A 51,310-nucleotide genomic window follows, 5' to 3' on the forward strand; every position below is an offset into this window, starting at 1 on the left:
TGCTTTGCTGCTAAATGATGAACTAGCACTCAGCTGAACCCTCAAGGGTTAACAAATTGTTGTTAATGTAGCCTCACCCTCTACAAGGCAGCAGGAATGGAGGGAGGAGATAGCATGTCAGTGGCTGCAAACATTCCCTGTGGAAACTAACCGTGATGATGACCCCACGCTCTCCCATTGGAGTGCACCACTCCCTCCACTTTCCAAAGTGTGTGAGAGTGAGAGACGCACATTGCTCCTTTAAGTATGCTGACCCCACTCTAAGTACACTGCCTTTTTATGTAGATCAGCAAGTTGAGACAGCAGCAGCTGCTGCTGCCGCTGCCAGCAAGCTCCCTCACTCCTGAGCCCTGTCATGTCTCCCTCCTCCCCAGCTCTCTGGAGATGGGGTACGGGGGGAGGGGGATACCCTGACATCAGCACCTCTCTTCCCCCAACCCCCTGCACAGCAAGCAGGAGGCTCTCGGGAGCAGCTTCAAGGCAGAGGGCAGGAGCAGCACACAGCAGTTGGGGAAGGGACACCTGAATTGCCCGGCAGCTGCCACACAGGAACTTAGGGGAGCTGATAGGGGGGTTGCCAGCCCCCCTTGGTTTCAAGCCCCCACCACTAGCGCCAACAGGCTGCTGTTCCTGCAAGCAGTGGACAAAGCAGGTGGCTGCCAAACAACGTTATAAGGGAGCATTGCACAACTTTAAATGAGCATGTTCCAATAGATCAGCGATGCAACAACAAAATGACATTAACCGTGACGATGTTAAGTGTGGAGTTACTGTATTATACTTCTCTGAGCTCTATACAAGGTTTCAGTATGTTCATGTTCACAATTTTTGGAAAAAAATCCAGCCTTCTTTCTGTTATGGCCCAGACTCTGTGCCAAATTCTGCTCAGTGCAGAGAAGGCAGAGGGCAGTCAGAAAGCCAGTTACAACCATCTGCTAATTATAGTCAAGCTATTTTGGTCCCGGTCCCAATCCCAGCTAATCTGCTCTAGTTTATGCCAGCTGGCTATGGTTCCCAAAGGACCGGTAAGAACCAGTAGAGCACAGGTGCTATCTGGCTCATCCTCAACATCCAAATCAGGTGGAGTGGAGGGCAGTTGCCATAGGATTTTGTTACACTGCTTTACACCAGCTGCAAGCTCCCCTGTGCTGAAGAAATCTCAACAGGCCTGTTAGGGCCAGATTCCACCACTTTGTGCCATAGTGGAACATTTAACTAAGTAATTTTGATATGAAATAACCCTGTTCATAATCATTTACTTCCTTATCTGTACTATTGTAGAGCTTTTATTATATTTGACATAGTTTATGAGCAGTACAAGTTTCATATACTAGAATATGACCTTATGTGACAGGTTTGCTCTACTCACTGCTGGATGGCATCACCTGCTGGTAGTTCTGGGGATTAGCTTAGTCTGGTCAACACCCCTTCCAGCAGGTATATCCCATCTGTTTCTCTTCTGCAGCTGCTCTCTTGCTCTCAGGAACTACAGCAGTCCTCTTTGTAAGTCAACCCTCTGGCCAGGTCACTCAGCATTCCCCCCTTCTTGGGTACAGTCCTTCAAATTCTGTCACTCCCACAGTGACCACAACAGTCTTCCAGTTCACTGCCCCAGTGGTCAGTAGGGGAACCCAGGCCCACCCTCTACTCTGGGTTCCAGCCCAGGGACTCTACAACATGCAGCCAAGGTCTGCTCAGTCCCCAACCTCGCTGCTTACTCCCTGGGCTGCTTCCTACCCTAGCACTCCCCCACTCTCTGAGGTTTGTCAACCACTCTACTCCCTCCTCCCAGGGAACAACCATTGGCTACTTGCTCTATAGCCACCAAACACACCTCCCTTCTCCCAGGGAGTGACTGTATACCACCTTCCTGCAGCCCCTTCTGCTTCCAATTTCCTATCTTTTGTAGAAGCCCACCTGTCCTTCACACATGAGCTTCTCTCTAATTAGTTGCCTAAAGCTCTCCCCTGTTTGCAGCCTAATTAGCTGATTAGGTCCACCTGGCCCAACTCAGCTCTTGCAGGGCCAGTGTGGGGAGCACACCCCATCACACATTGCTATGAAACTCAGTTTGTGATCAATTTGAAGGCCTTATTCAAACAACACTCCCACTAACTTTAGTAGCAGTTGTGTTTGAATGAGGACTGGGGCATCCATTACCTGAAAATTTAATAATGACTGCAGCCAATAAACCTATTTCATTACCAGGGTTACAAAACTAACAGGGCTCACACTGAGGTGGTACATGTCAGCATGGGTATATCTCCAGTTGGAGCTGGGGGTGTGATTCTCCGCTGAGGAAACATACCCACATCAGTGGTGATTGAGTTAGCATATTAAAAATAGAATGTAGCCATGGCAGCAGGATAGGCTAGCCACTCTAATTATGTACCCACCCAAGATATCATAGGCACATAATTAGGGCGGCTAGCCCATCCACCTCTCATGCTGCCATGGCAACACTATTTTTAGCACAGAGCTAGCACGGGTATGTGTCCTTGACCTGGAAATCACATTTCCAGCTCCAAGTGCAGACATACCCTATGGCATACCGACATCTCTACCAAGGTGACACTTGTGCTACAAAATCTGAGCTTTCATATTTTTTTTAAAAAGTACATTTTCAGCTTTTGTGATTGTAAATAAAGCCTTGGAAATGTGAACTGAGTGTAATTGAAACAATGACATCTGCCTGAGTTTGCACAGAGTTTTCAACAATAACTATGAAGTCTAAACTGCCCCATTCGTCTCAGTGAGATGCAGTGGCAGAAGTAGCATCCTAAGTCAGTAGGTGCACTCAGCCTCCTCCTCGCCCCACTGAGGGGGCACCAACCAACCGCAGCAGTACCCTCCTCCCCAGGACCACAATCCTAATCCCAGCCCGGTGTGGAGGGAAGGCCTGGGAGAAGAGGGGTTGGGCTGGAGACTGAGCCCAGCTTTGACCCACCCCACAGCAACAGCTCCTGTCCCCCGGGACTGGGGTTGGGCTGGGGCTGGCTCTGACTCCCTGCTCCATGTGTTACGACCTGGCACATGGAGTCACAGTGCCATTCAGGTTTGGAAGTGTTGAAGTTTATTGGTAAATCGAATAAAAGCAAAGATAAATGTAATAAAATCATATCTAGAATACAGGGTAGGCCGCAGCCTATCTTGGTAGGTTAAACCTTAGAGTTACAGTCCTGGTAAATTGAAGACTACTGTCCTCACATTCTATGTGTCGGTCCCTCCAACTATCATGGGCTCTGCCTTTATCTCACCATCCCAGTGCCTGAGGTCATAATTGCCAGTCAGAGTCTATTCCAATCCCCTCCTCTAAGGGTCAGTCACTTATACTCTCAGTTCCTTTGAAGTTTAGGTCTGAATGCTGACTGCTAATCCAGCATAGATGAAGCCAACATACCCTCCTCAGTATATGTACTGTACCAATTTTATTTAGTAATGAAGAGGGTTCGCTTTCATGAGCAAAGAGTTTTTCCATCTCCTGTTACTTAGTATACATCACTTCAAAGTAACTCCAGGAACTTTTTACATATCACATATTTATAATGACATCTAGATACTGTATTGTAGGTCTGTTTTTGTAATGAGGAATAAAGAGGGAGGAGTTGGGGGGTCAGAGAGGGCCCATGATGGTATCCCCAGGATATTTACACCAGGTATTTCACCTTAGTTACTAGACACTTAAAGCAGCTATGAAACCTTTCCTGTGCAGCCAGATAGAAACATCATAAAATAACAATTTATAATTGTCTTCTTACACAGAACTAAGTCTCTGCCATGTTGCTACAACTGTATACATGCACTGTACAAGAGACTGATTATGCCAAACTCTTGTACATTGCATGTATACAGCTGTAGTAGCACAGTGGTGAGTTAGTTCAGTGTAAGAAAACTTATTGATGAGTAAGGTTACAATTTAGTAATGGATATTTTTAGTAAAAGTCATGAACAGTGACCTGTCCATGACTTGTACCAAAAATACCTCTAACTAAATGTTAGGTGCTGGGGATGAGGAGGGCATTCCAGCAGATGCTGCTACTCCAGGCAGGGGGTGGACCAGGGCCCTGCTGCCGCTGCTGCTCTGGACAGGGGCGGCCAGTGGCCCTGCCACTGCCGGGGCACCCTTGCTGCTCCTGGACCACTGCTCTGGGGCAGCACCCGGGACCATCTGCCTGGGGTCACCCGGGGAGTGGCCAGTGTGGCTGGCCCTGGGGCCGCCCCAGCTGCTTGGGCAGCCCTGGGGTCAGCCACACCAGCCGCTGCAGCTGCGGAAATCACAGAGGTTCTGGAGTCACGGAATCCATGACTTCCATGACCTCTGTGAAAGAGTCGTAGCCTTAATGATGATTATTACAATGGTTAGAAACCCAGGAAAGCAGAAGCCCCTACCTTCCCTCCCCCCCATGAGTCCTATACCCACCCCCTCCCAGTAGCCTCTGCCCTCAAAGGAAACCCCCTACTGTCCCTTCCTAGGAGCCCCTGCCTGCCCCCACTCTGCTCCTTATCTCTCTTGGCTGGCTCAAGGCTTCCTTGGAGGAAAGAATTTTAGGATCTTCCCCTCTGTGCCCCATATCCAGCCCTTCTCCCTCCCCCTGGGATCCCCGAAAGGGAGTTGCATCACAACCCGGAGCGCCACCCCTACCACAGCAGCACCACAAGGCCCCCCTTTTGCTGCCCTATCCCATCCCCTTCACTGCAGCTCCCTACCTGGCTGTCAAGGAGAACAGACTACCTTGCCCCCTCCACCCTACCTAAATTCTTTCCACTCCATGCTGGCTTGAGGCTTCCCGCTGGTTCCCATTGCCAAGAGGAGTTGTTGTGGTTTTTGGCAGGCGGACCTGAGTGCCAGCTGCACTCCCAGCCATGTGAGATGCATGCATGGTAGTGCACATCCAGACCTGATTTCTGTGGGTGCAGTTCAACCCATGGACCCCAGCTAGAGCCAGCATTGGTGAGATGTTAACTCAGCTGTCCAGAGATGGTACTAAAATGTCAATATTATTAACTATTTCACTACTGAACAAAGAAAAGAGAGGGACAAAATCTATGGTGAGTGACATTTTACTGCCATTACTGGGTGGACGTCAACAGAATCCAGTAGGACAAATTAATCCTACTGAGGAGAAGCCCAGCCAGAGGAGCCCAACAGAGCCCAGGGGTGTATTTGAATTGCACGGAGGGGGAGTTAAGCCTGCAGCGCCTGGGAGGGCGTGTGAGATCATAATTTGAATATCAGCACAATCTGCGGAGAGTGATTTCTCATTTGGCATCTCAAGTGGGTGGAGTTTATTTTGTGGGAGGACCTGAGAGTAGCACTGCCTTTTTTCCCTCCCAGTTCAGTCCCTGAATATCAGCTAAAGAAATGTGGCTGATCAGAATAAAAGAATTAAGAGAAAAACAGCAATTTACTGCCTGTCTAAAATTAATACCTAAACTATTGCAGGCAAGATGTTCCAAATGCAATGAAGTTTTTTCACTTTAAAACCTGAACAGTACTTCACATTTCTGCTCTTGAATTATCAAATACAGGTATCTGATTGTTTTACTAACTACAGATGGGGGGTGTGTGTGTGTTTGTTTTGAGACTTGAGGGGGGATTGCATTACTTATGAAAGGAGAATATCTTTCTCCTCATTTTACATGTATTAATAACTATTTTTAATTCATCTTAAATTATCTAAAAATGATCTTGTAAGATAAAAATCAGTAAGCTAACAAAATATTGCTCTTTTCAGTCTGGTCTCCACTGTCCTATCTCAGATGCTCACGTCAATAGAAAAGAAGTAGAAAGGATCAGTCGAGAATGTAGAAACGAAAGTTTCTGGTACAGAGGCAGGTAACTCATGTTAATTCTTATCCCAGTGAGAATCAGCACCTGATGTATTTTTAGCTGAACTACTGCTTTAAATTCTACTGCACGACTTGCCAGTTACTTTAACACTTACATTTATTTGAGAGAAGATTGTTATTAGGGCCTAATTCTGTCATCCTTACTTATGTTAAGTAGTACTTACTATGAAATCAATGGGACTACTTACATAATAAGGTACACTTAATGTAAGTAAAAGTGGCAGAATTGTACCCTTAATTGTCAATAGTTAACTATTATTATTAGCTGATGTCACTATTTTTGAAATCTATTATTACTCTCACCCAAGAGACGCGTTTCATTTTCTTTCACATATATGATCTTGATTTTGAATTTTTTCAAGAAATAACAAGATTTCTGTTTAGTTTTAACAACAAAAACAAAAGTCATTGCAGAGTGAGCGTAAAGATGGCCAGATGGCAACTCTAAATGTGGACATTCTGAAAGGAAAAGATTTGAAAAGCTTCTAAGGGTTTCATCATATAATCAAAGTTCTATCAAGGTCAGATACATTTTAGTTTTGCTGTCTTGAGGGGATATACTACTATGGTCATGCAAGTTTTTATTATTATTTATATTTCAGTAGCACGAAAAGGTCACAACCAGGTTGGGCTCCATTGTGGTAGGTGCTGTACAAACATAATAAATGACTGTCATTGCCCCAAAGAGCTTACAGTCTAAGAGCAAGTGTAATAGGTGAATGAGACAAGCAAGCTGGAGGGAGAAGAAAGGATAATAAATACAAAAAAGATGCACATAATTCTCAGCCAGTCAGCAGTAGTGAGCAAAGTGATGAATTTTTTTGTTTGCTTGTTTTTTTCAGGTCTTCCCTTGTCTCTAGGAAGCATGCTCATCACTCAAGGGCTAATTTACAATGGTAAATGGAAGATATACATGTATCATTTTATTTATATTAGAAATGAACCCAAGTCATGCTGATCAGGTGCTCTACATCAGAATTTCCCCAGAGCTTGCTGCTTTTCATATTTGAATGTTCTTCCCACTCAGTGCCATCACTGTTATAATGATTTGATAATTAACTATGCATTGCCACAACTCGTTCTGAATACAGTAAAAGCTGTATTATCTGGCACTTTATCAACCAGAAAGCTCTATTATCCGGCATTTCTGATCTCTGATCTCTCCCAATACAAATCTTCAGTCTAGTAAGCGGGACTAGTATACTGCCCAGGAGGTTATGCAATTGCACATTCTGCACTCTACTTTTATGCAAAAGAGGCAGAAGACACATAAGCAAGCTGATATCGGGAATTTATTCAAAAAAAGCAACTTCCAGGGTGTGTCATAGGGTCATTACAGATTCAGCCTAATCTATTACACTGTCTATATCTACAATGATAATTGATGTTGACAATGATGACCGTGAGGCACTGCAAGAGCCTGAAGTGTCTTCTGAATCATCAAAGAAAGATTAACTTACGTTCAGTCTAGTTTTAGTGGTAAGTGTATTTTTAGTGATCTGGGTGTACATCATGTGCTGCCCATAGTGATATGTAGTGTCAAAAAATAAAGTTTTCTATACAGTAGATTACCTCTATACACCTAAGTGCTTCAAGAAACCAACCACTCTGCAGTGCAGTACTACTACTGCATTGGTGAATATCTGTATACTGTACTACTGTATTTTGTCTTTTATTCATTTTATTGTATTCTAATTCTTTAAAAATTGGTATTCCATTGGTAAAGTATAACTCTCAGTTAACCGGAATATTTGATTAACCAGCACCCACCATTCCCCCAACATGCCAAATAATAAAGCTTTTACTGTATTTCCTTTCGAATTCAGACCCTTCCAAATACTAGGGGCCTGAATCTGTCACGCTTACATTCTGTAATCAAGAAGCATCACTTATTGGGTGAGGCTCTTTGGCCTGTGTTATACAGGAAGTCAGGCTAGATGATCATAAAGGGTTCCCTCTCTCTTTAAAATCTCTGTGAATGACATTGAGAGGGATATCTTAGCAGATCCTGTTCATTGACCCAAAACTGTGTGATTCTGATGGATTTTGTCAGTGCATGGTATTCACAATGAAACGTGTTGATGTAATGTTGTATTATCATTGAAGAAGACATTAGGCTGAAGTGTGGCATCATTAGAGTGTCCCATCTGGTCTTTAATAGTCTGGAGGAATTTTGTTACACCTATGGCCTTTTTTAGTGGCTACAGTAGTTAGCCAGTGGAGTAAGTAAACAGTGAGGCCTCATTTGAGCCTAGCCTACATGATTATTGCACTCTAAATCGTCAGTAATATAGGGACAAGGTAAGATTCTCAAAAGCACCAAGCCGACTTGAAAACCAATGGAACTTAGGTGCCTACATTATTAAGTGTTTTTGAGAATTTTGCCCCAAATCTTGCTTGCCTCACTCACACATGATTATTTCCATTGACTTAAAATAAAGAGGCCATAGTATGTTTAATTAAAGATTGCCATTTATTCACTGACAAGTTGTTTGAGTCAAGTTGAGAGTAGGAGTTGGTGCATATTTTAGTTTGCTTACTCTACTGGTCTGGCAAAGACTGAGTTTGTTAACCCCCGGATCCAAACACAAAGGCCATCTCCTTTCTCAAGCTTTTGACAAAGGGATTATTGTGAGCTGTGTTGTTTAATATACATGTACTGGCTAGCTTTGAAAACTATGTTTTACATGTACCTACAGTCAGTTCTGATGGAAGAACTTTGAAATTTAGGAAAAATGTTAAGCGGGTTTTTTTATACAATTAAACATAAAAAAAAATTGAGATTAGAGACTGACTGAACATTTCAATTAGAATACACAAAGTATTGTGTTGTTTGATGATCACTTCTTTCCTTTTTAAAATATGTACAGTCAATGAGCTAAGTGTGATAGATGGTGGATATTGCTTTTCCATCACTTCTCATGCTAAAAATGTGCATCATGCTCAAACTTTCCCCTCAGATTACATCTAATTAAAATTATTGTACTGCACACAAATTCTTACCTCAGAGACTTGTGCAGAACTCCCTCTGAAGTCACCAGATGCACATGTACATCTGAGAACTTAGCTTTCAGAGCTCAGTATTTTTTATAAAATGGTTTTTTGTTTGTTTGTTTGTTTCAGATCACGTCTCTTCTTTTTAAGAAGTTACTTCATATCTTGGTATCTGAATTATAGAACTGACAAAGATGACAAAATCCTGCAGAAAAAGTCTCTTCCTTCAATAGCTTATTCTGGACAGAAGAAATTAAGCCTACAGTCAGGTGTAAACCAGTACACTGTGAGGATTAGGTTGATTTTAAAAAAGTTTGCCTATATAATAAATGCTAATTTCTAGTAATGCAGTTTCTATTTTTTTCTGTTGATATCACACCCCAGTATGTTTCTTTTTTCCTTAGATGCATTTTAGCTCTTGGCACTGAAAACTTAGATATTGCAATTCTTGTAAGTGGCAATGACCTGATCTCAGTGCAACCTGCAAAAGGCCATAATTGGAAGCATTTGTTTCCTGCATGAAAGAAAAAGAATGCAAGAGTATTTAAATGACGTTGCACTGCTAAGCAGCCCACCAAGCCCCCTATACTATGATCAGTTTTGCATAACTCTTTGTACTGGGGAAGGACTCCATGTATCACCATTCTTGACAATAGATATCCTCTGGGTACTATTAGAAAGAACCCCATTGACTTCAGTGGGCTTTGAATCTGGACTTAAGAGAGGAGAGTGACATTTTATTTATGCCTGTCTATTCAAATCTCTTTGGAAGACATTCTGAACATAATTCCTAAATAGACAACTTAATAAAAAGTTTTCTTTCTCAAAACATGAACATTGGGGAAAGAACTGAAAGCGAGCTCAGAAACCTATGTTATTTAGGTTTGCTCTAATCTGACCATGACACTAGAAAAGAAAAAAAATAATGAATTACAGAAAAGCCCAGTTAATTACTGTTTGCATATTCATAAAAATGCTTTAATAATACTTCGTTCTTTTAGAATTTTTAAGTTCAAAAGTGTTGTGCTTCTGGCTAATATCCCCTTCGCCATGAGCACTCTCACTCAGAGGACCCTCTCTGTGTACAGATCCCCACAGGACAATCCAGGCTTTAATCAGGAACAAAGGGAAGTCAGGATTTAGTTTCTTTAATAAGAAAAAAATATATCTAGAAAGCAGCCTAAAATAAAACTTCCTTGGCATTGACTCTCTGTTACCTTTTCACAGAAATGGGACCTCATGGTCCAACTGCCTTATACCCCCAGTCCAGTGCTGACCCCCCCATAGACACCCCAGTTGCATATGCACACCTTTCCCAGCATTCCACCTTGTGAGTACTCTGGCTTTATAGTTCATCTCTTCAGGAGCATGCAGTAGTGAAAGTAAGCAGATACACAGGCTCTGCAGAATATTCTAAAGCCAGATCTAGACAAAATAATAAATCACCTGGACACATTTTCCTCCCTCAGGTTCCTCTTCACACTTGAACATTCTTCAGGTTTAGGTCAGAGCCACAAAGGAGTCCAGATCCCCACGCGCACATGGCTTCTCCTCCAAATCATGGAGCCTCTCTCTTCTGCAGGCCACCTCTTTCTTCCTCAGTTTCATAGTTAAAAATTGCCCTGCTGCTACAAAACAGGCCCCTCTATTCCTCTCTCCTGCCCAAACGTCCTTTGTGTCTGAGTCCCCCGTGTTGCCTCAAGAGTTGGATCCCCAAAACACCGTGAGATTAAAAACAAAACAAAACAATGTATTGTGCTTTTTGGTCTCTCTTGATTTTTTGAGTGAGAGAAAGTGTGTGTGTGTGTGTGTATGTGAGAGAGAGTGCTACTCACTCCTACATTTATTGGGTAAAGTGATTTTGGCCCCTGCGGAAGAAGCACTCTCTCACGTCTGCCCATCCTCTGCCCCCACCAATTCGCTCCACAAAGCCCCGACAGCCATCAGTTCAGCCCCTCCCCCTCTACCCTCCTGGAGTTCTTCACACCCCCTACCAGGCCCGGGGAAGCTGCATTTTCCATTCTCCCTTCCCGTCAGACCACCTGGGTAGAACTGTTCTCCCAGCTCAGGCACCCTCCTTAGCACTGTTCAGCTGGAGTCCTTAAGGTCCACATCTTTTTTTGTTCTATAGCTTCTTCCAAACATGCAGGGATAATACACATCAGGGATGCTATCAGCTCATGGTTGACTCACTGCACATTGATGATTGAGTGATACAACAATTTCATAAAACTAATCGGAATTCATAAGTTGTACACAGATTCCCCAAATCATCAAAAGCTACTATTATGAACTCTAATTTGAACTCTAACACCTACATTTGAAGAGTTTTTGTTGACCAACTCCCACTAAAATAGTCAGATGTTATGCTACAGCTTGGAAAACGTAAGGTTAAAAGTCTTGCAAAATGAAATATAACAAGTTTAATTAATGAACTTAGTGCAAACTGCAGATGATTCAGAATTACTTAGTAAATAGATCTAACATCTTTTTCAGACTAAAATACAATATCACCATTACTATATCCATTAAATGTGAAAGGAAAAAAAAACCAAGTTGGAGCAGGGGAATGTTTTCAGTTGTCTTCAACATCAGAAAGATTTTCTGAAAGATTAATGTATTTGCAGATCAGATACTGGAACCTCCGATAGTTTTCTAATTAAAGAAAGAGGATTGTCTGTTTTATTCTATACACAATCTTATACCATGCTCATTACTGTAGCATTTGAGCACCTTCCCATAGTGCATTAAGTGACATTACTAACATCTGTCATGTTTGTTGTTCTCAATTTCTCCCCAGCAAGCATGTGCAATGGAGTGTCTTGTTTTGGTAGGATGTTTTTGTGTGTTTTTTTTTAAATAAACATGTTACTATGTGCTTATGTTAGAGAAGACATGGTCAAAGAAATGCGCTTTGCACTTGGAGCAGGAAGTGGTGAAGTTTGTGATGGTCCTTAGTTCTTGGGGAAATTCATTCCACAGTCTCAGACTACCCCTGAAAAAGCTTGTCTTCCACTCCCGGCAATTAACATTATTCTGCTTGTAGAGAGTTCGATATTACTATTCATCAGATGTGTCCACTGAGGTACCAGTAGGCAGCTATGCAGGTTAGCACATGGGCAACTTCAGGTATCTCATAGTAAGTAACAAATGGTTTTTCTACCTTTTTCTATATGCACATTTCAGTAATAATATTTCATTTACTACAGCTGGATGTTAGGTCTCAGCATAGTCTGCTATGACTAAACTGATACAAGCCCTAACTTGTCTAATGTTAAATGCTGGATTATAATACATGCATGTGCATTATAAACCTTATCCTGAGGCAAATGCTTGTGGTTTAACCACTCCCATGACATTTATTAATTCTGTAAAATCAAATCAACTGTAATATCTTCTGTAATTGCCTTATGCCTATACTATGCACGAAGCTGCACACGGCCCTGTCCAGCAAGAGGCTTCATACAACCCCTGCTAAACAGTTGCCAGCTCTAGAAAGACACCTGTCAATTGACAGCTTGCTCACTCAGCAGTCTATTTTTCCTTGCTTTGCATCTATTCCTTCCCTATCCATAGCCTGGGCTTGCATAGCGTGATTGCTGCCTAAGGCATCCTTTGAGGAATTCCTTCTGCTTCACTTGCTGCACTCCTGGCATGGCAATGGCTTTGTCTATACAACAGCAGTTAGCAGCCAGCAGAGTGTCTGGTATGCAGAGGTGCAAGGGACCAATGAAGAGGAATGAACCCAAGGCTCCATAAAGTATAGGGCAAGCCCTAAATACCATCTGTGGTACACAACAGCAGGCCCACTGCTATATAAACTGAAGCAAAGCATGACCTGTATTGTACCAAAAGGATTGTCTTGTACTTCTTCTAGCCTAGTTAGAAAATATGAATGTCTCTTGCTGTCAGTGAAGTATTAATAACTGTAGTGCATTGATGTCAATCTAATATGAACAACAGGGACACCAAGTTCACCACTGGTGTAAGTTATAATGTGAATTACATTTTTTTAAAATAAAAAGACCTGTAATCCAATGAGATTGAGATTAGTGTGAGCATTCTATTTCAAATGCAGAAAATAATTAAACAATACACCACACTATATTTCCAAGTTTGGGTCATTATTGCATTATATTTTTGCAGAGCTGATTTTTTTAGCTCCATCTACAGGTTTCTTTTGAAAAAATGCACTGCAAGTACACAGATCCACTGAAAAAAGCATGAGTGAGGAGGATATGTACACTGTACAATGCAGGGAATATATTTAAAAATATCTTTCATTTACTGCAGTGCAGGATTAGAGAAATCACCCAAGCAAGGGCTTTGTTGTTTTTATGTTTTAGAAAACTGTCTATCATTCAACAGGAGGTAACGATTTGTGTGTGGATTTTAACATACTTTCTAGGGTATGGTGCATGTAAAAATGGTGCAAATTTAAAACACAAATTTGGAAAATTTGTTCCATTTTGAAAATGTGTTCTAACAAATTTATAGAAACAGGAAAAGCAAGTAGTGGACATCAAAAACAAGATAGATATTTGTAAGTAATGGATAAACTGAGAATTGATTTATGAGCATTAGTATCCAATAATAATTTAAATGTCCACATTATCTATTTCATTCATGGCTGATCAAATCACATAAGAAAGGAAATGGACACTCATAATATGAAAGTCTGTCTAATCTGTTGAGCATGAAATCTTACCTTGGTGCCACGAGTGGATGAAGCCTGGGTACTAAGCAAAGCTTGAGTACACCAGCAGTCGCCACATTGGATTCCTGGAGCCAAACAAGCCATGGGGCCATCTGAGCCTCACAGAGGGGAAGCCAAGCTTTCAAAGCCCAGCAGGCAGGTGAACTCTATGAAGACAGTGCCAACTGTGAGAAATCCAGCATCCAGAAGGGTATCTGAGCCCCACTAAGGGGAAGCTAAGGGCTTATCTACATTACCCGCTGTATCGATGGGCAGCGATCAATCCAGCAGGGGTCGATTTATCGCATCTAGCGAAGATGCAATAAATCGACCGCCGAGCACTCTCCCGTCGACTCCGGTACTCCATCGGAGCGAGAGGCGCAGGAGGAATCGACGGGGGAGCGTCAACCATCGACTTACCACAGTGAAGACACCACGGTGAGTAGATCTAAGTACGTCGACTTAGAGAAATCGATCTCCCATCCCCCCTCCTCCCCAGTGTAGACCAGGCCTAAGACAATGATCACACTTTGATCACACAGGATCATACTTTGAACATCTGCACAATATACTGACATCTTATTTTTGCATCCCAAGTGGGCAGTATGATTTATGGGTGCAACTTGGAATAGTACCCACGACTCTCCAGTCCCCCACAATTCAGCCCCTACCTAAGCTTTCTTTGAATGAACAGCAGGAGTTATTTTCTTTTGGGATGATCTGTTGTTTAACTGGGTTCCAAACAGATCCATGTAATATGAATGAACATTTGCTGAAAGCAATTACTGAAGAATTCGGCTGTTTGCTTATTTTGGATTATGAATCTTGCTGTTGAGTTTGGAAGACAGCATTGTAAACTCAGTTCTCCAAATATCTGCAATACAGAAGCAACTGACATTGTAACTTTTAATGAGGCTATAACAAGTGTGAAGGAGCTAAGCCAAATGCTCCCAATGCATGTCAACAGCCCCCAGTTTCAGGCCACTATCTTTATTTTTTAATAATTTGGCCTTGCAGCTTAAAAATTGTAAAGATTTTAAGAATTAGGGAAGTCAATTATTTTAAACATTTCCAAGAAGGTTAATATATAATTAATAAGAGGGCTGTCAAGCAATTAAAATATCGTGATTAATTGCATGATTAAAAAGATTAATCACAATTAACTGCACTGTTAAACAATAATAAAATACCATTTATTTAAATATGTTGGCTGTTTTCTACATTTTCAAATATATTGATTTTGATTACAACACAGAATACAAAGTGTACAGTGCTCACTTTACATTTATTTTTTATTACAAGTATTTGCACTGTAAAAAACAAAATAAATAGTATTTTTTCGATTCACTTAATACAAGTACTGTAGTGCAATCTCTTCATCATGAAAGTTGAACTTACAAATGTAGAATTTTGTAAAAAAAACTGCATTCAAAAATAAAACGATGTAAAATTTTTTAGACTCTGCAAGTCCACTCAGTCCTACTTCTTGTTCAGCCAATCGCTCAGACAAACAAGTTTGTTTACATTTGCAGGAGATAATGCTGCCCGCTTCTTGTTTACAATGTCACCTGAAAGTGAGAACAGGCATTCTCATGGTACTGTTCTAGCCGGTGTTGTTAGATATTTACGTGCCAGATGTGCTAAAGATTCATATGTCCCTTCATGCTTCAATCACCATTCCAGGGGATGTGCGTCCATGCCGACAACGGGTTCCGCTCAATAACAATCCAAAGCAGTTTGGACCGACATGTTCATTTTCATTATAAAAGAGTCAGATGCCATCAGCAGAAGGTTGATTTTCTTCTTTGGTGGTTCGGGTTCTGTAGTTTCCACATCGGAGTGTTGCTATTTTAAGACTTCTGAAAGCATGCTCCACACCTCATCCCTCTCAGATTTTGGAGGGCACTTCAGATTCTTAAACCTTGGATTGAGTGCTGTAGCTATCCTTAGAAATCTCACATTGGTAACTTCTTTGCGTTTTGTCAAATCTGCAGCGAAAGTCTTCTTAAAATGAACATATGTTGGATCATCATCCGAAACTGCTATAACAGAAAATATATGGCAGAATGCGGGTAAAACAGAGCACTGGACATACACATCTCCCCAAAGGAGTTCAGTCACAAAATTTAATTAATGCTTTTTTTTTTTTTTTTTTTAAACGAGCATCATCAGCATGGAAGTATGTCCTCTGGAATGGTGGCTGAAGCATGAAGGGGCATACAAATGTTTAGCATATCCGGCACGTAAATACCTTGCAATGCTGGCTACAAAAGTGCCATGAAAATGCCTGTTCTCACTTTCTGGTGACATTGTAAATAAGAAGAGGACAGCATTATCTCCTGTAAATGTAAACAAACTTGTTTGTCTTAGCAATCGGCTGAACAAGAAGTAGGACTTGTAGGCTCTGAAGTTTTACACTGTTTTGTTTTTGAGTGCAGTTATGTAACAAAAATAAATCTACATTTGTAAGTTGCACTTACACAATAAAGCGATTGCACTACAGCACTTGTATGTGAATTGAAAAATACTCTCTCCTTTGTTTATTATTTTAACAGTGCAAATATTTGTAATAAAAATATATACTGATTTCAATTACAACACAGAATACAATATATATGAAAATGTAGAAAAACATGCAAAATATCTAATAAATTTCAATTGCCATTCTATTGTTTAACAGTGCGATTAAAACTGTGATTAATCACGATTAATTTTTTTAAATTGTGAGTTAACTGCAGTTAATCAACAGCCCTAATTAATACATAATCCTTTTGTGTTCATTCCTTTTGGTGCTCACACAGAATACAGCAGTGAACACTTTCTGACCTAAAGAGTAAAACTGAAGAGATGCATTTTTAGGATGATTAGTTCTATGCTACGTGAGAAAAGGACTTCCAAGTTGTATAAAATGCTGGATTCTTTGTTAACAGACATACAGGTAAGATTACTTAAAAGAAAAGCTGTCTTCTATTTCAATCGAGTCTATTTTAAACCAACTATCCTTTTGGTTGAACCAGATTAGAAACTTGTCTAACCGAAAATGATAGTGGTTACCTGTGAAAGTTAATCTAAGCAAAATTCTAATATTCACACACAGGGTTGTTTCGGCATTCTCTCGCCCCTACTGGTTCTTGATATCTAATACATTCTCAAAGTTTTACGTTTGGGCACCTTTTTCACAGGAGAAAAAATCAAGCCATTACCTCTCCATCTTTTCTGGGGGATCCTGACAAGATATTGAAGAATGTGAAAAGTTCTTATCAACCTAAGGCTCAAACCCGAAGTGCAGCTCTTCCTATTCCAAGCTAAGAGAAATGAAGGGATGCTGGGTCTCAGTATGAAGCTATGGCCATTTTAAAATATAGCCCAGTTCACACCCGTAATGTGGCCAGTTCATGCCTCCTGCAATGCCAGTGACAACATCCTTCCAGTTGCCTGTATGCCAATCTCACACTCACTATGCAGAATCATACTGTCTAAAAGGTAAAAGGCCCTGCTTTGATAGAATATTAGGGTTTTGTTTTTCAAACCACCATTGAGGTTAAAAGTTATGACCATACAAACCCCAGGTATTTATATACATTAAGGACATGATACAGACCAACAAAAAAACACCTCAACCCACCATGTTGTGCTAAAGTGAGGAAGAGTATTTACATACCCAACTTACAGCAATAACTAGGTACAAAAAGGCAAGGTTGAGAGACCAAGCTCCACACTTAATTTTGAATTTTCTCTGATATTTGTTTATGCCACATATATTAACATAGCTAGTTCTTATTAATAAAAACAGCATTTAAAATAGTGTTTCCCACATATGAGATATGCCCTTTATTTTCATAGCTACAGAAAATGAAAATACTTCTAACAGTATTATATAAAATGATTTTTGCACACATAAAATAATTATTTTGGGGTGAGATGTCAATCTCATTTTCAAAACCTTTGGCTTCAGATCAGTACACAAACTGCTTACAGCATTTAGAAAGCACTCACTTTAGTATGCAAGATTAAGGTATAATATTAATGGAGTAGATGACTTTTCCTTTTTCAATATTTAAACGGAAAAAGGGTAAAATAATCTCCCATCAACTGCTGTTCTGCACCAGACGGTCCACAATCCTCATACTACCTAAGATAAGCACACAATTACAAATAAATAGTGAGGCAGATTAAAATATTTCTAATGATAGTCCAAATGGATTCTCACATGCAGTGCAACATCACTGATTTATGGAGAGAAGGGATGAAAGGAAGAAGGATCAGACTGCAGCCCCATGTTTTCATTGTGCTAACTCATTATGAAGGACTTGTCTACACAGGGAAATTTAATGGTATAGTTATACCAGTATAACTCCCTGTGTAAACACTCAACTTCTGGAATAAGAGCGCCGTCTTCAGGTTTAGCTTAGGCTAGGTCTACACTACAGCGGGGGGTCGACCTAAGATACGCAACTTCAGCTACGTGAATAGCGTAGCTGAAGTAGCGTATTTTAGGTCGACTTACCTGGCTGTGAGGACGGCGGCAAGTCGACCGCTGCCGCGCCGCCGTCGACTCCGCTACCGCCTCTTGCCGCGGTGGATTTCCAGAGTCAACGGTAGAGCCATCAGGGATCGATTTTATCGCGTCTTCACTAGACGCGGTAAGTCAACCCCCGATAGACCGATTGCTACCCGCCGATCCGGCGGGTAGTGAAGACGTGCCCTTAGACTGCTTCCAAAGTGACAAACTAAACTGGAAAAAAATCGCACTCATTCTTGAATCTGAGCGTCCCCATGGGGAGTTATACTGGTTATACCAGCAAATTTTCCCATGTAGATAAGCCCTAAGGGTAGAAAACATTGATCTACATAAAACATACATGCACACGAAGAGAAATTTTAATAACCTTCAGTACAAGCAAATATTAATTCAGATTTCTGAGGCAAAGACAAAGAGTCACCAGACTCTTACAAACATGTTTCAAAAAAGTCTAATGTAGTCCACATTTCACAAAAATAATAAAACAAGACATTTTTATTGGCAAGATGATTGTCCAAAATACTACCTCCTTTAGGCATTGTGAGGGAGTGAAAAATATTGGTATTTTCCCTCGTACTTATTACTCAAGGCTTGTCCGTGGGTCCTTCCTTCACTTAGAGATTGTCTGCTTCAACATAGTGCCAGAAAAATGTACCTTCTCTCTTTAAAGATCAGATACGCAAAGAAAAGTGTTACAACTTCCTGTTACTATTTTGCAGCTTAGTAAGTTATTGTCTCCTTTTTCGTATGGTGGGTATAACAAGGAGAAATCAAGAAAATGTTATATGAATTTCTCCCATGATAATAGTACTTTTCTGACCACTTTCAGTATTCTGCACTGTCCCCATCATTCAACAGTACAAATCCTGCTGACTTCTAGTACTTTCATGGACCTCTTATTTCAGACCTGAAAACCTTCTCTCATCAAGATAAATTGGGGTCTTTTTTACAGTTAGCTTCAAGATAACCTGATGCCAGTCATCCACTTATGGTCAGAAGTAGTTTGGCATTTCCTTTCTCTGCAAACAGACCTGTTATTCAGATGTTCTTAAACATTGTTTGGTTCTTTAAGAACTCATCTTCTCTACATTTATTTGTCATCCTCATTTCAGCTTACTCTGCACCACCCTGGTGAATCTTTCTGTCCATGTTGCTCTGTTGGTCCATTGAATCAATGAGGTCCCTCAAGAGCATTTTTCTTGTCTGGTAATATAATTCCTTCTCTTCTCTCATTAAGTTAGGGTTGATATTGATCAGTTTCAGCACACCTTTAACCAAAGACCCCAAACCAGAAAGGGATAGTGCTGACAGGCTAAGAATATAAGTAGAGCAGCTGAAGGTCACAGCTTGAAGATGAGATTCTAGTGCTCACGAAAGAAAGACTGGTGGCACTGTTTTGATCCAGATATGTAGGAGGTAAAGCAGATACTAGGAAAATGTGTCAGCACAGCTCTGCCAATGTATCTCAGTCCTGAACAGAAATACTAATGCTATATTCTACTCAATGGGATCTCTTCTCGAGAGACAGAAAGTGGTGACAAACTGTGTGGTGGTTTTGTGACATGTGTAAACATGGGAATAAGAATAAGACCACAAAATTATTTTTCAATCCAGGCCAGAATTTGAACCCAAGTCACCAAAATTAAAGTAACTAATACACTTAACCCACTATTCCTAAATACAGATGCTTTTTTAATGTTTCCTTTTTCTTTTATTTAATCATTTTCTGTACTTCTGGTAACTTGGGTCTTGTCATGACAATCACTCAGTGGTAGATGAGTCAGGATAACTCACTAAAATGTGCATGTTATTCTGAAATGTTTCTGAAGAGCGTGAAAGGTGTACATTTACTCTGGTACCTAGCTAGTTCCTCATCACTGTCTATTTTTACTGTTTAGTCCTAAAGATTTATTGCAGGTTAATAAGATCTGACTTTGAAGTCCCCAAAAATATGGGAGAAATTAAAATCTATTTTAATACCTTACTAATTAGATGGGGGTAAATACCACTGGGATTTTACATCACATTACTTTCAGAACAAACGAACAAAATAAGAGGGTATGTTTTACTGAGTGACTTTTAATGGGAGTCTTAAATAATCTGAAAAGATTGGTTTTTTTCCCTCTCAACACCACTACATCTGACTTAGTCTGTTTACATATGCCAGTGTCTTATCTCACATTACAAATTTATAAAAATTAGTGCGAGCTATCCCTTTTTCATTATTTCTAAACAATATCAAACTGTTTAAAATCACTGTTCTCATCAATAGTCTAGTTCCCCAATGGTGCAAAGCTACACAATGTTAAGCCTACAATCCATCATTTTTCACTCTTCTGGAAAGTCAAAAATAAAATCTAGTCTCCTTTATTATAACATATTTCAGTTTGGCAGAATACACCAAAGTGTGCAGATATTCATGACCAACATAGATGGAACTGAAGTTAGCTGATTGACGATAACTTCCTTCAGTACATGCAAAGATTCAGTTCTCACTCTTCCCAAGCATCTCCATACTTGTTTACTTTGACTAGAAAAAAGAAAAAGAATATCACATACAACTAAATAGTTTAAATACATAAGTTTAATTTACATAGTGCTTTGAAATTGTGGTGAATGTGTTGTGTTTTCAAAGTGTGAGGTTTAGGCACAGTTACACTTCAGTGTGTGTCTAGTAATTTTTAAAATAAGGGAAGGGGTAAAGATGGCATTACTAGTTTTTATTATAGCAGTATTAAAAGACCCCAGTCAGGTTAGGGACCAATTACATTAATCCCTACCCTGCAGAGTTTATAATTAATTTAAAACAAGATGCAACAAGTGAGTGTACCAAACAATTGGAAGAAACAGGGAAAGAATAAAAGATACAAATATGTGGTTGCATAGTCTTGTTATATGCACAGTTAGGTGGCTACAAGGTAATTAGTTATATATTTAATTTATATTTGTTTTTAAACAAAAAGGAGATGTTTGTAATCCCCACCGGCCAATTACCTAGCCATTAACAGTTGGCAACTGCCTACAATGTAGAAGTGGGTTTTGGAGACAGATCTGAAGGAGGGAACGGTAATGGTTTTATGGATTAGTCCAGTGAGGGCAATGTGGAAGAAAGTGAAAAGGTGCTTGTTTGGGAGAGACATGGACAAACAGGAGATAGAGGCTGGCATCACTATTATAAAGCTATCTAACATTTCAAAAGAAAAGAAGTAAACAGGCTGAAAAAATCACTGAACTCTGCTATTGAACCATCTCTGTTAGTGACATCAGTAAGTTCCCTGAAATTAATTTCAGACTTTCATGCACTTCTGTCATTTATTATCCAGCAAATATTTACATTTATTTTAGTTTTGCTTTTACTCTACTTTCTTAAACAGTGCAAGCAACCACATTTACAAGTTATTTGTAGAAAGCTCAGTGAACTACTCATGTTCCATTTTCAAAAGCTGATGATAAATATAAAAGTAACATAACATTCTATCTATTGTGATCCTATGTTATGTTTAAACATTGTTCCATAGTGAAAAAATCCTAGATTAAAAAGTATAAATAAAATTTTGAACCTTTGTATTCTGCAATTCCATAGCCATAGACTTTGCTGTTTACTCCTTGCCACAAAGTGCTGCTCCAGAACTTGAGCTTTCATTTAAAGAAAATATGATTCTAGTCTCTATGGCTGTGGAGAAAACCTTGAATAGGAAACTGTGCACACAGATGAAATGTCCGTTGCCTGAATCTACAGGCAACCTGGAACAATAGCTAAGAGGTGTGAACTGCCTCATTCATCTCAATCATGGCATCATGAATTCCACAGCCATGGGAGTCATCATTTTTCCCAAGAATCCACATAATTCAGAGTGTCTGCCACAAAATTCATCATTTTGATCCAGGCAGGTACTCAATATTTTATCTCATTGCCCTGCTAGGACCAGCCTGCAGCTACATTTGCTCTACAGCTTTTCCCACAAGGGGGAGTTAATCATATTACTGGCCCCATGGAGAATATAGTGGAAAAAAACCCTATCTTTGAAAATAACTATTGTTTCAAATGTTCACCCAAGAATTTTATGTTAATTAGTATTTTCAACTATTGGCTAACACTGAATATGTTCTATGAGGGTGGGCGGTCTGGGAATGTAGAGTATTTCATAGTGCTAGAATAAATTAACATTGCCACAAAATTAAAGGGTTGCTGCTGAAGAATTTGGTCCCATTGTGATGCAGAATATATGGGGACCTAAATATAATTCCTGAAGATTCAAAATGACAGATCCTGCAGTGCATTAAACAGCAAAAAAAAATTTTTATTCAAAATAAGAAGTGTGGTTCCCAAAGATAGCTTTATACTGACTGAATGCCATTTCATTTTGAAGGTCGTTTCATTCTAGTTTTACTGTCTAAAGTTCTGTTTTCCAGTGTGAAAACAAAAATCTCAAGATTGGTGCCAAGTACTAGTTCCTTCCTTTAAATTTTAACATAGAACGGTAAACATCTGCAAACAATGACATGTCCTTCAAAATTCTACAACACTACAGAAATCCCCAAATTCATAAAATACGTTTTAAAAAACAGGTATGTGGTCTGTTTTGAGAGAATGCTAACTTAGCATACACCCTTTCAAAAGCTAAAAAACTCAATCAGAAACCTTAGTTCTAGAACCTTTGCTAAAGAGCTGTGATGCAGTAAGTGCTTTCTTTGGATATGTCTATACAATTAGGCACCCATGGCTGGCCAATGCCAGCTGACTCAGGCTCGTGGGTTCAGACTGCAGGGCTGTTTCATTGCTATGTAGACTGCTGGACTCAGGGACCCTCCCACCTCTCAGAATCCTAGAGCCCGGGCCCCAAAGTCTACACAGCAGTGAAACAGCCCCACAGCTCAAGCCCTGTGAACCTATTTCGGCTGGCACATGCCAGCTGCAGGTTTTTCTTTGCTGCGTAGCCACACGCCTAAAGGCCTAGGCAGTCAAGCACTAATCAAGCTTTTCACAATTTGTTTCTAAATGGATAACATGATTGTTCTAGTACAGTCATTATAATCTGCCACCGAAACGTCAATGTTTTTTTCCAACACAAGAAGTAATTTGAAATATGAAACTATATAATATGATGTACATAAGCCATACATAGAAAGGAAATCAGTTCAAATGTGAGCTAAGTCAGAAACACAATTCTGTCATTTCCCCCTCAAGACACTGTTTAAGAAATCCCTAAAGGATAAAAAGAACAGGAGTACTTGTGGCACCTGTCTCTAAGGTGCCACAAGTACTCCTGTTCTTTTTGCGGATACAGACTAACACGGCTGCTACTCTGAAACCTAAAGGATAAACAAAGTTAAGCATAAGACTCTAACCCTTTTCAACACTACTTTGGCATCCATGTTCACTATGTACTGCAGCAATTCAGCATCAAATTACCTTCTTTTTTAAATAGTCTCTCCTGTGAAGACTTGACTGGAGTCTCTGCCTTTTGCGTTAATGCTACTTCATATGTCTCTCTGTTTCTATTCCTTAACTCCTCGTATGAGACACTTTTTCTTTTAGGACTTTCTTCTAGTAATGGAACAGGTTCTAAAAAACAAACAAACAAACAAACAAACAAAAAAACCACTGAGAATTAGCAACACCCAACTACACTTGATTACAGCTGCAATTAACCAAACATTTTTTAGCATGCCTATCAATTGTAGCTCAATTTAGATTGAAATGGGACACATTACAGCCACAATCCTAAATTGCAATTCAGTTTTTTTAAAGTATTGTAAAAGCACTCTATACATTCAGAAGGATCCCTCCTGAATCCTTTCATTTTATTCTCAGATGCCACCAATGTTATGAAGTAGTTGTGTGCTGGAAAAACTGAGTAGTGACACACAAATAAGAACATAAAGCAGAATTTCTATGCATAGCACTACCACAAACAGCTTTTCAAGCAGATAGCAGTTCACCTAGATCATGACTGACAGCAAAGACATGTTTTGCTCTGTTGGGAGTACATCAGTATGGTACAGCAGTCTAGTCTGAGCAGATAGCGCAACCCAAAGCAAGAGTTTTCCATATTTTCAGACTCTAGAGAATAGAATTCTGTGCACTCCAAGCACAGCCAAACTTTTTAAAAATGAAGACTTTGGAGAAGGGGAAATCAAACTGGTCTGAAGAGAAAAGGATGTTATGGATCAGCCACCTACGTATTTATAAAGTGCCCAAACTCCGTGGCATCTAAGCACTATCAGGCTTGTGGGTTTGCTTCCATTCATCCCCCCCATTTTTAATCTGTCAAAAATGTATTGCTCTTAGGATGGAGAAAGGTTTTCTTTTTCTTATTTTATCCAAGAAAAAACCTAGCCATCCCCCAATAATATTAAAAATGTCAGATCTTTGAGTAAAAGTAAGAATGTCTAGTCCAGTAATGTTTAGGAAATAAGAACATATTCATCTATTAGAGCACCATAATTTGGTGCTACTACTACTGACAGAGCATTTCAAATAATATATAGTGGTGATTAATAAAGGAAACCTTTGGTGAACGGAAAACCAGATGCATCACTTTTTTTTTTTTGGAAGAACCACAAATTTGAGCTGTTTTACATCTTGAGTTGTTCTACAACTATTAGAGTCACTTTGCTAGGTTGGCTAGTGAAGAACCTCAGTTTAATTATTATGGAGATTATCAAACAAATAAAAGAAACGATAAATAGGTTGAACTCTGTGAAATAAGACTCAAATTTCATATGAGTTAATGCAAATGCTTGGGCTCACTTATTCCTTGGGTCAAATTCTGGCTCCATTGACTTCAATGGCAAACTCCTATTGACTTCAATAGGGCCAGGATTTCAACTCATGACCTCAGAGGACAAAGTGACAAACTGTTGATCTTGGTTTATACACCATTAATGATGTTACAATCTGCAAGATTTCTCCCATCCAAGAAACTGAGCAGTAAACACTATCATGGGTGGTTGCAACTATGTGAATGATCGTATCTGGGACTATGAGTTACAATTAATAAGGCAAAGGGGATAACGCTATTTCAGGGTGTTATGGCTCTTCTAGGGCCTGATTACATTTTCTTTTTGTTCTTCAAGTTTTTTTGGCTGAACTATTATTAATTTTGAATGACACATGGTCAGCTTTGTAAATCCCAAGAAAGTGGCTAAATTTATAAATCAGATCACAATCAGAAATGGAGATAAACAAGGGTTTTACTTTTTTTTTTTTTTAAGATCAAGATTGATTTTTGAGCTGACTTCATTGATTTTTTCTTATTTATGCTTGAGGTAGACAAACTGTCAGTCTCTATCCACACGTGAGAAGAGACACTAATTTATGTTTTCTGATTCTGATATTGCTAAATTACCAGAAAGAGATTTAAGCTGTTTAACATTTGGTGGATGAGAAAGTTTTGGTCACTTGACAAAAGCATAACAAGACAAATTTATTCCAAAATTATTTAAAGTTTATAAATTACTTTTCAGAAATCCAGCTAAGTTTATGATTTGCATACAGGCTTGCAATCCTTCCAGAAACAGCAAAACCATGTACAGCAGGTCCTCCAACAGAGCAAGATATCAGTCTATTGTAGGGATATTAAAGAAGGTACTAACAGTGATTTCCCCAAGTGACAATGGCCCCCCCCCATAATTTGTCCCCCACACTTTAAAATCCAACAGTCTGTATATTAAAGGCAATCGTTTCTGGAGAAACCCTCAGTCTAGGGTGACCAGATGTTCCGATTTTATAGGGACAGTCCTCATTTTTGGGTCTTTTTCTTATATAGGATCCTATTATTCCCCCAACGCCTGTCCCGATTTTTCACACTTGCTGTCTGGTCACCCTACCTCAGTCTGCATTAAATGGTAAAGGTTATCAGGATTTGTGATAGAATGTGATGTTTTATACATTAAAATGCTGCTGTCATCAATAGGTGGGTTGTTGCTTAAGACTTATTGGGATAACTGGATTTGGAAAAACTCCATATTGGATTACATATTTATTTTATTATTCTTTCATGCTATTCCTTACTGTCCAGTTTTATAAACCCAGTTAATTAAAAAACAGTTAAAAATCAAAATCAACCTATGCATGATGTTAATATGTGTAAATTGCCAGCTCCAATTTCACTTTTGCAAGCATTCATTTCTGCATTTCTGCACACATTTCCTCCTCTGAATATCACTTCTATACTTTATTTGGGGATTTTTTTTCCTTCACATATTATCAATTATTGTATAAATTCAGCACACACGGAGAGAGCAACTCCTGGATTCTGTTAAAATTGCAGTTTTCAAGTGCTTCAGTGTAAGGAGTCATAAAGATTATGAATGTGTCTAAAATGAATGTGTCTAAAATGTTAGCCCCTAAATCTGTTAGCAAAAATTAGTTGTGTGAAGGGGCTTTTAGAGTCAAATTAATGAAAAGATTGTTAAAAAAATTAAATTACAAAATCTAAAATACATTTATATATATATAATCCCATGCCAATATATTCCATATATTTAATCCCATGCCAATGGAACAGGGTTTTTAAAATGTGATAGGTTTGTGTTTTTAACTTTTAAAAATCTGAATATAGGGTTCTGTTTTCTCCTGCAACAACTGAGGACATCACTGAGCCTAAAATTTCCTGCAGCCTTCATGCTGCTTTAGGTGTTAATGATGTCCTGGACTGTTACAGGGGAAACACAAGATCGTGAACTCAGGTCATGGATGATACCTAAAAAATAAATAAATATATATATATATATATATATATTTATTCCATGGAAATAATTATTGCAATTATCTTTTTAAAAAAATATAGACGTTAAATTGGTTTTAAAGAGACAAATGTTAAAACAAACATACTGTAGATAGATGTGCTTTGTGTCAACATACTTTTTTCTTTCTGGAACTTCAACACATTCCTGTAACAAAAACCACTGCGATCTACAAAATACTGTATATATGGACAGGTGCTAAAATAAGGCAATTTGAATATACAGAATGTATACATCCAAGCAAATTAAGGGGATATACCGTATTTATCATCATGACAAAAGAAGCTTTACTTTCACATTCTTCCCACCTCTGAAGACAAAAGACATCCAGGACAGAGACAAGAATTAATGTACTATGAAGTTATAAACTTTATTAAGACAAGCCATACCTTGGGCATTATGGTCAGTAATTCCAGTAGGAGAGGATTCATTCAGAGAAGAACTGAATGGAACTGGTGCATAATTAGAGACAGACTGCTCTGCAGACTGCTCTGCTGAACTATATTCATGTGAATAGCTGGAAGAAAGTGGAGCTTCAGCTGTTGGATAAGATCCAAAAAGTGACTGAGAAGGCAAACTTGCAAATTTTGAGTTTTGAGCAGCATATCTGGAAAAATAACACAATTGGATATTAAGATTGGAAATAATTAATTAAAGCACATGACACACGATGGGTTGAGGAATAAAATGTTCTTCATTAAAGCTTTTAATACAATTAATTTTTTAAAACTTTAAGTATTAACAGATTTTAAAAGAAAAAAGGTAATTGATTCTGCTTACACTGTCCAAAAAGATCTGTATGTCCCCCTTCCTAACACATACACACTTTAAAAAAGGAGCATACATGAGAAACTTGAGTCATATCTGAAAAAAAATACAGAATATAGACAGAGTACCAGCCATGGGCTTGGAACTTTACAAGATAAATACTGTAAGACACAATCCCTGCCCCCAAAGACAATTCAGACACAGACAAAACACATCAGACACAAATAGAACAGGGTGTGCCTGCATGAGCTAGTGGTGGCATAAGAATCTAGCAGTAGCTACTATTTTTGAATGTTTTGAGGGAAGAACTGTGGTTTGAGAAGCCAAGATGCAACTTAAAACCCTTCATTACAAGCTGCTACGACTGATCAATACCAAAAAAAGTCACAGTAGCTATCCTGGGGGCAAAAGAATTATCTTGAGGAAACAGAAGTCTTATGTTCCTCCCTCCTATTGCTGAATTAGTTTTCCAGCACAAAATTAACAGGGGAAATGATGATTAAAAACAATTTTTTTAAAAAGAAGATGATATCAATTGGTTACATGCAAAAAAATTTGTGTACTATAGTAATTTAGGCCTGATTCAGCACAGCACTTAAGTACATGCTTTAATTTTAAGTGTATGCTTACATGCTTCGCTGAATAGCGAAGGATTTAAGCCCATACTTCTAATGGCTCTGTACACTACTGAATTATTTACTCAGCTGCCCATCTCTTACTTTTTTGGGGGGAGAAGGAGAATTTATTTATTCATATTTTGGATCATTTACAATACAGTAAGACATTACAGTTACATTGTCTTTACACATATAGGTACATATATCTTATTACAGAATTAACAATATAAAGCAATATATTGTTATTTTAACCTTTCCCTTTCTCCCCATTATTTAAATACCACCATAACATGGTGTGTATATTTGCATTTAAGCATTCATATTCATTTTGGGGGGGGGGGGCGCAGAAGGGAAGCTGATGGTTTTATGAGGGGGCATGGAAGAGTCTCAGGAGAATAGAAAAAGGAAAGCAAAAGGTGGCGGGGATGTAATTCAGTTATCCTGTGTATATATTCTTCTTGATTCTCGTATAGGTATAAGATTACCATGTCTATGGGTAAATCTACACTTCAAGCTGGGAGTGGGATTCCCAGTTTGAGGAGACATACTTGAGTTACCACACTAATAGAACGTAGGCGCGGCAGTGTAAGCAGCAAAAGGGGCTAGCTGCTGAGTGCATGCCCATCAGATGCTAGGAACATACTGGAGGCAGCCAGCACGCACCGCCTCCCTCCCACCCTGCCCCCCTTGTGCTGCCCTGGCTATGATCTATTTTTAGTGCACTAGAGCTTGATGAGAGCCAGCATGAGTATGTCTCCTCACACTGGGAATTACTCCTCCAGCTTGATGCATAGACATACCCTATATCAAAGCATCTCAATGATTTCAGTGTTTCTATTGTATTGTTTTCCTGTGCAAGGTATATTATTACTTTAATCCATTTTTGTGAATTTGGCTGGCACTGTCTCACAAATTTTGAGAAGTCTTACATTATAAGATATTCTATTATTAATTTTTTTCAGTGATCTACAATAGGAAGTGTTGCCTGAAACAACAAATTTAAGATTGCTTTTCTTTTTTTTACTCTAAACAGCAAAAACAGGAGTAGCTTTGTTATTCCCAAATTGAATCTTTACAAACAGCCCAACTCCCAAAGTCTAAGTCCTGTTCAAGTTCTCTCTCTAGTTTTATTATTATTATTTCCTTCAGGACGGTTTTCCAAAGGGTAGGGGACGGGGGGGTTGTGTTTTTTTTTTTTTTTTTTTTTTTTTTTTTTTTTTTAATACCATCCAGCAGTCACATTTTATGTGCATGAAAGAGGGCCTGGCTATTTGCATTTCATTCAGCTCTCTAGGGCAATATTATGTATTTTATTATACAGAAATGGAGAAACATACATTCTGTAAACTAAATAATATTAAACTTGCACTATTTTGTTAGTATTAGGGCCAACAGTTATCTGTATTATCTCATCCCATTCTTTTGCTGTTATTTCATATTTACAGTCTGCACTTAACAGCTTTATGCTGTTTGTCATTTAAAAACAGTCATGATTCTAAAGAATCTTGACTGCTGAAACGTCAATCCCTTGTGTAAAATTTTCAAATACAGGTAGCTTTGTTGGTTCCTGTCTTCTCTGAAAGTGATATTTAATAAAGTAAGCCACCTGTATAAACTCATATTATGCATTCTTCTCTCTTTTTTTTTTTTTTTTTTTTTTTAAATATATCAGCTATATCTGCTTGTTTTGCCCATCTCTTAAGCAGAATAATAAATGCTGTGCATTTGTTCTCTCTGGGTTCTGGTGGTTCTTTATGTAATTTTTACTTGACATAATTTCTCGTCAGTTCTATCCTGTTCAGTTCCACATTGGCAATATCTTGAATTATCTTGTTATTTCTCCCTTTACAATGCATTCTATGCCCAGAGGTGGTAGCATCTGTCTTGCCTCATCTATGAGTGTACAGTGGCATATAAAGGACAATTTTAAAGAAATAAAAATCCTTTATTTGCCTAGGTCTTGCTAATTGCAAACCAAAATGTTTATAAAGCCATTTGTTTTGTATGAATTTAACTAGCATGAAAGTGAAATGATTGATATCACTGGCTTCAAAGCAGGGCAGTGTATGTGGACAATATTGCAGTTTGTACAAATTACTGGTATTTACTGTCTGCCAGACAGAGCCACAACATTCTCATTCATAACCTAAAACAATTTAAACCCATCTTATGGAAGCAAAAGAATGAGCTATTAACCTACTGAATCATCAAGACACCTAAATCTTTTGTTTGTTTAAACAAGTTTTTACAGTTTCAATTCTTCACCCACTCTTGACAAAGATATGAGCCACTATAATTTCTTACTTGTAAAAGATTTAGTTTTGAATGATCACCCCAACTCAACTGAGATTAGAACATGGAGTTTAAAGGGAACTAAATATTTAGGGTGATGTTATCCAATACAATCGAATTTAGTGCAGTAAATTCAATTCTTTCAGTATAAAAACATGTTCAGCACACAAAGCTTTCAAAAATCCTAGTTTGGAAAGCAGTTAAGAGATTAATTCAAGTCCTTGTTAAAAGGTTTTTAAAAATATGTCTGTCTATGTAACAGTAACCATTACATAAACTGGACTACTGCTCACTGCTATCCAAATAACATTTTCTGAGCAGTGAATTATATAAATATAAATATTTATATAGGTCAGAGATTACAAAACTAATGTTATTAAAAACCGTATCAAGTGGGAAAACATTTCTGAAACAAAACAGGAAATATTTTAAAGAACTTAATGAGTTTTTCATAAATACAGTATAATGGTGTCATGTTTCTCCACTATTATAGATTTTAAAGTTGTGAACAAAGGAAAGTAGTAAGTTTGTCCACCATACTTCTTCCTCAGCTAATATTGTTTACTGATCTCTTTCCTTTTATTATTATTTCCGCCCTCTTTCTACTTCACCATCAGTCAAACTAAACTACTGGAAAACTTCCAACAAGTGAGGCTATTTTATTTTAGTTGTCTTCTAAACTATCAAGAGAAAACTTGTGTAACATTATTGTGAGTAAATCCCACAGGAAACCAAAGCCTTAATGTACACTCTAGTACATTTTTGCTTAAAAAAACACTCTTTGCTTGACTCGACAAAATACTCAGTTGTACATAACAGAGCTCAAACTATAATTTTCAGTTGATGCCGCTGCTTTGTGAATTCACAAAGAATGAGTTTCCTGGAGGAAACAAGTTGCTGGAAGGGAAGGAAATATTCAGCTCTCAAGATCACCGCAAGTTGCAAATGAAGCCCTGATCTTTCTATGAACTTCTTACAAGAAAAAAAAAAAGTTTAAGAACTTAAAGAAAGTGAAAGAATTGAAGTCTTACTCATGTGGAAGATCTCTGCGCCTTTGTCGTATAGTTTGTCCTATTGGGGAATTCTCCAGTCTCCCAAATTTCTCCTGGCAGGCCGACATGTAAGAAATCTTTCCAGCAATATATCCACATATACCGGCAACTTGTATGTAAAGAAAAGAGCAACTCTGATATACTCTGCACCATAACATCAATATACTTTACAATAAAAGTAGTCATTAAAAAATGTAGTACACGGTGCCATAGTATCAAATGAAAATAAGTTAGTCTTCAGTTTTGATTTAAAGAACAAAAAAGGCAGCATCTTTAATATTTCTTTGGTACTCCTGTCCAGAGAAGGTACTAAAAGAGTAAGGTGACAGCTGAACAAAGTCATAATGAAGTGTCTGAGACAAGCAGGCAACCATCAGATGTGGCAGTTGAGAGGAGAGAAGGATGACAATCAAAGATCTCTGGACCAAGATTCCCAAGGGTCTCAAACTAGGGCTCTCAACACTTTGGGTTCCCTGTTGCACAACAGTAAACCTGGCAACCCTGGAAACTTTGACTAGAGCTAGGCTCTAAGGTTTCCAGCTGAGTAGCTCAGAGAGCCTCATCAATTTCATTCAGAATATGTAGAAACAGACTTTTTTATTTTTTAAAACAAAAATTTAGACTCTCCATAGGAAATTTGGAAATTGTAGAAAATTCCAAAATTAAAATAAATAAATAAAATTGTTCCACATTGGAACAAAAACTCAAAGAAAAGTAATTTCAAGTTGTGAACAGCCCTACTTCACGGTCAAGAATATCACTTTGAATTTAATAAAAGAATCTGACTGGCAATAAGTCATTAAGGCAGAGAAGGTGTCTGTCTATTCACTTCATTTAATGCTATTTTTTTTAAAGGGACAGGCTATAGTTTATTAAAGGGAAACCTCAATGACCCGGAACTTGCCTAGCTAAATCAGTATTTCTTAAGGAACTGTTTCTTCAAGCACTTCATATATAGTCAAGAATATGCATTTATATTTCTTTCTCCATAACCCCTTTTAAAAGAAAACTAGGTAAATCAGAACATATACAAAGCTATTAACATTTAACACTCAAAATCCATAAATAAAAACCTAAAGTTCTTTTATCCCCTGCCTACTTTTTAAATGTGTTGCATATCAATTTTAAGTGTATACGATACAATCTATGTGGAACATGGATGAGTTGGTTAACATCGGAGCCTTTATTTATTTTTCATTACCTGACTTGAGTTTTAAGAACAGTAACAAAATAAGACATTTTTGTATTTCAATATATATTACAAGTGACGCTCCAAAACAGCTCTCAATATATTAAAGGGACACAACTTGCATTATTTTTAAACGGACTTAAAAAAATCAGTTGTCCATAGAGCATCCTTTAAATAATATGCCCTGTATTGATTAAAAATTCTTTTCAAATAATTACAGGTTTTTTCACTCCTCTATTGATGTTCAGAAGGCTCTTTTGGGCATGTCCAAGACAACCACCAAACATGCTCAACACACCCCTCATTCCAGGGGTGAGCAAACTTTTTGGCCCAAGGGCCATATCTGGGAATAGAAATTGTATGGCGGGCCATGAATGCTCACAACATTGGGGCTGGGTTGCCGGAGGGGTGGAGGGCTCTGGTTGGGGGTGCAGGCTAGAAATGAAGAGTTCAGGGTACAGGAGAGGCTCCGGGCTGGGTGCAGGGGGGAGGTGAGGGCTCCGGCTGGGGGTGCAGGCTCTGGGGTGGGGCTGGGGATGAGCAGTTTGGGATGTAGGAGGGTGCTCTGGGCTGGGACCGAGGGGTTCAGAGGGTGGGAAGGGGATCAGGGCTCAGGCAGGGGGTTGGGGTATAGGAGGGGGTGCAGGCTCTGGCTGGGGGTGCGGGCTCTGGGGTGGGGCTGTAGATGAGGGGTTTGGTGTGCAGGAGGGTGCTCCGGGCTGGGATCAAGGGGTTTGGAGGGCAGAAGGGGGATCAGGGCTGGGGCAGAGGTGCGGGGGGGAGGCTCCGGGGTGCAGGCTCCGGGCGTCACTTACCTCAAATGGCTCTCAGAAGCAGTGGCATGTCCCTTCTCTGGCTCCTATGCGGAGGCGCAGCCCGACGGCTCTGCACACTGCCCCATCCGCGGGCACCACCCCTGCAGCTCCCATTGGCCGCGGTTCCCGGCCAATGGGAGCTGCGGGGGTGGTGCTTGGGGCGGGGACAGCATGCAGGGCGGCGCACCCTGGCTGCCCCTATGCGTAGGAGCCAGAGGGAGGCCATGCTGCTGCTTCCAGGAGCCGGGTGAAGCAGCCTCCGACCCTGCTCCCTGGCTGGAGCACCGGAGCAGGGCAAGCCTCAGATCCCGCTCCCCAGTGGGAGCTCGAGGACTACATTAAAACGGCTGGCGGGCTGGATCTAGAGAGATCATTTTTAATGAATTTTGGAATACTAGGGAAATTCCCGAAGACTGGAAGAGCTAACATTGGCACAACATTAGCAAAGTGGGCAAGCAGGGTGATCTGGTACCAATAGGTCAGTAAAACTAATATCAATTCCGGGCAAAATATCACCGGAAAAAGGTGATACGGGATTCAATCAATACATAATTAAAGGTTAGTAATAAAATGAATGCCAATCAACATTGTTTTATGGACGACTGATCTTATCAAACAAATCTGATTTCATTTTTTTAATGAGATTACAAGTTTGATTGATAAAGATAAATGCTTAGATGGAATATACTTGTACTTGAGTAAAACGTTTGCTTTAGTACCACGCAATATCCAAAGCACTATACAGCATCAATAAAGAACACATTACATCAGTTAAGAACTGGCTAACTGATAGATCTCAAAAAAATAGTTAAGTATCAGAGGGGTAGCCGTGTTATTCTGAATCTGTAAAAAGCAACAGAGAGTCCTGTGGCACCTTTAAGACTAACAGATGTATTGGAGCATAAGCTTTCGTGGGTGAATGCCCACTTCGTCGGATGCAAAAAAATAGTTGTCATCATAGAATGGGATATTTCTAGTGGTGTTCCTCAGGGAACAGAACTTAGAGCCAGCTTTATTCAAAATATTCGTCAATAATCTGGAAGTAAATATAAAATCACTGCTGATAAAATTTGCAGATGACACAAAGATTGGAGGAATAGTAAATAAGGAGGAATACAGGGCAGTCATACAGAGTGATCTGGATAGTTTGGTTACATGGAGCCATTCAAAACATGTTTTAGTACAGCCAAATGCAAAGTGATTCATTTAGGAGCAAGGGATGCACAACTAGGAACTACACAATGGGGGAATGTATCTGAAAAGGATTTAGGGGTCACAGTAGACAAGTAACTGAACATGAGCTCCCAGTAGAATGCTCTGTCAAGAAGGGCTAAAGTGTTCCTTGGATACATAAACAGTGGAGTAGCAAGTAGGAATAGGGAGGTGATTTTTACCTCTATACATGGCAACACACCTTTCAAGATTCACGGATCCTATACATGCCTATCACAAGGTGTTATACCTCATCCAGTGCACTAAATGCCCCAATAACAACTATGTGGGTGAAACCAGACAGTCACTACACTCTCAAATGAACTCTCACAGGAAAATGATAAAAGACAAAATACCTTATCACCTGTGAGTGAACACTTTTCACAAAGCAATTGCTTTATATCTGACTTCTCAGTCCTCATCCTCAAAGGAAACCTGTACAACACTTTCAAAAGATGAGCCTGGGAGCTTAAATTCATTACTCTGCTAGACATTTAAAAATCATGGAGTAAACAGAGACACTGGATTTATGGCTTATTACAACAATCTGTAGCTCACTAACCCCATCTTTTTGTCCTATGACTGCAGAGGTGTTAACGGGCCACTCTACCTTGAATGGTCCCCTATAATATGTGCTCACTACTTATGCTAAACAATCTGTTCCACCTTGCATTTTGCTGTGATGTTGGAAGTTTCCTCCCCAGACCTGAGGAAGATCTCTGGGTTCGTCTTCGCATACAGTGCTGCACGGTGCAGCTGTGCCGGTGTAGTGCTTTAGTGAAGACACTCCTATGCCGACAGAAGAGCTCCTCCGAACAGCGTGGTTAATCCACCTCCCCAAGAGGTGGTAGCTATGTCAACGGGCGAAGCTCTCCCACCGACATAACACTGTCTACATGGGGGGTTAAGTGGCTATAATGACACGCTTTGAGTGACGTAGTTGTACCAATATAGATCTGTAGTGTAGCCCTGGCCTCTGTGGCTTGAAAACTTGTCTCTCTCACCAATAGAAGTTGCTGCAATAAAAGATATTACCTCACCCACCATGTCTCTGTAATGTCCTGGGACACACATGGCATAGTTGGATTGACTTAACCCCCAGTATAGATGCAACTAGGTCAACGCAAGAATTCTTCCCTCGACATAGCTACCACGTCTCAGAAGGTGGACTAACTACAGCAAGGGAAAAACCTGTTCCATTGCTGTAGAAAATGTCTACAGCCACAGCTGTGCCGCTCTAGCATAGACAAGCCCAGTGTAAGCCTTTTGGCACTGAAACAGCCACAAGACCAGATACACAATATTTTGCCAATCTGAAGCAGGATCAAGATGCAAAGCCTAGGACCAAAGGCTTCTGTTTGAAAACTTTAGGGGGAACTTCAAGTCAATAATTGCCCTCTCCCTGACCAGAGTATGGTTCATTGGGCCTCTATCAAGAGGAAGGCATAGAACAGAATGTATCTGTTCTTTTAGAACTAACACATAAAAGGTCGGCAAGCTAAACTATGATCCAGGTTATCATCAAAGCACATCAGGCAGCAAGTCTGTGCATTTAACCTGCGAGGGGGACATTAAATTCACCACTTAACTCAGGTTTTTTTGGCTCTGACCTTGACATGATGTCCCAGAACCAAGTCAGAGACAGTCACTTTGCAGAAACTACATGAAATTACCAATCCAAAAAACAACCAAAACTACAACCAAATATTCTTGGTGGAAAGTTTTCTCAGTACAAAGTGAAAGTCTGTATATCCACAACCAGCCATAGAAAGCAACAAATGAGGTAGTTGGGAACTTCACTTCTAGAATTCTGTGCTCTAACATGATGCTTGTGCAGTCCCAATTATCCTTTTTTTCTTGAAGATTCCCAAAGCTCAATCGCACAAGCTCAGGAAGGATACATCTCAGAACCAGAAATATGTAGAGGTCCCTTCAAAGTAGCAATTATTACTTATTAGAAGAATGTGTGTAGTAGTATTGTTCAAGTCACAAAAAATAAAATAGAACTTGCCTTAAACACCTGATAGTTTTGTCTCATTCATTTATGTGTTTGAAGCAGCACTTCCTTTATCACAAATTGTAGGCCTGATCCTGTTCCTATTGCTGTTAAAGTCAATGTGAGTAGTATCTGAATCTATGTGGGCAAAGCAGAGCGATGACAACTTCCTGTTTTACTGCCATTTATTCATTTTTATTTTACTGACTTTTTAAAAATAGTGATTTATATTTCTGATTACACAGATTTCAAAATCCGTCACATAAAATTGCAGGTTTCCTTTAATTGTGCATACAGAGAGAAAAAAGATATTAAGATAGCATGAAAGGGACAAATGAGACACTTGAATTATGACCTTCAAATCAGGAAGCGTGGTGTAGGTATGCTTTCGCAAAGTTCTTAAGGCAGATTTCACTGCAACAGGAATATGTGGTTAAAATGATACATTAGACAGTTGGACCTGTAAACTTTTCAATAATGCTGAAAAGTTACATAAGCCAAAGAGTCATCAGAAATTTAAAATGGATACTATCAGCTGGAAATATAGTCGTTGCCAAAAGAGAGAAGTAATTTCAGGTACAAACCTGACCAAGTCTCCTGCAAATGTTTGTGGTTTTAAAAAAGAAAATAAAGGAAATGTGATTATAAATGTTTCTTTCTTCCCTGTTGCAGCGTGAAAGACCCCCACACAACAGGAGAAGCTGACTATATACAAACTGTTGTCAACTGAAGAAGGTAAACTAAAAATACAGAAAATTTGTATTTCTTTAATCTTTCAGAGGGGTAGCCGTGTTAGTCTGGATCTGTAAAAAGCGACAAAGAGTCCTGTGGCACCTTATAGACTAACAGACGTGTTGGAGCATAAGCTTTCATGGGTGAATACCCACTCTGTGGGTGAACACCCCATGCATCTGACGAAGTGGGTATTCACCCACGAAAGCTTATGCTCCAATACGTCCGTTAGTCTATAAGGTGCCACAGGACTCTTTGTCGCTTTTTAATCTTTCAGTTACAGTACTCTTAAGTATTACTTTTAATAACATTAAGTAAAAAAATCATACTGTAGTGTGATTTTAAATTGATAGTGTCCTTTTATGATGACTTTCACCACATAAAAAGAATTACTGCAGGCAGACCATTACTGCAAGTTAAAACCAATTTAAACCAGTCTCCTATCATTTCTTAAAGGTTCTGACTGTTTTACCATCTTGGACTACTGGAGTCTCACAGGATAATTATCAAGAACTTCTGCAGTCTTGCAGGGTTTTACATGAATGCTACATACAGAAATTTTGCAGAGCCTGTCATGCGAATTCAGAGTGCAGAGGACTGACACTTTTCACCTGATAACAGTCTACACAATTTGTGGGTGAAAGGATATGGTAGATTAAACAATCCTATTTCTCAGAATAGACACTTTATTTAAATTGGAGATAACTTCACCACTCAGCCTGAATAAGTTTTAATTATTTCTGATTGAAAAAAATGTTGAAAGAAATGTTTAGTAGGTATCTATTATAGTTCTAGCTGTGCTGTTGGGAAGTAAAAATGAAAGGAAGTTACTGACTAAAAATGAATTTGAAAGTCTTACTATTTATGCTAGAGAAATAATTAATTTGTGAATATTAGATTGCCATATAGGGACGTCTTCTGATCTCAAATTACACCAATATAAATCCAGAGAAAGTTCACTGAGATAAATCTGGAATGACTCAGCTCGCTTCAGTGGAGTTGCTTTGGATTTTTGCTAGGGTAACTGACGCACTTCATGAACTAGATTCTGGTAAGCTGAACTAATACGAGGTTTATACTTACATGCAACTTTGGGAAGAGAGCCAAACCTTGAATGAGTGGTGAGAATTCCTGAAAATAAGTAAACAAAGTAATTACTTACTACATGAAAAATAATTATTTTAGTAAGATCACAAAGGTGAATTTAAATAACCAGATTAACATCTAATTTTTCGTGTGGCCATGCCAAAGTAGTTAATCCTCTGCACTACATGAGTTGTTTTAACTTTTTAAGAAGAAAAATCCCAACAACATTTCTGACTTATAACCACAAAACTAGAAAATTCAAGAGTTAAAATTCCAGCTTTATCCCACCTAGTGCAACTAGTTATTGCAGCACATATGGGATGTATAATCGCTCTGTGGAGAACGGAATACTCCAACATAAGGTGAATCAGACAATTTCAGTCAATTCCAAGTTCCCCTCTTTCCGCAGTTTCAAGTTCTGCTGCAGCTGTGTGACTAGGAATTTGAATTTACTTAATCATTTTGTTACTTTTTAACCCCTAACAGCTAGAGAATGGTTTAAACCAGTGGTCTCCAACCTTTTTATGCCCAAGATCACTTTTTGAATTTAAGGGCAACCCAGGATTTACCCCACCCCTTCCCCAAGGCCCCACCCCTTCCCCAAAGCTCCCCCCTCCCCCCTGTCACTCGCTCTCCCCCATCCTCACTCACTTTCACTGGGCTGGGGTAAGTGGTTGGGGTTTAGAAGGGGATGTGTGCTCTGGGCTGGGGCCAAGGGGGTCGGAGTGTGGAAGGGGGCTCTGGGCTGAGCCTGGGGCAGAGGGTTGGGGTGCAGGAGGGGTTGAGGGGTGCAAGCTCTGGGAGGAAGTTTGGGTGCAGGAAGGGGCTCCGGGCTGGGGCAGGGTGTTGGGGTGCAGGAGGGAGTGCGGGGGGTAGGCTCTGGGAGGGAGTTTGGGTGCAGGAGGGGGTACAGGGTGCTGGCTCGGGGGGGGGTCAGGGCTGGGGCAGAGTGTTGGGGTGCAGGAGGGGGTGGGTACTGGCTCTAGGAGGGGGGCTGGTGCTTGGGGTGCAGGAGCGGGTTCGGGGTGCTGGCTCCAGAAGGGGGCTCAGGGCTGGGGGTTGGGGTGCGGCCTCCCGCTGGGCAACACTTACCTCTGGCGGCTCCCGGTCGGTGGTGCAGCGAGGCTAAGGCAGGCTCCCTTCCTACTCCGGCCCCACGCCATTCCCGGAAGGGGCCAACGCACCCCTGTGGCCCCTGGGAGGGGGCGGGCAGCACATGGCTCCACACACTGTCCCTCTCTGCAAGCATCACACCCGCAGCTCCCACTGGCCACAGCTCCCTGTTCCTGGCCAATGGGAGCTACAGGGCAGTGCTCGCAGGCAGGAGCAGCATGCGGAGGGAGAACCCTGCCCCCCCCCCCCCCCACGATCAACTGGTTGGTGACCACTGGTTTAAAGCCTGATGCGTAAGGTTTAACAGCCCTTCCCATTTTTTTAAAGTACAGTAACGCCTCGCTTAACGTTGTAGTTATGTACCTGAAAAATGCAACTTTAAGCGAAACAATGTTAAGCGAATACAATTTCCCCATAAGAATTAATGTAAATGGGGGGGTTAGATTTCAGGGAAATTTTTTTCACCAGACAAAAAACTATATATATATATATATATACACACATACATATATATATATATATACACACATACATATATATATATATATATACACACACACACACACAGTATAAGTTTTAAACAAACAATTTAGTACTGTACACAGCAATGATGATTGTGAAGCTTGGTTGAGGTGATGAAGTCAGAGGGTGGGATATTTCTCAGGGAATGCCTTACTGCTAAATGAAGAACTAGCAATCAGCTGAGCCCTCAAGGGTTACCTCATTGTTGTTAATGTAGCCTCACACTCTACAAGGCAGCACAAATGGAGGGAGAGGAGACAGCATGGCAGACAGAGACATACATCCTGTGTGTGTGGGAGAGAGAGAGATGCGCATTGCCCCTTTAAGTATGCTGACACCACACTCTAAGTACATTGCCTTGAAAAAGATCAGGAAGTTGAGATCAGGAAGCAGCTGTGGCCAGCTCTCTCTGTCCTGAGCCCTGTTGTGTCTCCCCCCTGCTCTATATGGAGAAGGGGTAAGCGGGGGATCAGGAATAGGGGGGAGAGGGACACCCTGACATTAGCCCCCCTTCCCCTGCACAGCAAGCAGGAGGCTCCCGGGAGCAGCTCCAAGGCAGAGGGCAGGAGCAGCACATGGCAGTGGGAGGAGGGACAGCTGAACTGCCAGCAATTGGTAGCCTGCTGGGCAGCTGCTGCACAGGGAACTTAGGGGAGCAGGGAGCTGATGGGGGGGTTGCCGGTCCACCCTGGTTCCAAGTCCCCACCAGCTAGCTGCAACAGGCTGCTCTTCCTGCAAGCAGTGGACAAAGCAGGCGGCTGCCAAAAAACGTTATAAGGGAGCATTGCACAACTTTAAACGAGCGTGTTCCCTAATCGATCAGCAATGTAACAACGAAACAACGTTAACCGGGACGACTAAGTGAGGAGTTACTTAGGGTTACCATTCGTCCGGATTCCCCCGGACATGTCCGGCTTTTAGAGTTAAAAATAGTGTCCGGGGGGAATCTGTAAATGTCCGGAATTCCCCCCCATGCAGAGCGTGCGCTGCTGACAGGGCAGCCGGCCGGATGGTGCTACTTACATGGGGCTCCGACAGCCAGAGAGAGCCCCTCCTCCTCTCCCCTGCAGCTAAGATTACTTCCTCCCTCCCTCCCTGCATTCGCAGATCACCAGCCGGCAGTTCACACCGGCAGTCTGGAGCTCCTCCCCCTGCTCCTCCTCCCCGGCACACTGGTCTGAGCAGCAGGGTAAGGGGGTCAGAGAAGGGGCAGGGAGGTTCTGGAGGGGGCAGTCAAGAGACAGGGAGCGGGGGGGGGGGGTCGGGAGTTCGGGGGGGGCTTTCTGGGGGTGGGGGTGGGGGTGTGGATAAGGTTTTGGGCAGTCAGGGTACAGGTAGGGGGTAGGGTCCTGGGGGGGCAGGTCTCAGGAGGGGGCAGTTAGGGGACAAAGAACAGGGAGGCTTAGGTAGGGGGTGGGGTTCTGGAGGGCAGTTAGGAGCAGGGGTCCCAGGAGGGGGCAGTCAGGGGACAAGCAGCTGGGGGGTGGGGGGGGTTGGGAGTTCTGGGGGCGGGGCTGTCAGGGGGCAGGGGTGGGGAGAGGGATCGGAGCAGTCAGGGGACAGGGAGCAGAGGGGTTTAGATGGGTCGGGAGTTCTGGGAGGGGGGGCTGTCAGGGGGTGGGGAGTGGTTGGATGGGGCGTGGGAGTCCCAGGGGTCTGTCTGGGGGTGGGGGTGGGGGTGTGGATAAGGGTTGGGGCAGTCAGGGGACAGGTAGGGGGTAGGGTCCTAGGGGGCCAGTTAGGATGGGGGGAGGGTCTCAGGAGGGGGCAGTCAGGGAACAAGGAGCAGGGAGGCTTAGGTAGGGGGTGGAGTCCTGGGGGGCAGTTAGGGGCAGGGGTCCCAGGAGGGCGCAGTCAGGGGACAAGGAGCAGGGGGAGGGTTGGGAGTTCTGAGGGGGGCGGGAAGTGGGAGGGAATGGAAGGGGCAGGGGTGGGGCTAGGGCAGGACAGGGGCGGGGCTCCTCCCGTCCTCTTTTTTGCTTGCTGAAATATGGTAACCCTAGAGTTACTGTACTTAATGTTTTATGTCTAAATATTCTTGAAATCCATAAAAATGTAAAATATCTTTTGGATCTTGCTAAGGTCTTGGTCTCAGCAACATCCTATGGCATCCAGTTCAATTACACATCGCATGAATATGTATTTCCAAGTATGAGTTTGGAATGTGGCACCATTTCATTGATGGTTCCCTTGTTTTTGTACTGAGACACGGAGAAAAGACGTTCCCACTCTACCTCATTTATAACATTAATTAATTTTGTAGACTTATGTCCCCTCTTATTTGCTTCTTCTCTGAGATAAACAATCCCAGTCTTTTCAGTTTCCATAAGCAAGTTTTTTCTATGCTTTTTTGCATTCTCAGAGCCCATATCTGAATCTCTTCTAGTTACACAATATCCTTTTTTGATACGGCATGACTAGAGCTCCATGTCTGTCAAAAGGTCGCAGAAGTCACAGATTCCGTGACTTTCCACAACCTCCGTGACTTCTGCAGGGGCCAGTGTGGCTGACCCCAGGGCCAGCTGCTCAGGTGGTTCCTGGGACAGCCACACCAGCCACTGCCGGAGCGGCCCCGGGGACAGCCACACCAGCTGCTGCTCCGACAGCCCCCAGCAGCGGTTTCGGGACAGCCAGAGCAGCCGCAGTCCATGACCCCGGGCAGCGGTTCCCAGTTGGCCGGAGCAGCCACGGTCTATGGCCCCAGGCAGCAGTTCCCGGCCGGCCAGAGCAGCCACAGTCCCCAGCGCCCCACACAGAAGTGGCCCCCACAGTGTCTCCCCCCAGCGCCTCACCCCCAAGATTAAATCACAGACATTTTTACTAAAAGTCATGGACAGGTCACGGGCTGTGAATTGTTGTTTTATGATCTGCCCATGACTTTTAGTAAAAATGTCTGTGACTAAATCGTAGCCTTTGGCATGACCACAAATGAATACAATGTTCTAGATGAGGGGAAACCCTCATTTATATAATGATATTTTAATATTTAAGTATTTTCCATTTCAATCCAATTCCAAAATCTATGATCATCCCTAGATTTCTTTCAGAGTTACTGCTTTGGAGGTTTCTCCCTACCACTGAATATTTCTTTTTCTGAATATTTTTTCTTCCCCACATGTACAAAAGCTTGCATTTCTCCACTCGTCAAGTTTTCACAATATTTCCTACACATATTTCTAATCTACTTACATATTCTGATTTAAAATCAAATTTATGCATGGCAACCTTGTTGAGAGTACAAGTAAAACTTATCTGAGCAACATGAAGTTAAACCAAAAGATGTTTTAAAGTTTACCTTCCTTAATTAAGCCCGAAGTGACAATCATGCTTACTGCAGAAAAAGGCACAGCTGTGGGAGGGAAAAGTAGCTTATTAATATGGAGAAAAAAAGAAGAATTATAATTTGCAGTCTTTTCAAAGTGGCGGATTCTCTCTCTCCTGATGTCTTCAAATCAAGACGCATTCCTTTCTGGAAGATGTGTTAGCTAAACACAATCATAAGTTATTGGCTCAATACACGGGTACTGGCTGAAGTTTAATAGCCTGTAATATAAAGGCGGTCAGACCAGATGATCTAATGGTCCCTTCTGGCCTTAAACTCTATGAATAAGATAACACTAAACTTACACTTGAAAAACCTGGTAGAAGGTATCCTCCTAAAATTGAGTAACTGAGTGGAAGTATTGTAGAAACTAATTTTGAGTTTCAACAATTTCACTTTTTTCAATGTATATATAAAAATAAGATAGTAACTACTCCACTGCTCTTTTTAAAACTCCAACCATCACCCCAATTAGCAGCAATGTCCTAGCTAAAAAAAAAAAAAAGGAAGACCATTGTTTTAGTCATTTAATGGTCAAATGACCATTAACTGAACCCACATTCCTCCCATCACTTACAACCCTCATCATTACCTCCCCTTCCCAAAAGCTAGGGACCAAAGAGGGTTCTTGCTGCATGACTGGAAATTCAAGATTCCAGCTATTTCAAAACATGCTGGGAGAGAGTCCCAAAATTGAGGGGAAAGGAGGTTTTTCAGAGAGATAGGAACCTACCCCAAAACAGACAGACAGCTCATTCAAATCAGAGGTCCCAGTGCACTATTTTTGTTCACATAAAAAATATACTGTTCAACAAACAGACTGCTAAATTCTACGTAGCTTCAGTTTCCACAAAGAATTAAGATGCAGCCTCATAAAAACCATAGTGCAGCAATCTACTCTCTAGATCAGTGGTCTCCAAAGTGGGGTGCGTAAGAGGATCCTTGGCGGTGCGCCACAGGAGGAGCTTTTTTTTTGCTTCGGCAGTTCAGGCGGCTTTTTTTTTTTTTGCTTCGGCAAAAATGGTAGAGCCAGCGTGGCAGGGGGTGCGTGCTCAAAATTTTTTTACTGATAGGGGTGCGCAATCAAAAAAGTTTGGAGACCACTGCTCTAGATGACAAAGGCACAGATGACAGACAGAAGACTCATATCCAAAAAGATAATGTCATGATCTCCAGACCATAAGTAAATGAAGAAGTGGTGCTGGCCTTTTGGATTGGGGCGGGGGGGGGGGGGGGAATGTAAAGTAATAATACAATCCATTTTGGTCAAGAATTCTTCAGCATTTTGTAAAAAAAACACTGTTTTGATAATTGAAACAAATCACACTGTATATTGGGCAAGCAGCATTCTGTTAAGACAATGCATGATCACAGGCCCCGTGTATTCTATGATTTGCAGAATTCAGTTTGCTGCAGAGTCATGCTCCAGAGTCTCACTCCAGAATCTCAGCCTTCATTAAATAAAATATTTCTAGTGCTCATGGCTGCAGAGATTTCCTCTGATGGTATGTCTACATAGCAACTAGATATCCATGACTGGCCCATGCCAGCTAACTCAGGCTGGTGGTGCTCGGGGTGCAGGGGAGAACCCCGGGCTCTAGGACACTGTGGGGTGAGAGGGTCCCAGAGCCTAGGCTCCATCCCAAGCTCAGAAGTCTACACTGCAATGCAACAGCCCCATAAGTCGGAGTTGGCTGGCAGGGGCCAGCCTGGTACATGTCTAGTTGCTGTGTAGACATACCCTGAGAGGCAAACTGAGTGTAAACTGATGTTTATTGATGTTTGTTCTCTTACTGAAGTTGCAGAGAGACTGAAAACAATGGTTCTAAGAAGTGTGAACTGTCCCATTTACCTTAATGACCTATGAAAGATAATCTGCACAACTCAGAACTCAAAATATGAGGAGAGTGTAAAATAAACTGAATTGAATATCAAAATATATAACAGGAGCTACTGTACTGAATTTTTCATTTTCATATTCAATTCAATAAAAACCTCAATTAAAAAAATTGCATGAAGCTGCTGCAGAAGTTCAAAAATATAGAACTGTCTTATCTCACTCTTTTGCATATTTCACTAGCATTTACATGGTTTAAAAAGCCATCCAAATCCTACAAACCCTTACTCACATGAATAGTCAGACTAATTTTGACGGCCAACTTGTATAAAGGTTTGCAGGATAAGGCTGTGACCCAGGGACCTCTTGATGTGAACTGACAAAGGGCGGGGCGGGGGGGGGGGGGGGCATAGGCATTTACAGGGATCTCTAAGGTCAAGCATATGCATAATAATTCACCGAAGTGTGGCACGTAAGGTCTCTACCAAGAGCCAGTAGCTTACAGATCATCATCATCACTGAGAAACAGGTGTATGGATAATATTTAGAGACAAACTTACAAGATTCACAGAGATCTTCTTCAGCTCTGTGTAGCTTGAAACTTTTCTCTTTCACCAACATAAGAACATAAGAAAGGCCGTACCGAGTCAGACCAAAGGTCCATCTAGCCCAGTATCCTGTCTGCCGACAGTGGCCAATGCCAGGTGCCCCAGAGGGAGTGAACCTAACAGGCAATGATCAAGTGATCTCTCTCCTGCCATCCATCTCCACCCTCTGACAGACAGAGGCTAGGGACACCATTCCTTACCCGTCCTGGCTAGTAGCCATTAATGGACTTAACCACCATGAATTTATCCAGTTCTCTTTTAAACTCTGTTATAGTCCTAGCCTTCACAACCTCCTCAGGTAAGGAGTTCCACAAGTTGACTGTGCGCTGCGTGAAGAAGAACTTCCTTTTATTTGTTTTAAACCTGCTGCCTATTAATTTCATTTGATGACCCCTAGTTCTTGTATTATGGGAATAAGTAAATAACTTTTCCTTATCTACTTTCTCAACATCACTCACGATTTTATATACCTCTATCATATCCCCCCTTAGTCTCCTCTTTTCCAAGCTGAAGAGTCCTAGCCTCTTTAATCTCTCCTCATATGGGACCCGTTCCAAACCCTTAATCATTTTAGTTGCCCTTTTCTGAACCTTTTCTAGTGCCAGTATATCTTTTTTGAGATGAGGAGACCACATCTGTACACAGTATTCGAGATGAGGGCGTACCATCGATTTATATAAGGGCAATAATATATTCTCAGTCTTATTCTCTATTCCCTTTTTAATGATTCCTAACATCCTGTTTGCTTTTTTGACCGCCTCTGCACACTGCGTGGACATTTTCAGAGAACTATCCACGATGACTCCATGATCTTTTTCCTGACTTGTTGTAGCTAAATTAGCCCCCATCATATTGTATGTATAGTTACAGAAGTTGGTCTAATAAAAGATATTACCTCGCCCACCTTGTCTCTCTAATATCCTGGGACCAACACAGCTAAAACAAGACTGCAAATGATGGATAATATTTAAGAACTATCTATACCAAAAATTATGTTCTTAAAGCCTTGAAGTTAAAGGCAGGTCACAAGGATGCAATGTGCCACAGAGAGGTTCTCTTCAGGGAGAGGATAGCAGATGCTTATCTCTCTATGTCTGGCCACTTACGTATCGTTCATTGTATGCATCAAAATGGAGACCTATTTCCATTATTGATCCTGATACTAATCAAGAGACTGTGAAATCAAAAGAGAGGAAAACTGCAGAAAAAAAACAAACGACAGGGGAATATCCTGCTTACAAATTTAAAAAATGGATTCTAGGGGTACAACAGGAGAACTGATATATATCCAGGATCCTACATGGAGGAGACGAACAATCATCATATTCTGTCTTATGAAAGGAGGGTCACAGTCAACCTCACTAGAAAATGCTGCAAAGACTTTGGGTGAGCCAAACTTCATTAGACAGGAAAATATCTAGTTAAGTCTAGGCTCTAGAATGTGTGTTATGATTTTATTTTACATGTAACCATTTGTTGCCAATACTTTTCCTTGCTACTTCTCAAATCTCTATTCTTGTTAAATAAACATACTTGTTTTCACTAAAAACATTTTTAAATGTTGTGTGTAAAGTGGAGCTATGACCTAAGATATAACTGGTAAGCTGAGGTGTACTGTTCCTTTGGGATCAGTGTATCTGTCAATACTGTGCAACAGGAGCTGAGCACTCCAGTGAAATGCTCATAGGTTGGAGTGTGTCTATCGCAAACCTGAAGAAGGACAGCAGAGTCTGTGTAGACTGAGGAGGGAGTGCACGTGTTGCCCAGTGGTGGTGGAGTCAGGGAGCTGACCCCCGACAAGCACAGAGACTTCCTCACAGTAAGTCAGTAACGGTAGGTGGTGGGGAGGTGCTTTACAACCCTGTGTAACTATGGGAAGCAAAACAGTCCCTATAACTGGATCTTTAAAACAGTTACTGTAAATGCTAATGGATCAAGTATTCAGGGAGATGATGTGACAAGCATTTTCCTTCCATAATATTACTTATCTTAATATATCTCAGTGTATAATTTGATTTCAGTGAAGCTTCTCATACAAATAGTCCTTACTCATGAGTAAGGATTTGCAGGTTTTGGCTCTCATTCTTAAATAGCTGTGATAATGGCAAAAACAATACTACAAAGGAGGAAGAAAGAGGAGATTAAAATGGAGACAAAGGTGGTTTATCAGCAAACTTGACTCACATCTATACCAGAAGCTCTCTTGGTTGCATTCCCTGAAAATTCTTCTTTCATCCTCTGTTGGTACGTAAGCCATACCTATAGGATTCTTTCAGTATGAAAAATGAACATTAAAAGATATTTATATGAAAATATTAACAGAATGAAGCTTTTTAAAAATGCTTTTCCTAATCTCTACACTTTTACATGAAATAGCTGTAATTTAATAAATTGGGGCCTTTATTCATTGGGCAACCATTATTAGCTATTTAATTTAGTTAGAGTTATAATCCAGGCCTCTTGCTGCCTTAGGTATAATTTTAAAGATACAATAACATTGAAAAACAAATACACAGCAGCTTATCCAGACATGAGAAAATAACCAAAAACCCTGCCATACACTTAAATACCTGCCCTTATCGTATTCCTCCCGCCACAAAAGCCTGGGTAAAAGACAGATCTTGCAGCCGGCCTTGAAGGTCAACAGATTCTAACTATTCACAGAGCACTAGGATCATATTGGTGTTAGTCACTATAACTTAACACAGTAGAAAAGTCTTAACCACATACAACATTTCAATTATCTATAAGATGTTATAAGGTGAAGGCTGGCCAACCCCTCCACTACTCCCCCCCGAACTTGGAGTGCCTGATCATCACCACTATTGTGAGAGAGCTAAGTGATGTTAGGCTGTGGTGAGCACCTAATACTATGAATAAAAGATAACATTTTTAGAGAGAAGTTATTCTACATTACCAATTCACAATACATTTCTCTCATTAACTGGATCTCACAGCAGTGGGAGAGCAAAACTTCAAATTACAAAGGAACATCCATAATTAAGGCTAAGTTTTTGCTCAGATATTTTTAGTAAAAGTCATGACTGGTCATGGGCAATAAACAAAAATTCACTGAAGCCTGTGACCTGTCCCTGACTTTCACTAAAAATATCCCTGACAAAATGGTGAGGTGGGTTCAGCACCCATTCTTGCTGGGGCTCCCGGATCCCCTGCTGCTGTGAGGAGTGGGAGCTCTGGGGTCCCTCTGCCCACAGGGGCTGGGCTGCTGTAGGGTCCACTTGTCATCCCCCCTATCAGGGTGGCTGGGAGCTCAGGTGTTGTCCCCTGCCATGACTGGGAGCTGCAGGGTCCCCAGCTGGACTGCTGCAGGGTCCCCCCAGTGCCCACCATGGCTGGGCAGCTTCAGGATCCCCCCATTCCCTACTGTGGCTGGGCAGCTTTGGGGGTTGGGGCTGGGAGCACCAGCCCCAGGCAGAAAATGTCACGGAGATCAAAGGAAGTCACGGATTTTGTGACCTCCATGACATAATCATAACCTTATCCATAACATATGGAAATGCTACATAAAGAGTTAGCCCATAGCATATTCAATTTATTCAACATCAGTTTGTATTTTAGGCTAGGCTAGTTTATTACTTATGCCTCCAAAAGAGAAGCCTGGGTACCAATAGCATGTGGGGGCAGAGGAAATATATAGACAGCAAATCTCCGTTGCAAGTAATTCTAAGGAGATGTTTAATGTACACTTTAGTGAACAAAAAGGGGTTTTGCTATGTGTGTTTCAATGACACCTCACTTGCACTCTCAGATATTTTATTAAATCTTCCTTATTTAAACAATCCCAGCTGGAGACGCCAACTCCGCAAACATGGCAGAGATGTTTTGCTACAACAATCTCCGTCGCCCCAAACTGCGGCTGCCACCACGTCAGAGGTTACCAGCGCTGACACAGGCAGGCCAAGGGGTCAGGCTATTTCCCCTCTACACGAACTGCAAGCAGAGCCCGGCTGGGGCGGACAGGGTCTCACACACAACAGCTGCCCCGGGGGCGGGCGGCGAAGGGGCAGGCGTTGAGTGATACCAGGCGCAGTCGAGCCCCAGGACCCCTCGCGCCTACAAATACGCGGGGGCCTGGGACCCCACATCACACTGCAGGGCTCGCAGAGGCCTCCCGGGCTTCACAACAGCGCCCCTCGCGCCTGCCCGGCCCCAGCCCTACCGGCACCCCGGGAGCGCCTGGGCAACGGGCTCCCCCAGCCGCTCAGCCCCAAGTCAGGGGCAGCTCCTCCGTACCTGACCCGGGCCGCCGCCATCCTCCCCTCCTCGGGGGCTCCGCACTACCCGCCCGGGAGGATCCATGCGGGCAAGCACGGGGAGGGGACTAGAAGAAATGAAAAAACGGCTCAACGGCGATGCCAACCGCACCGACACACAAACCTCCCTGGGAGGGGGAAGAGGACCGGAAACCCGCAGCGACACAATGACCCCGCGGGAACGGGACAAGGGGGGTTTCACCGGAATGACCCGGATACAGCTACGGACAGGAAGGAGCAGCAGGAAAGCACCCCTCCCAACTACCTCCGCGAACTCGCTTAGTGCGCATGCGCCTGGTAGTCTTGTTCCGCTCTCCTCTCCTCGCCCCGCCCCCAAGGCTAGCCGCTGGGATGTGCGGACCCCGCCTCCCCGATCCTCCGCAGCTGCTGCGTGTGTGCGCGAGAACTAGGCGAGTCGTGCTCTTGCCTCGTGAGCCAGTGGCTGAATGAGGAGTGGACGTAGGGGTTCGGTGCCTCCTCCTGGGAAGCCGCTGTCGGGGGGGGGATTCCCCTGCATCTCCCAGCGGGCAGACGCGGAGCTCCATGGAGGGAATGCCAGCCAGCCTCCTCGTCGGAGCAAAGGGTGGTTGAGCGGGTCACAGGTTCCCCCATCTCTAAGGGAAAGTTGAGATCCAAGTTTGAAGTTGGTGCTGAGCTGGATTAACAAAAACAATGAGGAGTCCGGTGGCACCTTAAAGACTAACAGATTTATTTGGGCATAAGCATCTGAAGAAGTGGTTTTTTTAACTCACAAAAGCTTATGCCCAAATAAATCTGTTGGCCTTTAAGGTGCCACTGGATGCCTAATTGTTTTTGTGGATACAGACTAACATGGCTACCACTCTGATACTTGAGCTGGATTTGGATCACTCATGAAACAATTAAGAGAAGAATGACGCACGCATGTACATTTGATGTACGCTCGCATAACATGCCGTGCTACATCTTACTTAACCAATTGTGCTGTGGAACATCTGCGTACAAGATTGAGCTGGTGCTTGCCTGTGACAGTAGTGGCTTGTACACTGTACCAGTGCTTTTCTCATGGACTTGTCAGTTTCT

The 51,310-nt window shown here is 41.3% G+C and overlaps 1 protein-coding gene across 2 annotated transcripts; it reads right to left on the reverse strand.

The window, feature by feature from the left end:
* Positions 1 to 18,403: 18,403 nt before the first annotated feature.
* Positions 18,404 to 50,501, reverse strand: OCIAD1 (OCIA domain containing 1). Of its 2 annotated transcripts, none has more exons than XM_065404717.1 (8): positions 50,229 to 50,501; positions 48,159 to 48,243; positions 43,503 to 43,556; positions 38,570 to 38,617; positions 31,522 to 31,651; positions 27,203 to 27,420; positions 23,476 to 23,610; positions 18,404 to 20,592 (listed from the first exon to the last, which is right to left on the reverse strand). In XM_065404717.1, the coding sequence occupies exons 1-8, from the start codon at positions 50,292 to 50,294 to the stop codon at positions 20,555 to 20,557; spliced, it is 774 nt and encodes a 257-aa protein (XP_065260789.1). In that variant the 5' UTR covers positions 50,295 to 50,501; the 3' UTR covers positions 18,404 to 20,554. The 2 variants fall into 2 exon arrangements, with proteins under 2 accessions (XP_065260789.1, XP_065260788.1); XM_065404716.1 differs by having other exon boundaries at positions 23,476 to 23,628.
* Positions 50,502 to 51,310: the final 809 nt, after the last annotated feature.

This window comes from Emys orbicularis, chromosome 5, assembly GCF_028017835.1.
Source record: "Emys orbicularis isolate rEmyOrb1 chromosome 5, rEmyOrb1.hap1, whole genome shotgun sequence".
Taxonomy (NCBI): Eukaryota; Metazoa; Chordata; order Testudines; family Emydidae; genus Emys; species Emys orbicularis.

Bases quoted from the DNA above. Each gene is read 5' to 3' on its own strand.
- OCIAD1 (XM_065404716.1), bottom strand. From the start codon at position 50,294: ATGGATCCTCCCGGGCGGGTAGTGCGGAGCCCCCGAGGAGGGGAGGAT. The intron at 38,618-43,502 runs GTAAACTTTAAA...ACTTATTTTCAG, and splicing joins TTCGGGCTTAATTAAGGAAG to GAATTCTCACCACTCATTCA. The intron at 27,421-31,521 runs GTAAGACTTCAA...TTATTTTTCCAG, and splicing joins CGCAGAGATCTTCCACATGA to ATATGCTGCTCAAAACTCAA.